The 72,089-nt window shown below is 38.5% G+C and overlaps 2 long non-coding RNA genes across 2 annotated transcripts in view; one reads left to right on the forward strand and one right to left on the reverse strand.

Annotated features, from left to right (window-relative positions):
• Nucleotides 1-24,680: 24,680 nt before the first annotated feature.
• On the forward strand, nt 24,681-28,577 carry LOC128634921 (uncharacterized). Its single transcript, XR_008397847.1, has 3 exons — nt 24,681-24,874; nt 24,962-25,040; nt 28,048-28,577. It is a non-coding gene; the product is annotated as an uncharacterized LOC128634921 (long non-coding RNA).
• A 35,851-nt stretch (nt 28,578-64,428) lies between these two features.
• The window catches only part of LOC128629009 (uncharacterized), a 7,918-nt gene continuing 257 nt past the window's right edge, over nt 64,429-72,089 (reverse strand). The window contains exons 2-4 of the long non-coding RNA XR_008393335.1: nt 67,032-67,210; nt 66,639-66,699; nt 64,429-66,541 (exon numbers count right to left, since the gene is read on the reverse strand). This is a non-coding gene — a long non-coding RNA (uncharacterized LOC128629009). The remainder of the gene's footprint in view (nt 66,542-66,638; nt 66,700-67,031; nt 67,211-72,089) is intronic.

Consider the following 72,089-nt stretch of genomic DNA (forward strand, 5'->3'; position numbering starts at 1 on the left):
TATTCAAATAGGAATGCATATCCTGTCACCACAACAGCAGGAAGTTGTATAGAAAGTAACTGCTACTGAGAGAAAATAAATAAACTTTGTTGTTCTGTATACTTCTGTATACTAACAAATATTTCTGATTTAGTTTACCTGTTGATGCTAAGACTGATAACAAGCCTGCATGAAAAATACTCTCACTCTGACAAAAATACACAATCACTGCCTCTGGTCTGTTTACTGTTGTTTAGCAATAATGGCAGCAGCACTGAATTAAAATAAAAAGTAAGGAATAACACACAACACACCATGATGTTATGGAAAAATCCATACTGGATTTTATTTTCATATAACAGCACAAACCAAAGTGTGTTATTCCGGTTACACCACAGTTCATTCCTATTATGGCTTTCATTGCAGCAGTTAAAAACAGTCCTTCACTCACCATCCTCTACTGTATTCTCTCTCTTGAACTTAATAAGACAAAATAACGGCTTGTAATGTGACACAATGGAAAGTGCAGACTCCACTGTCCTGAAGACTCCAATCCTTACTAACTTACTGACTATTACAAAGCACTGGCAATGGAGAATTCTTCCACAAATGTTAACGCCTCCTAAAAGCTTCACAATATCAACGTTTGTACTTTAAGTGTTCAACATCAATACATTTATTTAGTCTGTTTTTTTTATTATTATTATTTTAGTTCAGATTTTTGAATTATATCTTTTATTGCTATCATGAACATAGACTGTTGGAAGGAACATAGAGGTAAGGAATGTTTATGCTTCTTCGTTGTGTCTATGCTCCTTCACTTTGGAACTCTCTTCCTCCTGAACTCAGGGAAGCCCAGACTTTTGGCATTTTTAAAGCTCTTCTCAAGACACACTTTTTTAAACTTGCATTCGACTGCTGATGTCTTTTTAGATTGTTTTATAATTATTTTTCATTATTAATGTTGTTGTTTTTTTTCTTATTAACTTTTATTTGTTTTATTTTTCTGTGGACTGTGATTTTATGTACAGCGCTTTGAGAAGCTGCTTTAAAGGTGCTTTATAAAATAAAGTTGTTTTTTATTATTATTATTATTATTATTATTATTATTATTATTATTATTATTTGCTATCGTCAGGTGCAACAATATAAAGAATCTTTTATTGATATTCATGTAGGATAAATCCTCTTTAAAAAAATCTAATTTCCTATAAAAGGACCAGTTTGGATGTGCTCATTATGTAAAGTCTGGACTAGCAAATATATTAAGATTAAGTATTTTAAAATGCAGGCAGTTATGTAGATCACTAAATTGCCGTAGGACCTCAATGCTGCCACAGCTACAGGAAAAGGCTACAACTATCCATCTGAGACACAGGTATTTTAGAATATTTTATGAGCTATTTTCTTACAGAGCACAGGCCACATAGTGGATATGGTCCCATGTGCTTTGCCCTGACTGCCAACCATATTTCCTATATTGAAAAGTGGATTATTTCTGTAAGACAAGGCCATTTAAAGCAAACAGGTCTGGAGCACCAGCCTGACTATTAATTTTATGTGTCAAAGCATGGGTCAGACAGGAGAGCCATCCACACAACACTAACACAACCCACTGATGCTCCAGTTCAGTGAAAGGCAAACATAACCATCAGTGTTTAAAGAAAAAGGGAGGACATGTGGCTGACTGCAGCGGCCATCGTCAAACATGACATTCCTCACTGTGATAAATGCCTCTTATTTAAAAATTTTGCACCAGCAAATTATTTTTAGTTTTGTGACACCAAAACACCTAGGAAAAAAACTATCAATTTTCACAGTAAGGAGAAATTATGAAAAAGTCCTAAAAATTTTGGATTTATTTGTTGTAAACACTTACTTTAAATTGATCATATCATAGAGAATGCAAATCCACATATAGTTTCACAGTTTAACAATAAAAAGGTATTTTTTGTTGTTTTTTTTTTTTTGGATTATAACCCACCACTCCATAAAGGTTTTGTATTTTTATTTATTTTTTATTTTTTATAAATGGCAGGCTGACAGCTTTCACACAACCAGTGATGAAAATAATTATATAAGATACCACAAATTTATTTGAAATAGGGACTGTTAATTGACTGTTAGACCTACAGGCAAAAATAGACATAGATCTCTGTGAGGGTTAAATATCAGGATGATGTCTAGAGCAATTAAATAAGCCTCATGTGCTACTACTCATCAAGCATACAAACACTGGTTATACTAATACTACTCTTCTTCTTGTTTCAGATGATATACAATCATAATATATATTCGTTTGCCATCTGCTTTGAGTAACACAGCATTAGTGCAGATATTGGCCTCCTGTATCACAGAGCTGACCATGACTGATTGTTCATCCTCTATTCTTCATAATAAAATATCAATTTTCTGTCCCTGTGAGATAATGAAAGTGTCAACATCTCTGCTATCAGATCTTTTAAGATACATTGCCAGGCCTTGGTGCATGCCTCAGAACAACATGCAGTGTTTGGCACATAGTGTTAAATGCCTGTAATGGGTCTAAACATACCTTGTTGTTACAATAGGACAGTGCTAATCTCCACATCAAACACATTGTTACAAATAAACAGTTTGTCATTTCGTGAGCATTTTTGTGTATTGCTTTTTGAAAACACACTGGGTGTGATGGATAGGAGCCCATTCTGTGACGCTTATTATTACTTTTATTACACTGTATAATCGACTGGAAATGCTCTTATTCGCTGCTGTAGTGTGAAACAGAGAGGCTTAAGAAAGGCATGAGATAGTCATGGCAACAAATTTCACAGTTGACCCAAAGTTGCTAAGACTGTAGTAAATAGGATGAGGCCCATAATTCAATAGTATTTCACTGAATTTAATTACACATTTTTGTCCTCATCAGGGAGATCAGACTTTAAAGAACTAAGTGCAGTATTTACTTAACTGATTAAACAAAGAAAATGAGTAATTCAAATTAAAAGAAAATTAAGTAAATGCTATTGTTATAGTGTAATAAAGTGTTTACTCAGCTTTTATGTCAACAACTGTCAAAATTGACAGCTCCCACTTGGTCAAACAAGTAAGGAATAAAATAGAACAGGGTGTGGTGTTATAGGAAAATAATCAACAACATTGTGTTGTCATGTTCTTACTTCGTGATGTACTTGAAAGATTTTTTTTTTTTTTTTGCAAAAACAGTCTCAAATTGTTCCATAGCAAGCTGCCAAAAATGCATATTTTTTTTTATTCACTAAAAAATGAATCATTATGCATTTTAAGAATTTAATCATGGTATCACTTACATTATAGCAGCTATAATAGTTGTTTCCTCATGACTGAATACTTTTTTCTCTCTCTCTTGAAAGTAATCATCCAAAATTTGTCTGTGTTGAAGACTTTCTTGTACAGGAAGGAAATTTTGATTTCCAATTTAGAATTATGTGAAAAAGTGTTAATTTCCCCCATGTATTGAGACTTTTTGGGCACCCTGTACAATATATTGCTCCCAGTCTTACAGAAAAAAAAATATTAGTTTTAATAATTAATTTGCAGCACCTAATACTTTCTGGCACAAACATACAGTAGGGTGCATAGGAACTTGGATGCTCTGCATGTCACGTTCAGCATCAACACATTTTAATCAAGCCCACTCCGCTATTTGAATAAGATTGATATGTAATAAATAATTTTTATTTCTTTTGTAAACATATGTAAACATTTGATTAGACTTTTGAGAACAGCTGGGAAGTTCCTGTATTCTTAGTAGCCTAAAGAGTTTACAAGGTAAAATCTGTACCACTGTACCACATTACCATTTGACTTGCAAGCCTGATTTTTGTAGAGAGGTTACACATGAAGTGGGCTATGATCAATATGATTTTTAAAAAGGTAAAATTATTTATTACATATCAAACTTATTTAAATCGTGTAGTGGTAAAGTTAGCTTGGTTAAAATACTTTGGTGCAGAATGTGACATACAGGGCATTAGTGAAAATTTTATACCTTCCTATAATACAACATATGCTTGTGTAGAACAGATTTTCAATGTATAGATGGTGCTGCAAATAAGCTTTGTGAGAACGTCTTTTCTGTGAGACTGGGTTGCAATATTGACACCACATTGTGCACATTTATCTGCCTACTACAACACTACAACACTTCCTAATCCAAGACTGTGATGTGTAGATTATAACTTAGAGAGCTCAATAGAGACTTGATATAACCTGGCTGATGACTGAATCTCAATCATTGAGAATGCATGCAGGGGATCAACATGAGACACCATTCAATTGGCTGCAATCAAATATTTATCACAAAAAGACACCTTTATCAAGGTGGTAGTGTAATTAGACATGGGGTGATATGAGAACTGTGGAAGACAGCATATAATAGACTGGGAATCTTTCCCAGAAGACTTGCATTTACTGAAACATCAGCAGTAACATGCTGAGGAATGATTCCTAAATAATTGTTTAGTTTCACCAGAGTAGCTGTACCCTTATATCTTTTGCACTTTTTATTTATGCAGCTGATCTTAATTAAAGTTAATTAAATAAAATATTGAGATGTGAATTATAACCAGCCTGTCCACCACAGGCAGTTTTAACTTTTTTTCGTGGTGCTTATCATCTCAGTCATCTTAAATATAGTTTTTTTTCCCCCAAATCAATTACATTGTTCAGACTTTGTAATCATTTTTGTTGAGCGGAAAAGCTGAATAAATCAGCAGCCTGACCAAAAAAACAATCCAGGAACCACCCCCAGCCGTCTTCCCCTGCTCTGTTTGGTTTGATCTAAATCAGAGTCCTGATTTAGATGAAGTCATGAAGCTTTATAGAATGCTTGTTCACTACATGAGTTCGTTTGCATGTTTTGTCACCACATGCTGAGCCACAGCCTCTGTTTATCACTGCTGCATGTTTCTATGATGTATACATGGATTGTTTATGGCAAATTATAGGTGCTCTATTGTGTTTGCATGCACACACAAAACACACAACAAATACATACAATTTTTGAGTGATTATGCCATTTTGCAAAGCTGCAGAAGTATTTCTATATCCACATTGTTGGCACATTCTCAGAGTACATTCTCAGGGTTAAACCCTGGAATCACAAGATCCAAAGAGAGACATGTTCTTTTTTGAGAGGATGGATGTGTATCAACTGCCATCCACTGGAATCAAACAAGAGGAGGTCACCAGTGATTATGCCTGATTGCAACTTAAATAATTGACCTAAATTTTAAATCAGCCAATTATACTTAGCAGCAGTCTGTCTAACTACAACCTAACCAGTCAATTTAAAGTTTGTTACTATTCAGTTAATCTACTTCAAAACACAAAGATGGATGTGAGCAATATCAAAAAGTAAAACATAATTTTCCCATTCATTCTGCTGACCACAAATTAAGTCCTGAAGAGAAAGAATTTAGTTATTTAAATCACATTTTATGCCCGTGATGAAACCTGAGCTCGGTCAACGCTGATGAATATGGGAGCATTATAAGAAGAGACAGGAAGAAGGAGAGAAGGAAGCAATGTAAAACAAGGCATTTTCTGGAGATATTTTAACAAAGCTATCAGTCCACACCACAAAGTGATCCAAGTGCCAATTAGGGATGTAACCAAATATAAATACATTATTTTAATTGATCATATAATGAGTTCTAAATGGATGCAAATGCAGATAGAAATAGGAGGCACACTATTTGCCTGTGAGTGCTTACATATAAAGCTTATGTAAGAAACAAAGTCCAAGTTGCATGATGCATTTGCATAGTTTATTTATGACATGCTGGCAGTATCCTGAATGTTCCATTGCTGGCATAGTTCAGAATCAACCACAACCCTGACCAGGATAAATCTGTTACTGAAGACAAATGTATACATGAATGAATAAATGACATTGCAGGCATATGTATCAGCGTTTCCAAAGGTCACAGCTATAGGGTACAGTATATATCTAATTAACAACAATTTTAAAATAAATAAATAAATACATAACCTTCCAAAATCCACTTCAGGTTTAAATAACAAACATACAGGGGCAACATACACTCACGTGGTCGAGCAGCAAGACAGAAGCAGCACAGCAGTGTTTTCTTCAAGGTCACTTCTACCCACAAACCAGATAAAACAGCATCCACTGAGCTCTAGGATGTGTGCTAGATTTAGGATCTGTTTACCTTCCAGATCCAAATAATCATAGTTGTATTATATGACTACTAATGGGAGCGGTGAAAAATTAGACGTCTGCTACAGGGACTACAGGGCAGCTTAATGAGGCATGATGAAGCATTGATCATGGAACATCACTGTGTCTCAAACAATCCTAATGCATACATGGACTAATGGCTCTGGTATGAGGATGCTTGTGGATGAAGAGTTGATGAGTTTGCCTCCGGTTTCATTCCCTACGGCACTTCTGGACTGGTCTGAAACATCCTTGGCTTGGGCATGATTAGATCCTGCATATTGTGATGGCAGGGTGGAGTTAGATAATTGCTTACTGATGTTGCGCCACTTTATTGGTACTGGAAGAGGAACATGAGAATTCAGAGAGTTGGAACTCTATCACTGGTTGATTTGTAGGGTTTCTGTTGTCTTGGCTTTCCATCAGAAAGCTGCTCGGAGGTCATCTTTTACCTCACAGGCAGAAGAGCTATCCCATGAGGAAACTGCATGTTTTATGCAGCAGATTTTTCTTTGCACCTGCTCTTCTGGGGTTCCTGCTTGCATTTCTCCCTAGTCTTTATTTCTGCACTTTGTCAGTATCTGTTATTCTTGCTTGTTTGTTTATTTTGCTAGATATTGTTGAAATTATTTCTGTCTAACCATTTTGCAGTGTAACAAAATACTTATCTATCTGTATCAATATTTTCCTTGTCATTTTATTGTAAATTTAATTGTAATTTGTAATATTTGCAATGTAATTTTCTCCGATTTTGTCTAAACTTCATCCGAATCACTGTGACCTTCATTTGCCCACATTCTTTGGGATGTGGTGCATCACAGTTTAACCTGGACTTGTTTACTGTGCTGTTTCACATTATTTACACCCACAAAATGAGTTCTCCGAAAGGCCCATGACAAACTCCATCTTTAATGAAATGGCACATTCCTACCCTCTCTAAAAATGCCACAAAGTTCTGCTTGACATTTTCACAGTGGGTTAGCATTGCCTATTTAGACTACATCTATTTTCCCTCACTGCCAGGCAATGTCCTTCACAATTATTTAGAATAAAGCGCATCGACTAGCCGTGCAAAAAAAAAAAAAAAAAAAAAAAAAAACATTCATAAACTGCACACAAGGTCTTTTTGTGGTATTCTCAGATAATACATACTGCACATAATTAAATATATTATTTAAAAATGCATAATTATTTATAAATATTAGAGCTACTTTATATATGTATATACGTATGTATATAATTCGCTTTCTGATTCTTTAAGCATTTCCAGTATAAAGGACAATTTTGTTTGCTCGCACTCTATGTGAGCTCCATGTAAGACGTGAAATGTATCACAAATTGCGAGTGGAATATGCAAATATTCAGCGCTTACTATTATTGTAGTTTCCTCCTCTCCAAAAACCTGTGCCGTCTTTTCATCCACTCCCCAATCTTTTCATTACACAAATGAAATGAAAGAGATCAATGTGGCTATCAGTGAAGTGTGCCTAGCCCTCAAGTGCAAATCCGTCTTTCTATGCACCGCTGTCTGAGTATTAAATACATTTGCATATTCATGGAGTTTGAATCCTTCACTATGCACACTGAGAGAGAAATTAGAATCGTTCAAAGTAGGGCAACAGCTACACCTGCTTGCATGAACCAGCACAATGACGGCTGTAAAGACAAACCGTCAAATACGAATACTTTAATTGAAGGTGCTTCCGACCATTATTGGATTAACACTATCCTGAATAGCTCTCCAGTGGGCCAAGACTACTGAGATCAAGTGATTTGACACAGGAAGAAAGAGGGATTTTATAAATACTGATATTAACCGGATTTCAGCAAAGTAAGCTGAAAACACACACACTTGGTCAAATTTAAAGATATTGTATAAGATTACAGCACGTAAAAGCATTTTAATACTAAATCACCAGAGGTCATTCAAACTTTCACAGTGTGATGTCTATAAAATGTATTGTGATTCTGATTAAGTAAATAATAACAATTAAATGTTATGCATAAATAAAATAAAAGTACATGAGAGGGACCTGTGTATGTCCCATATGGGTCTGTGGATGTGATTGTGCCTTGTGATGGATTGAGCCTGTGCCCATGACAGTCTCAGCTTCCTGTTCTTGGCTGACAAAAGCAGAACCTGGTGTGGTCATCTGCTGTTGTAGCACAACCACCTGAAGGTTCTATGTGTTGTGCATTCTGAGATGCTTTTCTGCTCACCACAATTGTACGGAGTAGTTATCAGAGTCACTGTAACCTTTCTGTCAGCTGAAACCGGTCTGGCTATTCTCCACTGACCTTTCTCATCAACTAGGCATTTTACTTCGCAAAACTACCACTGACTGGATGTCTTTACTTTGTTGCACCATTCTGAGTAAACTCTAGACACTTTTGTGCATGAAAATCCTAGGAGATCAGCAGTTTCAGAAATACTTAAACCAGCCCATCTGGCACCAACAATAATGCCACAGTCACAATCACTCAGATCACATTTTTCCCCATTCTGATGGTTGATGTGAACATTGTCCAAAGCTACTGGCCTGTATTTGTATGATTTTATGCATTGCACTGTTGCCACACGAATGGCTGATTAGATAATTTCATGAATGAGTAGGTGTACAGGAGTTGCTAATATTCCTAAACTGTTTGAAAGGGTATATGGCCTACTTTACATGTCAAATTAAATTTTCACTACAAATCACAAACCAGGCATGTCAATACAGTAGTCCTAATTCATGGTTGCCAGGGATGTTTAATATAAATATAAATAGGCCTTTCCATCAATATAAGGTTTCATTTTTAGCATTCAGATCAGATTATTTGCTGTTATCAAATGTCTTAAAGTACATTATTTTTATGTTTTGTGGAAACCAATGCAACAGCACTACCAGTGGTCATTAAAATACATAGAATTTTATGAGAAAGAGAAGCTGATCCTGATGCCTTTCCAGCCCAGACTGTAGATTTATGCAGTCTATTACTATCATATCCCCCCACCCCCCACCAAAATGCATGAAAATCTCCGAAGATCAGCAGTTTATGAAATACTCGACCAAACCATATGGCAACAGTAACCATGCCACAGTCGCTGAAATAACAATTTGTCCCATCCTTAGATGTGAACATTAACTGAAGCACTTGACCTGTATCTGCATGATTTTATGCTTTGCACGGTTGAATTTACACTTCTGTACCTGTTCACTTCAAGAATCATCCAATTATGTGGCAACGTAATTGGATGATTCTTGAAGTGTACAGGCTTTCCTATTAAAGTGGCTAGAAAGTGTATGTCACTGGCCCCGGGTATTATAGGATTCCTCAAAGACAAACACTTCCAGTCTTTAAAAACACATATGTGGGCACCATGATATTTAGGAATTAATGTGTTCTTTTTCACCATGTTTTAATAGGCCCTGTGGGTGATAGGAAACACACCAATTAAAACTGTGCTTGCTGATAAACAAGTAATCGATGACACTGACAAAAATTCAGTTTAGATTGACTACTCTGAATGTGGGGCATTCGGTTTCTTCAATTGTCAGCACACACATTTTGGCTTGCTGCATTTGGATGTTAGAAATGGGTCTGTCAATTGAAATGTTGTGAGTTACTGTTGTTCCAGAGCCCTAGGCCTTGCACTAGGCTAACATCAATGCTCCTGAGTGAACGAGGGTGAGAGAAGCCTGGGGGAATGGCACTGTGCTGATGCTAACCACTGTGCTGATGTGTGTCCACCCTGCAGCCTTTAAAAAGTAGTACAGATACTCTGCTTATGCATAGGAAAAATTGAAGATAGATGCTGATAAAAAAAAAAGGTGTTCTTATGTTGTACTGCAAGACATGAAAGTCAGCATATTTTCTTCAATTTTTATAAAAAATTTTCTTGTCCCTGCTGCCTTAGTGTGAGACTAATAATGAAAGAACCTCTATTTAATTATTTGATGTTTGCACACAGGAGGTTTCCTGATCAAAACCATGTAGAGTCACAAAGCCTTCCCTGTAATTTTCCTAGCATTCTCCCAAGTAATGAAATCTATTCTTGTATGAATGAGGGACCTGTTTCACGTGTCTGTACAGCCTCCCTCCCACTCCTCTTCCTTTCCCTCTTTTTCTGCATCTATCTATCTCTTTCACTTACTCTCTATTACTGCTATCCTCTCTATCTCCCTTTCTCTCTTCTCCTCCTCACTGCATAATTGAAAGAGGCAGGAAGTAGCCTCAGGTGCTGTCTTGCAGGCATCCCAAAGTGCTAATTATACTTCAAAGCAGTGGAGATCATCCTTCTTCTGCAGGCAGTCAGACAGGTGAATGTAAGGGTTTCCTTTTTTCTTTCCTCCACAATATTCCTTTTCTCTGCAAGCAACCAAGCCACCCTGCTATTAAAAGAAACAACATCTGGGGAGCAATGCAAATCCCAACACACACACCTTTCCTAAAACCACAATTGATGAGAATAATTTAGCTAGCCACACACCAGGGCTTTGCCTCAGAGAACATTCTTTACTGCAGAACAGAGTGTCTCTTTGCTCTACCTCACTAGCTTTTATATCACAGTAATAAAAGCTTCTGTGCTGTATTGGAAATCAAGGTCCCTCTTTTGTTTTTAAAGCCAATTTAGCTGGCCAGCTTCAACAACTCCGTTGTCCTACTGGTGTCAGCTGCCTGTGGAGGAGCAAGAGTGTGATCCTTCATTGCAACTCATGAAAAGCAAATGAGCCTGGATCTGTTCACACACAGGATAAAAATACAGGTATGGCTGCTTGAAGGATGGAATGCAAAAATCATCCCAGATACATAGTAAAATGTCAGTAATTATGGCAAAATTACAGTCAGATAACTATTCTCAGGCACTTTTTTCCAAAGCAGAACTGTTTTGGGTTTTTTTTTTGCAATTTTCCTGAAGAGTTTGGTCAGAAATGCACCCATATTTCAACAATAGACACAGCAACTAAACACAATAAACACAGCAAAACTTTCTAACAAAATGTGAGCCCAGTATTTTCCCACAAATTACCCAAGTATAATGGGTTGTGTTTTTTTTTGTCAATTTTCCTTTTCACTCATTTAGTATTTTATATTATGTACATGTCAAAACATGAACAGGGGTTAAATGTTTCATGTGTCTGACAGACAGTACTGTTCACCACAGGCTGAACAAACTTTGCTAAACTAAGTTTGTGTAATCATGATCCTTTTACTTCAACGCAAATATATGTTTGGCTGTTTAAAAAAGTCCTGACCTCAGTTTCCACCTACATACACCAGATCTTCCTATTTAAAGCATTCTACATCACACAACTTGACAAATATTTAATTTTCATACCATTAGCTATTACAGAATTTTGCTGATGTTCCTTTGAAATAATCTGCTTAGGAAGCTCTATTCATTCAGCAGCTGTGTGGTGTGCTTGAGCTGAAAAATGATATAGAAAGAGGTTACTGAACTTATGAAGTTTGGGTTATTATTTTGCTATAGCTTTGTGCAGGACTGTCTGCTCAGCCTTTTAGATTTTAAAAGCTTGAATTATTGGAACATGAAATCTATTTGAATAAAATGTGTTTATGCAACAGGGGGGAAAAGGGTGCAAAAATTAAATCAATGTTTTTTTAATCTTGCTCTGAATTATTTTGAGCCTGTTGAAAAAAAAATACATACAATGTTTGAATTCTCTTTTGAAAGTCATATTTTGTGCAAGTTGTAATTGTGCTGTGGAGAATTTAGTGCTGAAGAGCAGCTTAGTGATTATTCTGAAGTGGTGGGAGGTTGAGAGAGTAAGTGGGTTATAGCGTTAGCATGACTCGCAGTTATGGATGGGTTTATGTCCCATTCAACTCATACTGTTTAAAATACAATGTTAAGTGAGAGTCTAGTCTCAGAGCTGAGAAGTTTTGAAAACTTAGATATTTGAATAGAATCACCATTCATACATGGGCACTAGGGCAAACTGAGTATCACAACAAATGTAGTTTTCAAGACCACTGCTTTTGGTTTATGATCGATTATTTTGCAGGGGAGTCTGTGTTGTGCAAAACAGCTAAAGTCAGGTTCAAAACAGCAGGAGTGAGTTGTTTAAATGTTGCAGCTCATTTTGCATAGTTATTTCCAGAACCAGAATCTGAACTTGCTTACTATGTTCCGGTTGTGCCAAGGAAATGGCAAAACTTTGTCTGTTTCCTTCCATTGACCTCTTGCTATGTGTTCCTTCATGAATACTGCAGAAATACTCAATAGGTGTAATGGGCCTTCCTTGCTCTCTATTGAATATTCCATGAGCCCTTATGGAAAAGAATAGCAAAATATGGACCTCATACGGTCTGTACAGAAAGCATAATGGGTGTCCTGTTGGGAGACAGTTTCTTTTAAGTTTCTCCTTATGATTTATAGGGATCACCAGTTCCTGAATTCTTGAACAGGCAGACAGATGCAAATGCAGGTAGAGGTGTGTAAGATCGGGGTAGACAAATCCAAAATGTTGGCAAAAATCAGATCCAGGAAACAGGCAAAAGGTTGGGCGAGGAACAAACAGGATATCAAAGGCAGTACATCCCCCCCCCCAAAAAAAAAAAAAGCTTGGCAAAAAAAGTCAAGCGATAAACCAGGTCAAGTCAAGCGATAAACCAGCTTGGTCTATTCAAACACAATGCATGGAACATATACTACACAAGGAATGAGTGGCGTGAGAGTTCTTTTATACTGTGGCTGTGATTGCGCTGTGAATTGGATGCAGGTGTGCAGAATGAAGGCGAGAGTGAATGTGTGAATGTGTGAGTGTTCTGGGAATTGCAGTCCATGGTGGCCATTTTTGTAGGTTGCAGGCTGGGAAATGGAGTTCATAGTGTGAGTAGATCTAACTATTAGAATTTTTTTTTTTTTTTTTAAGTCTTCTTAGTTCATGTTCTTGGTTTGATTGTGCATGATTCATCACTACCAATTCCTTAAAGACAAAATTAGTCTTTGTTTGTAATCTTTCACTAAACTACAGCAATTTTCCTTCCTATTGTTTGACTATATCAATATAGAATTATAGTCAGGGCAAAGAAACATTACAACCATTATAATGTGTCTTGGTCCAAATCTGCAGAAAATCTACGGTAATTTTGAAAAATGGCAATCTCCACAGAATATTGGGGAGTTTGCTTGATTTTGCGTACATTTCTGCGATCGCTGACTTTGATGCATGTCAGTATGGCTTTAATACAGTGGCAGAAATAAGTATTCATCCCCAGGAACCTTACCACATTTTAAATAAATAGAATCATGAAGAAAAAGTAGCTATCAAAACAAGTATGGAACAAAGTTCCATACTGCATTAGACCTTAAACACTGTATTTTAAAAAAATAAAATAAAACAGTGTATTGTTAAGGTAGTTTAAAACATTATGGTAGTTTTGTTCTGACCAAGATTCTATATTGACATATTTTTTAAAAAATAGGAATGAAAATTGTTGTACTTTAGTCAAAATTAAAGAAAAAACTGTATTATTAAGGTAGTTCTACTCATGTAAGAAAAAGCATGTAGATTATGAAAAGAACAAGTGTATATGATTCACACCAGTGTTTTTTTTTTTTTTATACATCCATTTGCTGACAGATTTTCATTTGCTGAGGGATGTAAACAAAAGCTGAAATTGAGAGGAATGTTGAGGGTTAAAATAAATTATACTTTCAAAACAATACATTTAATTCATTATCACCAAATATTATATTCAAGTTAGGGAACAATCAGTGTGTGTCAGTCAGTTGTAAGTGTGAGTAAACAAGCATGACTGCAAAATAAACAGCTATCATTGGAATAAACAAAGTACTAATTGTGATTTTTTTTGTTGTTGTTGATGATTCCATAATTTTTTCCTTAACATTGAGTGATTCCATTTTTTTTTCTTCACTTGATTGGGGAAAAAATATGCCATTAATTAAAATTATTTCATTAAATTTGTTTGAGGTATGTTTTACGAAGCCAGAATATCTGTGATTTGTTTATTTGTTACAAAGTAAAAAAAAAATAAATAAAAATAAATAAAAAAAATTAAAAAAGTCAGGTGAACATCCTCTAAGTGTGATGATTCCATAATTTTTGCCTGGGGTAGTAACACTCAAGTAAAACTGTATTTTGTGTTTACTCAGGTTGCCTTTGTTTTAATCTTAGTTTTTTTTTAAATTTCTGAAACAATTTAGTGTGATATATATACACAAAAATATAAGAAATCAGCAAATACTTTTTCACGGTACTGTATATATCAGCCTTCCAACAAATGTTGATCTTAAAAATGTCATCAATCACAACTCCATATATTTTTTAAATTACACTGAAATGCTAATAACTTTTGAGTAATTAATATATATATATATTTTAATGTTGCTATTTAACAGACATCAGCCAATGTTTCCATGATTTGCCTGCCTTTCTAGATGTTGCAAAATCATGGGGCAGCACTCTCACTGTCCCACTTACTGTAGCTTATTGCACCTAGTGGTCAAAAATTGGAACTACAACAAGTTCTAATAGTGAGCCATGAGGGCGGAAACTTGATACCCCATGCTCAGTGGAGGAGTACCAGATGTAAAAGTTACTGAGTTACCAAATAAGGCTAGTTTAAAAATTATCAGCCACCAACAAGGTCTTGTTTTTGAAGAAATAAAAAATCGGAAATTAATCTAATAGGTTTCCACTATTAAAGTGTACAGTCACTGAACACTTTATTAAGAACACCTGTACACCTACTCATTCATACAATTGTCTGATTGCATGATGCATTCATGTTAACATGGGCCAGAATCTCAAAGGAATGTTTCCAACATCTTGTGGAATCAATACCACGAAGAATTGAGGCTGTTTTGAGAGCAAATAGAGGTCCTATCCCGTGTTAGTATAGTGTTCTTAATAAATGCTTTGTGAGTGTAAGTGCATACATTGTGTCTAAATGTGTCTCCCTTTTCCAATTCATGAATTTTGATTTTCATTTCCTGAGGGATGTAAACAAAATTAAATTTAAGGGTGTTCTGATAAAATACAGGTTGCGCCAAATAAATAAGAGCAAGTGTTCCATTACAGTTGGGGGTTAATATACTGTAAAGTACAGTCCACATTACATTTATTCCATTATCACAGAATGTTATATGCAAGATAGGAAACGATCAGTGTCTGTCAGTCAGTTGTAAGTGTGACCGAACAAACATGACTGCAAAATATACTGCGATCAGTGGAAGAATAAGGCATACTCAGATAATTACATATGTTTCTGTATCAATATGGCATTGATACCGATCTATAAATCTCAGTAATAAACAAAAGTTACTCATCACAGAAATTAATTTGCAAAACATACAAAAAACATAATTTAGTATATACAGTAACATGCTTTATATTAAAAAGGAGCAGGTATGGTACTGTATGACAGTCTAAAAATCTGCTTTTTATAATAAATACTAATTTATTTATGTATGAAACCATCTGAAAAAAATTTAACTTGATAAATACTTAAAAAAAATAAGTATGCATACTTGGAAAATAAGCAGGCATACTTAAAATATGAATATGCATACTTAAAACATAAGTAAGTACACAAAAGAAAACTTTTGTATGCATCTATCCTATTTGTGTTTTGATGCATGTCAAGTAAGGCTGTAATATTGTGGCTTGAATATATATTTTCTTCCTCTTTTCTACCCTATTTTGCCATGTTAACAGAACCAACATGGACCATAATTTGGTTTCTGATCACTATTTCATATAGTTTGCAAAATTATTTACAAATAAAGTAGTTAGAAGTTGGTATTGTTTAAGCATTCACCCTCAAAGCTCTGAAATTCTTGATTTAGATCTTATGCAACCAATTCAGTGGTGGCTAACCCAGTTCAATGTTCGCAGACCCCAACATACATATCAGCCTTTCAACAAATGTTGATTTTCACAGTCATCATTCATCATTCAACTCCATACAATTTGAAATTACACTTAAATGCTAATAATTTTTTTTGAGTAATGAATGCTTTGCTATTATGCTATTTAACAGATATCATAAATGTTCCTTTGATTTGCATTCTCATGGTTTATTTAGCGTTATGTGTTTGGCTTATTATTGCACCTAATGGTCAAAATTTAATAGCGCTCCATGAGTGCAAGAAACTCGCTACCCCATGCTCAGTGGAGAAATAGCAGACATAAAAGTTACTGAGTTTACCAGTTAGAGCTAGTTTAAAAAATAACCGACCACCATCAAGATCTTATTTTTGTAGACAAATATCTGAATCTAATCTAACAAATTTCCGCAGTGAAAGTGTACACTCACTAACACCTGTACACCTATTCATTCATGCAATTATCTAATCACCCCATCATGTGGCTTCAGTGCAATGCATAAAATCATGCAGATTCTGGCCAGCAGCTTTGCGTAATTGATAGGTTTACTGTGAACACTCTTCCCTCTCTGTTCCCTTGGTAACAAGTTTTCCTCTTTGTTCCTCTGTACACTCTTCCCAACCAGGTACAGAAAGATAAAGACCCTCACAATTTGCACATTCCTTTGTCTCCCTAAATACCATTTGCGAGAATTTACATACCTTCCCAAATAACCTTTGCTCACATTCCATTACTTCCTGAATACCATATATGGAGTTGTTCCTCTCTTACATTGCCTCTCTTACATATGCTTCGTGTTAAACGCCTAGCCGATCAGTAGTTAACTCATTGTCTCTGTTGTGTGTCAAGCATGATATATACTATGCCTTTCTTTGAATAAATTGGAGATCTTTCCATTTGAATTTTGTGTGTCTGTGTGTCATTTGGCAACTGATTGGCTTTTTGGATAACTACATAAATGAGCAGGTGCACAGGTATTCATATTTATTAAAGTGGACAGTGTGTGGTTCATATATATATATATATATATATATATATATATATATATATATATATATATATATATATATATATATATATATATTTTTTTTTTTTTTCAGCAAAAAAAGTGCTGTTCACATTGAACTGCTTTTTTTCCCAGCAAATTTCTTAACTTGTGTAAACCTTTGTATTAACATTGTCATGTATATCAGAGAAGAAACTCTGAACTACAGTTCCCAGCAGCCACTGCACCTCACTGCATCATATTCACATGACCACCTGCACCTGAGACATGTCATATTCACGAGCACCTATGTGTATATAGCCACAGTTTGCACTGCACTCCTTGTCTTACGTTTGTCTTTCTTTGCTGTTGTGTTTATGGTGTTTGTTTCCCGGTTAATCTTTGCCTTAGTGTTTTGCCACAAGTTCTATAGCTATTGTTTTGTGTTTTGTTTGTAGTTATATTAAAGCTAATCTGCACTTGCATCCATCTCTGCCTCCAATTGTGACAAACATAAATACATTCAACAACTGCGACATAAACTGAACAAGTTTCACAGACAATTGATGAAGAGAAATGGAATAATGAGTCCCTGAACAAAGGGGGGGAGGGAGGGGGGGTCAATATCAAAATTCCTCCCAGCTGCTTACAGTACTATAGTGTATCTCATCCTCATGGACTGCACCAGATTTGTCAGTTCTTGCTGTGAGAGGTTACCCCACTCTTCCACCAAGGCATTTGTAAGTTCTTGATCACGTCTTCGGGAACACATATTTACATGTAAGTTTCTACTGCAAGAATGATCAGCTGTCCTTCCTGTCTCCCTGTAGCACTGTCTTAGGCACCTTACATTACAGACATTGCAGTTTATTGCTCTGACCACATCTGTAGTCCTCATGCCTCCTTACAGCAGGCCTATGTTCACACAGGTGAGCAGGAACCATAGGCATCTTTCTTCTGGTGTTTTTCAGAGTCTTTAGAAAGGTCTCTTTAGTGCCCTAAATTATTGTAACTGTGACCTTAATTGCCTACCGCCTGTAAACTGTTAGTGCCTTAAGGACTGTTAGACAGGTGCATATACAATTGTTTATAGTTCATTGAACATGTCATTGAACATGTATGAAAAACATTGTTCAAACCCTTTCCAATAAAGAGCTGTAAAGTTATCTTTAAAGTACAGTCTCCTGAAAAATGCATGTTTCTTTTTTTTTTGCTGAGTATATATACATTCACATACAACTTAAAAAAGTAAAAGTAACAATTTTAATAATTAATTGAGTAAGACATGAGAAGACTACTCAAGTAGCAAGTGACGAGTTACTTTGGATCTGATTAAAATGAAGGAAAATCCTGAAACTCAGTCTACATGGAGAACTGTAAATCTGTGTGTGTGTGTGTGTGTGTGTGTGTGTGTGTGTGAGCGTCTGCCTCCGTTGACACGCTCGCTTCTTCTGCCTCTCCATGGCTGAGCCACTAAAAAAGTGAGCAGTTGTTGCAGCATATCGCGAGACTCGTGACCTCATTATACGTGATTTAAACAAATTATTAAATCAACATATATTCATTAACATTTAACAGGAATGCCACTGAATGTATCAAAGTAAAAGTACATTTCGGTAATTAAAAATTAACTTGCGTAAGAGTATAAATATGGCCAGTTAAACGTACTTTAAAAAAAAAAAAGTTACTCAAGTAAATGTGGGGCGCACGGTGGCTTAGTGGTTAGCACGTTCGCCTCACACCTCCAGGGTTCGAGTCCCGCCGGGGCCATGTGTATGCGGATTTTGCATGTTCTCCCCGTGCTGCAGGGGTTTCCTCCGGGTACTCCGGTTTCCTCCCCCATTCCAAAGACATGCATGGTAGGCTGATTGGCGTGTCTAAAGTGTCCATACTGTATGAATGGGTGTGTGAGTGTGTATATGATTGTGCACTGCGATGGATTGGCACCCTGTCCAAGGTATACCCTGCCTTGTGCCCGATGCTCCCTGGGATAGGCTCCAGGTTCCCCATGACCCTGAAAAGGAGTAAGAAGTAGAAGATGGATGGACTCAAGTAGATGTAACGTATGCACGTTACTACCCACGTGTGGACTTAAAGGATCTGCTCCTAACGTCTTGGTGACAGATACCACAGCACACCTTCAGATGTCTTTTGGAGACCATGCCTCGACAGGTCAGAGCTATTTTGGTGGCACAAGGGTGGCCTACACAATATTATGTAGGTAGATTTAATGTTATGGCTGATCGGTGTATATTTCATCCATTAGGAAAATGCTAATCTGTTTTAAAAGCAGAAAGTGGTCATATTGGTGAAACAAAAAAATATACTGTATAATGTATGACAAAAATAGTCTTAAAAAATTAAGGTGCATAATCACACAATGGCACCCTGAAAAAAATGAATAGCAATAATTAAATAGGGTACTTATTAAATAAAGTGCCTAGAGATTCCCACCCCTAACAGAAAGATTCACTGAAAGGAAGAATGGGGTACTAAAATACAACACACTATCTATAATGACTTCATAATGTAAGAAATGACAGCATTATGTGATTGTCTGAGATGTGATTTGTGACTCATATTTAAGCGTGCTCTCGATAATGGATTTGAGATGTGAGCAGAAGCATTCATCCTAATGAATGGCCATCAGAGATATGTTGCACTGTGTTGTAACACTGATTTCTTATAGAGCTCTAAATGCACTTTGAAATGTGCTCATGGCAGGATCTACATCTGAGCATCAGTGCAATGAAGACCCTTTTTGCTTTTCCTTGCATGGTAAAAAGAGGATGAATGAATCGCTTGTTGACTCTTTGTCTGCCTGTCCAATTCCAGATGAAACAAGAGAAAGATGGCCAGGTATCTGTACTCACCCAGTGCAGGGAACAAAAAATAATCCTAAATATAATAATTGTTTTTGTACCATTCTTCCATTGCACTTTATCTGGTTGTTACTGACCACAGCAGTGCCAGGATACAGTTTATATGAACTAAGATTGTAATCACCTAATCTCAATTATCCAATTTGAATGATTCATCAAATCTTAATGATCAGCTTTCACTCACTCTTATGAACACACACACACACACAAACACACACACACTGTCTCACTGTTTCTTCATGTAAGAGTAGAGCTACAACAGGAGTAAGCCTAATCTGATTAATTTTCTGTTAGCACAGATGAGTTATTTTAATCCTTTTTGTGGCTTGCATGAATAAGGGCATGAATAACAAATATTGTGATAGCAGATAACTTTTTTGGTGAGCAGTCTGGCTAAAATTGCTGAGGGCATGACGCTTCTGACTGGAGAGAGCATTCAAAGGAAGATAAACCTATATAAAAGCAAAGATGAAGTCAAATAGTTGGAAAGTTGTGAATAAAATACTTTACTCTGGACGTATGTGCTGTGTCTGGATTTTCACAGGGATCTGAACACTGTCAAGGTAAAGGGCTCTTATTACTTCCTCAGAGCTGATTCTGTTAGTCCTAACATTAATAGACTTCCAGAACTGTTAGAAAAGGATTCAAGTTGGTGGAAAATACACACCTGCATCCTAATGAAATTTATTATGCTTGTTCAAATAAAATGGTGGTATGTGTCGACTGACATGAGGATCTTAACATTTCACTGCAGCCTCATCTGAGGAAGATTATAGAGAATAAAATCTTCCTGCAAAGTCAAGGCCGGAAGGGGTATCAGAGAGAGAGAGATTGTATATCTCCTGCTCGCTTGAGAGATGCCAGGGCCAGCAGAAGAGCTACCTTTAGAGTCAGAATCTTCTCTGAGGCTGACTCTAAGGGCTCAAATGGGGCACCTGACAGACCTTCCAGGACCACAGAAAGGTCCCAGGAAGGTATGCGTGGTCTGCAGATAGGCCTCAGCCGCCTGATACCATGCATAAACCTTAACGTTAGAGGATGTTGCCCCACAGAAGCTCCATCGATAGGGGAATAGCTGGCGAAAATGGCGGCCACATAGACCCCGATGTAGAAGGAGCCAACCCTGCTGAGAAACGTCCTTGTAAGAACTCCAGGACTGTAGCTATTGCGCAGTTCACTGGGTCTACCTGACATTCCTCACACCACAAGACAAAAAGTCGCCACTTGAGTGAATGCAATTTCCTCATGGATGGTGCTCTAGCATTCAACATGGTTTCTACAACCTCAGTTGTATCAGTACTCTTGCTTGAGAAAGTAGATCTCTGTGGATGGGAATCTCCCAAGGAGTGCAGTTGACCCTGACAATTTTTAAGCTGTAAGGGTACTGTTAAATGTCAGACTGCAGACTGTTGTACAACTCAGGAAAATACTTGGAAAGCAGATACTGGGGCAAGCTCCATTATTCAGAAAGGAGAAAAGTAAATTTAAGGGAGAACAGTTGTGTTGTGCCATCAAGTCAGCAGATCACTTGCGATGATCTCCCTCAGCAGATTCTTGTACAGTTGATTGATTGCTTGCTCAAACCACCATTTTTAGGCTTTCCTGAATTTAGCCTTCCCTTTGTTTTGCATACAAATGCATCACATCAGGGCCTGTGAGCTGTTTAATACCAGAAGCAAGATGGGAGAGTTATACCTTATGGATAATGCACCTTAATGACAGCTGAGAAAATAACATGGTACTTCAGGGTGCTGAATGCACAGTGTCAGGGTCCAGAGCATGTATCTTCTTGAAAGAAAAAAAAAAACCCTGCCATGACAGCAGAGCTATTCTTACAAACATAGTGATGACACAACCCTGCAATGCAAAGATGGATATCAGTATATACTAGGGGTGTAATTATACATTTCATAATGTGCATTGTGGGAATGTGAGATTCACATTGTGGAAATCAGCATTCTATTAACCCTTTGGGGACAACAAATGCGCTGAAGCGTTCTGCTGGATTTTTTCAAAAGAGCGGAAACAACTTAAAATACTCTGTCATTTTTGTTCACACAGATAAGTTTAAGATATTGTAAACTATAAAGGGTCTACTTTTATTTTTGTACACTCACAATAACAACAAAACCTTGTGCATTTGTTAAATAAAGAAAATAAACATCGTGTGCTTTCAGCTGTCTCTGCTAGAATCTTTCTGAAACACATCATGAAAATGAACTGAAACTCAGCGAATACTTATCACACAAACATGACACATATGTCTAAAGAAAGCTTAAAATGTCTATTTTAAATAAATTTACATTTAAATCATATATTCTCCTGAAATGTAATCTGTATGAAACTAAAGAGATGCACAGTTTCTCCAGGCTCAGCTAATTATTGTTAATATGATCACACCCACACGCAGAGCGCACTATTCATATGGTAATGTGCTGAGGCAATCGATGCAAAATGGTCAACACCCCCATCAATGCCTTAAAAAGCATCAAGTTTCGTCATCAGATTCATTCACTTTCCTGTACGTTTGGAAGATGGCATGCTACACGGGTGAGGCAGCTCTTCACATGGTTCTGATTAGTGACAAAGTTCACATTTTCCTCAGAAGAAGAGCGGGACTCTAATGATGAACATTTGCATTTTGAAGAGTGACCTGATCCGGCCGAGGATACAATTTGGGATGAGTAAGTCATTTAGATTTACTTACATTAGTTGACATGTTATTTTATATAAACATGTACATATTTTACTAGTTCTATAAGTCTGGACTATTGTCAGCCAGTATTCAGAGTATTGAAATTATAAATTGGTCTTAATAGACAAGTTTTAGTTACATTTAAATGTTGTATAGGCTAAAGCAGGTATTTTAAATTGTATGCTGTATGATATAAATATGATACATAATATGGTATTAAAATAATATGAATGTTTAGATTATATTTTGACTATTGTTTATGCTGCCTCATTATCATCAACGAAGCTTGTCCTAGTGAATATCTGTTCAGGTGTAAATGTGTAAAATATGCTGTAAATATGCCCGGTCGATGAAGTTCGCAAATGTGTAAATGTTTGCGTTGTGCTATCTCCAGTAATATTACTTTTGGGCAATATTACATTTAGTGATTTATCATGCTAATAATAGTTCTTTGTGTAATAAACATGCTCACAGTTGTATGTTTGTTTGTTATACAGCTGTTAGAATGATAGTGATCAGACACTTGTTGCAAAGAGGGCCAAGACAAACAATCAGGCAAGTAACAGGCAGTCCACTCTGTCATGGAAAACAGAGACTGATATTGACATGGTTCCACAGACTCTGAGATTCCTGCCTAATTCAGATAAGGAAAAAATACAGAAAAAGGGGCACAGCTGAACAAATCTCTCATGGACACTATCCGTCATGCTTGTAAAGCCACCTATCATCCTAAAAGAAACTTAGTTGTGTATGAATGAATGGTGGCATATAAAGCAAACATAGGTATGACACTGTATATGAAAGCCAAGCCAACCAGGTGGGGCTTCAAGTTGTTTGTCCTTGCTGATTCATCAATGGATACAATATGACCTCTTTTGTGTACACAGGAAAAAACAACTTTCTCCTGACAGTCGTGTTTGCCATGAATACTATGTGAGCGGGTAGGCTATGCATACGTGGATGAGTGGGATCATACAAACCATCCACCTTCTGTAATACTGTCGCCACTCCCTATGTGCACTGGACACTTAAATTATTTTTCTTTCATTTTGCAGCTGTTTTCAACATTTATAATAATACTAAATGTTTCTTGGGCAGCAAATCAGCATATTAGAATGATTTCTGAAGGATCATGTGACACTGAAGAATGGAGTAATGATGCTGAAAATTCAGCTTTGATCACAGGAATAAATTGCATTTTACAATATATTCAAATAGAAAACAGTTCTTTTAAATTGTAAAAAATAAAAAAAAATAAAAATCACTATATCACTGTTTTTGCTGTATAAATACTTCTGCTCTGCATGAATAAAGTGGGATGTCTGTGTGAGCATGCATGAAGTCAGTGTGTGTTCATTTTAGACCCCCCAGGCCTGAACGCTCCACGGTAAACCACACTTTCTAGCTCATAGCAGCACTAAAAGTTAATAGAAGTAATTGTAGAACAGGCTGAAAGGGCTGACGGAGGTCTGGAAGACATAATAATTATATTCCTGAGATACATGGAAATCCAACAATTTGGTGTCAGAAGTGTGAGTACTCCGAATCAGGGTAAGTGTTTTTCATTCTTCCCTGATGTGGTGTATTCCCGAACCCGTTGGGGTATAATTTACAATTATAATTGAGAGTTGAGAATGATTATCTCTGCTCCACAGTAAACCACACTTTCTAGCTCATTTCTAGCAGCACAGAACTAAAAGTTAATAGAAGTAATGGTAGAACAGGCTGATAGGGCTGACGGAGGTTTGGAAGACATAATCTGAAATCTGAGATTCCTGAGATACATGGACATCTAACAATTACACATGAAGTGAAATATTTCAAGCCTTTTTTTTTGTTTGTTTCAATCTTGATAATTGCAACTTACAGCTCATGGAAATCAAAAATCTAGTATTCTAGATTTGAAGATTAAAACAAAAAAAAGGCTTGAAATATTTCACTTTATGTGTAATGAATCTAGAGTGTATATATATATATATATGTAATCGTCATCTAAATGTAGATTCTAGAATCGTCATCTAAATCTAGATCTATGACGTCATCATATATTATAGACGAAGAGCCATATAGGCTCCAGGTTCCCCGTGACCCTGAAAAGGAGTAAGCGGTAGAAGATGGATGGATGGGAGATAACCTAGGCTTCTGGTCAACATGTTTGGATTACAGCCTCAGTCAGATCACAGTTAGCTATGTAATTGTATACAGACCTGGAAACAAGGTGTGGAAGAAGCTGCAAAAGATGGAAGAGTGCTCAAACAGCAGCTTAAAAAGGTAAACAGTGTTATGACCTAAAAGTCAGAAGCTCAGAACTACAGCCTGGAGAATGCATTCTGATAAAAAAAAAAATCCTTCACCCAGGGGAGGACCTGGCTACTACTGGGAGGACAATATCCATACCATGGGGCACCAAATGGGGTCAGAGCTCCCCATCTATGAAGTAAGTCCATAATATACATTCAATAGTCCTACATAGGAATCTGCTCATGCCATGTTATCAGTTCCCTCTTGAGACTCCACCAGGTCTAAGTCCTACCCCCAGAAACAAGAAACAAGAAAAGAGGCCAAAGCTTGCACCTCAGACTCTGGAAGTGGATACAGATAGTGAGGATGTGAGTAATTACAGTTATGGGATTACCATATAAACCATACCATATAAAGCAATTTATATTAATATTGAAAAAGGTTATAAGAAATGCTACAATTACCAATTTCCACACATACACTTTAACAGCTGTACACATGCTCATTTATGAAGTTATCCATACAGTCATGATAATATCAACAAAATAAAATTTAAAAGTAAATGTGAAGGGGAAGCAATGGGTGAATTTAAGTGTTAGCCCCAAATTGCCTTTGTGGATGTTTTTTGTTTATTCTGTGAAACTCTAGAGACTGTTGTGTGTGGAAAATCCCAGGAGATCAGCAGTTTCTGAAATACTCTAACCAGCCCATCTGTCACCAAACCCATGCCACGATTAATGTCACATAGTTTTTAATGTCACACACTTTTCCCCCATTCTGATGTTTAATGTGAACATTAACTGAAGCTCTTCACAAGTATCCACATTCTGCACTGTGCTGCTGCCACATGATTGGTATGCACTTATATAACGCCTTTTAACCTTAGTGGTTCTACAAACGCTTTACACGGTATCTCATTCACCCATTCATACACACTCACATGCAAGGTGCTAGCCTGCCATCGGGAACAACTTGGGGTTCAGTGTCTTGCCCAAAGACACTTCAGCATGTCGAGTCATGTGGGCCAGGAATCAAAGAAACCCTGCGATTGTTGGGCAACCTGCTCTACCACCTGAGCCACAGCTGCCCCGATTGGTTGATTGGATAACTGTATAAATGAGCAGGTTTACAAATGTTCCAATTAAAATGGACAGTGGGTGTATGTTCAATTCATCATACATTAACACTATAATCTGTAAATTTCTATATTTACATATATCAAAATGTAACTGTGAATCCTAGCTCCTATAGCAAAGGCAATTTGTACTCCCTTGGGACTAACTCTCTTAAATTCACTGAACATCCAATTCACTTTACTTTTGTTGATATTTTCATCTCTTTTATTTATTTTCTTCCTGAATAAGGCATTTATTTGTAAAGTATTAATTAATTTACCCAGTGGAAGAACGAGAGAGGAAAAAATGCTTCACTTACGATCATTCCCTTGATGCTGAAATAGAACTGCTAATTAAAGCAGACACTAATTTGGATATCTTAATTGAATGTTAGTTCCAGATCATTTAGAGCATGAAAGCTGTGGAAAGATGCCAGCCTTGCTCATAGTGAAAGAGACACTCTGACAGACAACTATCATTAATTATGAAGATACTGTAATTCACTTTGTAGTTACATACTGCATGTAGTATGGGCATTTTATAGAAGCTGCTATGCCAATTAGTCGGTTTTCATTCATTCATTGTGTCTCTAGTATCACTTGTGTCTTATCACCCTTTTGGTGATATTGGATATGTGCAGAGGTGGGTTATAACATGCTCTATTTACTTCATTGCATTTACTTGATTAAAAAAAAAAAAAAAAAAGTAGCTTTAACTATCCATACTTACAGTGGGGATAATAAGTATTGGACGCGTCAACATTTTTTTCAGAAAATACATTTCCAATGACACTATTCACATGAAATTTTCACCAGACATAGGTATTAACTGAAGAAATCGGGAAATATAAATAATTCACAACATTAAAATCCATAAATAAAGTTATGTGTAATAAAGTGGAATGACACAGAAAAAAGTATTGAACATGCTAACTGAAATTTATTTAATACTTAGTGGAGAAGTCTTTGTTTGTAATGATAGCTTCAAGACACATCCTGTATGAAAAAATTAATCAGCCACAGTTTTGAGGTGTGATTTTGGCCCATTGTTTTAAAAAACTTGTTCAATTGGATTCTAGTCAGGTGATTTACTGAGCCATTCTAACGTCTTGATTCTTTTTCTCTGAAACCAATTGAGAGTTTCCTTTGTTGTATACTTTGGTTTGTTGTCCTGCTGGAAGGTCCACCCAAGTCTCATCTTCATCATTCTGGTGGATGGCAGCAGATTCTTCTCAAGAATCTCCCTGTAAAGGGCTCCATTCATTGTACCTTCAATTATATGAAGTCTGCCACTAACATGCGATGAAAAACAGCGCCACACCATGATGCTTCCGCCTCCACACTTCATTGTTGGTATAGTGTTTTTAGGGTTATGTGCAGTGCCATTTCTTCTTCAAACATGGTGTGTAGTACGACAGCCAAAAAGTTCAATTTTACTCTCGTCCCAGTATTTCATAGGCTTGTCCAAATGAGTTGTAGTAAATTTTAAACAAGTTTCGACATGCCTTTTCTTTAGTAATGGAGTCTTTCGGGGTGAGCATGAGCAGTGGAGTGCATTGCCTATTGTTTTCTCTGTGACAATGGCAGCTGCTGCTTCCAAGTGTTTCTGGAGCTCTTTCTGAGTGGTTTTGGCTCTTGGGCTACTCTTCTGACTATTCCTCTGATTCCCTGGTCAGAAATCTTGTAAGGAGCTCCTGTGCGTGGCCGGTTGATGACGGAGTGATGTTTTTTCCATTTGCGGATAATGTTCTCATGGTGCTTACTGGAGGATTCAGAAGTTTTGAAATACGTCTGTATCAGATTCCAGCAATATGTTTTGCAACAATAAGGTTCCAAAGGTCTTGGGAGAACTCTTTGCTTTTACCCATCATGAGGTAACGAAAAGCCTTTTTATAGACCATCAGTTTACTAAACCAGCTGATATTAATTTTCACGTATAAGGGGTATAATTACTTACGATTTCAGCTGGTTCCTTGCCTTGCCTTGGAGAACTGTTTTTTCTTAGTGTGTTCAATTCTCTTTTTCCTGTGTCATTCTACTTTATTATCCATCCATCTATCTATCTTCTATGCCACTTTATCCTTTTCAGGGTCACAGGGAAACCTGGAGCCTATCCCAGGGAGCATCGGGCACAAGGCGGGGTACAGGGTGCCAATCCATCGCAGGGCGAAATCACATACACATTTTGGACATGCCAATAATCCTACCATGCCATGCACCATGCACCGGAGTACCCAGAGGAAACCTCCGCAGCACAGGGAGAACATCTGCACACTCATGGCCACCGTGGGAGTCGAACCCCTGGACTCTGGAGGTGTGAGGCGAACGTGCTAACCACTAAGCTACCGTGTGCCCCTACCTTATTATACATAACTTTATGTATGGACTTTAACATTGTGAATTATTTATATTTTCAGATTTCTTGAGTTAATACTGATGTCTGCTGAAGATTTCATGTGAATAACCTCATTGGAAATATATTTACTGAAAAAAATTTAGACGCGTCAAATACTTGTTTCCCCCACTGTAACAGGGACTCAAGCCATTTAACCCAGTTTCATGCATCATCATGAATGAACTTACAAATCATGTTTTTAGGTGTTCGATTAAATCGTTCAACCAGCCCATCCATTTGTGGATGATGGTGTGAATCAATTTAATCCCCAACAATTCATAAGGCTTGCGTAGTGTTTGTGACATGAAAAATCGTACCTGATTAGTCAGGATCTCTTTTGGGATCCCGACTTGGTAGATAACACAGGAAAAGAGTGCCTTTAACACATTATGTGCAGAGATATTGCGGAGAGGCACTGTTTGGGGTATTGCATTGCATAGTCCACTAAAACTAACACAAAATGATGCCCTCTTGCAGTTACCAATTCTTTCAAAGGGGACCTCAATTAATGGGAGTGGGCATAATGGCGCTTTTGGGGTGGCCAGAAGATTCACAAGCTGACATTTGCGACATGCCACACACGAATGAACAATACGAACATCGCCGTGAATGCCTGGCCAATAGAAGTGGGCCATCAAATGATTCAGCGTTTTATCCTGACCAAAGTGCCTTGCCATTAGATTATAGTGAGCCACCTGGACTAACAATTCCCGATGGCTCTTCGGAACCAACAAATCTGCATTTGAGTGCATTTGAGTGTCTGGGTGGCCACTGAAAGCACAAAAAGGCATAAACAAATCAACCCACAGGTGAGAATCATCACACATTAACTGCCAGTTCGACCTGCCTCCTTTCTGTCCACAATAGGTGCTTGACCATGCCCCCACTGCCACAGATACTTTATTACTCTATGAGTGGGTTGCACCAATAAGGATTAAGCTTAAATCTAAATTAAATCAAGGTTTATCTAATAATTCTGTTGCACCAAACTTTAAACCTTGTTTAAAAATAAGCAGGCTTACATTTAAACCATCACTTTAATCCTGGATTTAATTTCATAATAAACCTGGATTAATTATAATCTTGTTGGTCCATCAGTTTAAACTCAGATTTAAATTTCAGTTAGGGATTAAATTTAAACTTCAAAACTACAAAATGGTAGCACTTATTTGGTGGATTGGAGAAAATGAAAGAGTTCCTTGCAGAAAAATAAGGGACCATCTCAACCCTGTTGAGTTTTATGGTGAACAGGTACCGATTCAGCAAGGAAACTGTGATTAGATTAAATTAAAAAAATTAACCTGCAATTAGACATGGCAGTGACTGAAATACAGCCATACCACACATGCTCCAGCTTTTAATAGCCTTGCGCTTTTACACTACTAGTTGTTTCCAAATGGTGGATGGGGACCTCTTTGGAGTACATAAATCAACTGTGAGCAGAATTGTTGGAAGAGTATAGGGGGGAATTGCAGCCTTGAAAAATCAGTTTATAAGATTTGCCCCAACAGGAGAAACATCTGCTGGATTTTATAGAAGAGTTGGTTTTCCAGGAGTTACTGGAGCAATTTACTGTACACATATTCCCATTCAAAACCCAGGTGGAGAAAATGGAGAGCTGTTTTGCAACACCACTGGTGAGAAATGTGTCCCTTCACTCTTGTGCTGCCTCCTTTTTCGCTTTCGAGTTGAGGTTTTTCCAGCAGGCTTTCAGATTATTAACATCTCGCTAGTCTTTAATCCCCACAGATGCACTGAAATCAGTGGTTAGCTGGACCCAGGCATTTTCTTTCTTTTTAATTGTCATGTTATCTGTCTTTTGTCTGCATTAATTGATATAATAATTTTTTTTCATGGCTTGTAAAATTTGAGCTTCTAATACATTGTGCCATTTTATCAGCCTGTATCAGTTATGCGAATGAGCAGATAATAACGGCAGTTTAATTTTTTTTTAATTCAAAGTTTAAAGTTCACAAGCCCTTTGTAGTCACTCCAGTGGATGTGAAAGAGTTACATTGTTGCTGTTTAGTTACAGTGGAGAACTAATATTTCCATCTTTATGAAATCCCCATGCACAGCCGCAATGTTGTCAATGGTGAATCCATCATCGCGGAGAAAATTAATTGTAAATGGAGGTTTTAATCACAGGTTAGAATTCTAATCTCCGATTTGTTAATCTGTGTTTATAATTAAGTGGTGCAACACAACTCGATTTTAAATAAAGCCTAGATCAGCAAATCCTAGATTGGCTCTAAACTGTGCTTAATTTAATCCTTATTGGTGCACCCCACCCTTACTCAAGTAATTATTAACATTATTACTTTTACTTGAGCAATTATTTTTACAAGAAGTTTTACTTGTACAGTACTTGAGTAAATTTTTTTCAGCTACTCTACCCACCTCTGAATATAGCTTACATTATCTTCTAGCAATGAGGAGTTATCAAAATTCCTTACTTGCTTGCCATTAGGCCCTCTAATGGCTCTGAACTGCATAAGGTGTAAAAATTATCCATTTTCTGAAATGCACGATCTTCTTCTGAAAATTTGTTATATGAGCATTGCAGATTCTCATCTAATCTAATCTATTTTCAGGACAGCATGACTTTTGTAAATAAAATTAACATTTCAACCATAACACTGGATCCTTAATATCAAATAATGGCACACATTATAATGTTTTGTAAGGCTAAACTTCCTACTTAGCAATTATGAAAATCTATTTCTATTATCATTTGTGTTGTTATATACAGTATCATATACTTCCCTGTAATTTGAGTGGCCTACATTTAAATATTAAACTTGAATATTATTATGTATGTTATAACACAGGTGTTCAATGACACTTTGACTAGTTAACGCATTCAAATTCATTCCCCTGATTGCATCCTGTATAATCTTAAAAAGAATAATTTCTAAAGTCTAGGGTGTTTTGTAAATTTTAAAAACGTGTTCAGGTTTGTGATTATAAAAAAGTTAATTGTTTATTTTCAAAGAAAAAGAAAACATAAATGTATATTGTAAAGCTGTGTGTGTGTGTGTGTGTGTGTGTGTGTGTGTGTGTGTGTGTGTGTGTGTGTGTGTGTGTGTGTGTGCGTGTGTGTATGTATGTATGTGTGTGTCTCACTCTAGCTGACTTTAAATCTGATGACTGAAGGCCAGATGAATGGAGTAAATGGAATGCGTGTACTCAGTCTATCCAGCCCGCAAAGGCACAGCCTCTCAGAGACACTTTAATTTAATTCCTCCAAAGAACAGACATTATCTCTGCCACTAAGAGCCAGGGACTTTAGAGACCAGGCTCTGCAGTGCTGTTTGTGTGTATACAGCTTTTGTGTGTGTAGTATAAATGCAGCATCCAAGTTCAAGTCCTAAGTGTTGACCTTGTTAAGGTAAGGAAGGGGGGTGTTTTAATCCTTCAGAAAGCCTTGGATGCTTGTCCTCTTCACTCACTAATGGAGGCTGATGGATGAGCACCTACAGGTCCTAGGGGACACAAACACACAGCCATGCACAGATATACAGCAAGATAAGAGTAAAGACTATGGCTGTTCATCTTTATCTTCATATGGAGGATCTGGCCTCATTTGACATACTGTGTGCATATACAGGCAGGCTAGTGATTGTGAATTAATCAAGAATTAAGGAGCATGTTATTTGAAATGCCATGTCAGAATGACAAGGGAAACTGGATCCTCTAGGAAAATGTGTGATTATGTATATTTTTTGGTAAAAAAAATAAATAATTAAATACTGCATGGTTAACAAAAATTGGGAAACTGGTATAATATATGGTTATTATGTGAGAAAGGAGTATTTAGACTTTATATTATGTACCATCAGAAATTAGGTAATCATGATGAGATAAGCATGGCAAATTAACAACCCACTGTAATAGCTAACAGAAATTAGGAGTGGTGTGAGGTGAGTTAATAGATCACAACACAAAGAAATGTGGGATAAAGTGTGATCAAGTAGTAAAGTTTGTGAGGATGAGGACAATGATGATGATGATGAAGATGCCAGATGATGAGTTCAGCTGTAAGAGAAATGAAAAGTGACTTCTACTATTCCCAGTGGTGAATTAATGACTTCTGATGAGCTCTGTCTCAATGAATCTCACTCACTTCCTCATTTCCTCCACTCTGCTCTCTCCAGGCTGTTTCTAAAACTCTCTCCAGTTTACTCTCTCCATCCTCTGAGAGTGGGGACAACTTAAAAGCCTAAGGTCATCATGTAGGCCATGTTAGACTGTGTTACCACTCTCTCAAAGTAAGAGAACCTCCTAAAACTAAGCAAACTCTAGCTATGACAGTCTGAATTCACCATTATTTGGTGCTGGGAGTAAAGATTTGTCTCCACTGACATTTGGAGGCAGTCTGACTTGCTTGTTGGGAGTCTTCTGTAAGGCAATGTCCTCTGTTTTTCTGATTTGAAATAGGCAGGAGTGATGTAATACACACAAAGACATGGTTAATTTACTATACTCAGGTCAGGCATATGGAAAAGTAAAATTTATACTCATTTCTGCAAGTGGTATACAGATATCAGTTGTCTTTTAACTGTTTATTTTATAGGGATGTGCCAATAGCACTTTATCCATTTCAATATAAAAGCAATATCAAAACTCTGGGTGTTGGCAGTTAACTGTTACTTATATTCTCAGAGCAACCGTGCCAATTTTCTGCAAGCATCTGTTGCCAAGTCATGATGGTTTAAGACTAGTTGTAAGAGCTATTCACAAACTGCCTGTTATGGATTCACAAGCTGCCAGTAATATATATTCATGTGAAAATATAATTACACTCCCATGGAATTTTTATTTATTTATTTATTTATTATTATTTATTTAATTTTTTTTTTTTACATATTTAGATAAGAAAATATTTGCTCATCTTTGAAACAGTGCCTATTAATAAAGTTGATATACTTGAACAAAACCACAAGGAAAATTAGCTTTTTCAATCATTTATTCAACAGAAATATTAATAGATGTGATATTCATCTATGGAAAAAGTAAGTACACCCTGGGCCTCAGAAGCTAGTATTGCCCCTTTTAGCATAAATAACTTCTTGTAGGCATTTTGCATAATTGTCCACCAGGCTTGCTCGAAATTTTTACCACTCTTCCATGCAATATTCTTTCAGCTGTAAGATGTTTGAGGGTTTTCTTGCATGTACTGCCCATTTTGAATCCCCCACAACATTTCAATGGGATTCAAATCTGGGCTTTAACTAGGCCATTCCATACCCCTCCATTTCTTCTTTTTGAACCATTCTGCCAGAACCACTGAACCAGTTTTTCTGTGGTGTATAGGATCATTATCCTGTTGAAAGGTCCACTTTTGGTTCAACTTCAACTTTCAGACAGATGGCCTCACATTATCCTCAAGCAGTCTTTGATATGATGCAGAATCCATAGTTGAATCAATGAATGCAAGCTGTCCAGTCTGTGACGTAGTGAAGCAACCACAAACCATAACATTTCCACTACCATGCTTCACAGTTGGTATGTGGTGCTTCTGAAAAGCTATCTTTGGTATGTGCCAAACATGTCTGCTGTTACTGTGGCCAAACTACTCTATCTTTGATTCGTCTTGCCTATATGCTCATTGGCAAACTGTAGTCTTGCAAAGACTTTTTCCTGGAACACCTCACATGCAGGTCAAATTTGTGCAAACTGTTTCTGATTGTAGACGCATGCACTTGCAAGACACCAACAGTTGCAAGACTTACTAGCAGATCCTGTGATGAAATTTTGGGGTTCGTGGAGACTTCTTTTTGCATCAGACAGTCTGCTCTTGAGTTGAATTTGCAGGGACGTACAGTCCTGGACAAATGGTTTGAAATCTGCGCCACTTTTAGATGATTTTCCTTACAGTGGAATGATGTATTTCAAATAATTTAGAGATCTATTTAAATCTCTTGCCAGACTCATAGGCATCCACAACCTTTTTCCTGAAGGCCTTACAGAACTCTTTAGCTCTTGGCATGATGACACCACTACTTCAATAGCAAAGGGAATACCAGATATGAGAGATTTAAATAACACCTCCATTCCCTAAGCAGGTTCTGATCACTGGCAAACAATCTTGAACATCTGGTTCTAATTTTATGGATTTGAAGGTGTGATAAATATAGGGTTGTACTTACTTTGTCCATGTGATGGATCTGTTTTTTTTTTCTTAATATAAATTGTGAAAATTACCACAAAATGTACGTTTTATGTGTCATTTGATAGAGTGTATCACCTTTACTAATAATCACTGTTTCAAAAAGGATTAAATGTTTGCTTGTCAAAATATAGAATAAAAATATTATATATATATATATATATATATATATATATATATATATATATATATATATATATATATATATATATTTATATTTCCATGGGGTGTACTTATTTTTTCACATGACTGTATGTAAACTGTACTGTATATATGTATATACTCAGCAAAAAAAAGGAGAAACATCTACAGAAACCCACTGAACATCCTCTCACATTCAACTGCTTTTATTTCCAGCAAATTTATTAACATGTGTAAATATTTGTAGTAACATAAATACATTAAAAAACTGAGATATAAACTGAACAAGTTTCAGAGACATTTGATGAACAGAAATGGAGTAATGAGTCCCTGAACAAAAGGGGGGGGGGGGGTGAATATCAAAAGTAACCATCAGTATGTGGTGTGTTCACCAGCTGCTTTAAGTACTACAGTGCATCTCATCCTCATGGACTGCACCAGATTTGTCAGTTCTTGCTGTGAGATATTAACCCACTCTTCCACCAAGGCATTTGCAAGTTCTCAATCACGTCCAGGGGGGACAGATGGTTTGCCACTGCAAGGACGATCAGCTGTCCTTCCTGTCTCCCTGTAGCACTGTCTTAGGCATCTTACATTACAGTTTATTGCTCTGGCCACATCTGCACTCCTCATGCCTCCCTGCAGCAGGCCTAGGCATCTTTCTTCTGGTGTTTTTCGGAGTCAGTAGAAAGGTCTCTTTAGTGTCCTAAATTATTGTAACTATGACCTTAATTGGTTCATGGAAAAAGCATGAAAAACATTGTTTAAAAACTTTCCACTAAAGATCTGTAAAGCTTATTTGGATTTTACAAAATTATCTTTAAAATACAGGTTCCCGAAAAAGGGAAATTTATTTTTTTGCTGAGTACATGTTGCACTACTAAGTTGTCAAAGCCATCGTTTACTGTACTTTGGGTCAGTCATTGTTTAGTCAAGTCAGTTGATGCAGTTTGAAAGGTCAGCTTTATCTCTGATCTCTGATATGCAACAAATAGAGGCTGGATTTCTTATTAAAATCAGTTTTTATCGCCTGTCCATTTCTGGAGCCAATTCACAACCAGTGGAATTAAAACTTAGAAACAACCTGCTGAATAATAAATAATATTTATTCTAATCTGAAGTGCTGGACTGGTTCTTAAAAGCAAGTGAAGTAGCCCCACGTTCATTTTCCACAGTTATCAAGGAGGATCAGATGGTGCTTGGCTTGCTTGTAATTTGCTCTTTGTTTACTAATACATTGTGCCAATTAGCTTCTCTCACAGGTAAATCATCCAAGAGCATCTGATGAAAGAAAGTAATTACTGCTCAACATTTACGCCTGCTCCCTACGGCCTGCCTCTTGCTCCCCCTTCTCAATTAATCACCTTTATCAGCCCTTACAGGAGGTCTCTGTGTGCCATCCTTTAGTGTGCATTCAGCATGACCACAGTTACTGAATTGCTGGAAAAAAAAATTGGAAAAAAAAGTGCTACAAGCTTTAACATAATCCTTGGCAATCTTAATTATACAGTGCCCTCCACTAATATTGGCACCCTTCATAAATATGAGGGAAAAAAGACTGTGAAAAATTGTCTTTATTGTTTAACCTTTTGGTCTTTTGTTTAAAAAAATCACAAAACTGCTCTCATCGATATCAGTTGTAAACAAAACAAAGATTTATTTAAAAAAAAATAAAACTTTGTTAAATATAGGTGTGCAACAATTATTGGCACCCTTTTGGTCAATACTTTATGCTGCCTCCCCTTGCCACGATAACAGCTCTGATTCTTCTCCTATAATGCCTGATGAGGTTGGAGAATACATGGCAAGGGATCTGAGATTCCTCCATACAGAATCTCGCCAGATTCTTAAAATTTCGAGGTCCACGCTGGTGGAGCTGTATTCATTGGTCTTAGCTAATGTTATGAATGACTAAGGGAATTTGGCCTATGTGTTACCTCATATTTATACCCCTGTGAAACAGGAAGTCATGGTTGAACCATTTCATGTTCCTAGTCACCCATTGTTGCACACCTATATTTAATAAAGATGTTTGATAAGTTTACTGTGAACACCCCCCCCCCCCCCACACACACACACACACACACTCTCTGTTCCTTTGTTAACACTTTCTTTGTTCATGTGTTAATGCCCTTAACTCTTCCCAAACAAGTACACACAGATAAAGCCCCTCACCATTTGCGCATTCCTTTGTCTATTCCCTGAATAGCATTTGCATGCATTTACATACCTTCCTGAATAACATTTGCCCGTATTCCTTCCTGAAAACCATATATCGAGTTGTTCCTGTCATTCGCTTCCTGTTTTAGGCAAATATGCCCTTCTGCCTAGCCAATCAATAGTTAACACATTGTCTCTTTTGTGTGTCAAGCATGATAAATACTCGTCCTTTCTTGAAATAAATAAGAGATCTTGTCATTTGAACTTTGTGTCTGTTTGTCATTTGGTAAACTTTGTAAACCAAGGCCTTGTGTAGCTGGGTTAGGGAGCCATCTTTTTGTGTATTCTTGCTTTCCCTCTTCTTAAGAATCGTAATCCGGAGATTCTCTATTCTAAAATCCTAACAGTTTTATGGGGGCTCGTCCTGGGATATCAATTATCAAATCCTAACAATGTTTTTTTTTTTTTTTTATAAACCTGTGTTGTGTTTGCAGTTGTTTGATATCCATGAGAGCTGAGTATTTGTGTGAATGTTATGAACAAAAGATCAAAAGGTTAAACAATAAAGGCAATTTTACAGCCTTCTTTGGTCATATTTAACAAGGGTGGCAATATTAGTGGAGGGCACTGTACATATACAATTGTAGAAATAAACATTAAATCAGGTAAACAGAACCTCTTTGCCTGATTACTATTTATATGGGCATGACAGAATAGCAGCATGGTGGTCTATAATACAAAATCTTGGTGGCTAGGCCAGTCTGAACCCTAAACCCTGTCATTAACTACCCTGTCCACTGCTCCTCCCCTGAGTATGGGATATCATGATTCCTACCCCAGAGGGAATTTGTTAGTGCTTGTTATAGTTCCCATTTTTGACAGCTAGGTGCAATAATAATTTTGTTGCTAAATGGGGAGCTAAGCACGGTGCCTTACAATTTCACAACATCTAGAAAGACAAGCAAATCATAGAAATATGTGTTTATATTTGTCAAACAGATACATTTTTTTAGCAATATCAATCACTCAAAAGAAGTAATCATTATTTCAACAGAATTTGAACTATATGGAGTTGTAAATGAGGACTTTATGAATAATATCGATTGTTGAATGGATTTTATATATGTTGGGGTTCTGCCCCACGAGCCAACACTTATGTAATATGCCCTTGTATTTACTAATTTATTAATAAATTAATTAACCATTGTATATATTAAAATAATTGTACAAGTAAGAGGAAATGCTACAGGAAATCAATATAAATATGCAATTTCTCTGGATAATTTTTAGCTGTCCTGAATTCCATTATTACAAACTGGCACCTCTTATGCCTCATGTCCATGTGGCTCAGAGTTGGCAGTGAAATACCTGGCACATTTCTTTGTTGTCTGGGTTTCATCCAAGTTCACTCCAGATGTGGGTGGCAGATTGAACCTCAACCAGTCAAGCCCACGCATCTGAGCTCACATATGGTGTGAAATATATGCACAAACAGATGTTGGTTCAATTAGGTTTTTCCTGTCTTTCCCTTTCAATTAATTAAAAAAAATTCCCCTGTGTTGAAAGTATGCACATGTGTCTGATGACTCACTCAAAGCTTTCATTCTCTCCTTCTTATGTCAATTAGTCAAGGGTTGGTCATGAGCTGAAGGATCAGGCCTCCTTCATTATAAAAAGCTGGCACTTTGAAAGACTCCATGCCTGGCTCTGACTCCCATCTCTACTCATTAAACACTCATAATCAGCACTCCCCACTCCTGTCATGGCTGCTGCCACAGCAACAGAGGCTCAGTGGCATCAGTTTTGCATGAAGCCATCAAAGAAACCTGGCTTCCTCTCTCTTTCCTGACAAACAATAAAGCTGCAATTTGATTAACAGGTATGGAGGATGTGTGCTGGAAATGTCAGTGGGCTTCGCACAGTGCAGCTGCACAGGAGGCCTGAAGCTCTTATGAGTCAGGGCTGACTGTGAAAGAGCTTCCAGAAATTGGCTGCCCTCTGAATCCTGAAGAATGTACACTGCCTTATCAGCTGTGCTACTTTAATTAAAAGCCGTGGCTTTTAAATTCTACTTCTGATTCCTACAGCTTTATCAGCAGTGTGATACAGTGGACAGATTAATAAGTCATTAGTGTTGGGTCCGAGTCCACCTTCATCGAGTTCGATTTGAGACCTGGTCCTTAGCCAAACTAGTCCGGGTCCAAGTCCAAAAGGGGCCGAATTGGACTCAAGTCCGTGTCCTTAATGGCTGAGTCCAGCCGATTCCAAAAAGTAATTTAGTTGAAAAAAGATTTTGAAATTGCAATTGTAAACTCAACACTGAGCGGTTAAATGAATATTTTAACCTTCACAAACCAGTGGCAACATAAATGTAACAAAAAATGCCACTATTACATCTTGCCATTGCCATTTAATATTTTTATTTCATGTCATCAGCACCTCAACTAGTTTCATATCAAAAAATGGTTTCAAAGGGAAAAAAAAGTGATATAGAGATATATTTAGAACTAGTATTGTATTACCTGTATTATTATAAGTGTACAAAAATACAAATTAACCTGTTTTGTTATTGTATCACACTATGTTGTGTCCTCCAGTTTGAAATTTCAATTATTTGATGCCTCTCCCCACAGTAATATAGGCTGAGAGAGAGTAGAGAGTGGAGTTATATTTAGCAGCATGTCATAACAAGATGATTCATGCTTTATTACTACTTTAATCTGTCCATGAATGACAACAAACTAATTTCTGAAGACAACTCTGTTCTTGTAACTTTTTAATTTTAATTCCTAAAATGAAAAAAAAAAAAATCCCTACCAGCGGGGTTTATGATATTTACTACATTAAGAAGTACATAATCACATTTACGTGAAATTCAAGACTGGAATCACAAAATTCTAATGTTTAGGGGTGGGCAAGATGACTACAATCTTATTTCACGATAACGACGTTTTCTCAGGTAGGTCTATCAGTAGCATTCAAGTAAAAAATACTACGGAAATTGAATAAAGCAATTAAATGTAAAATAAAATAGATTTCACTGTATGACATATACAGTGATTCTTATTAAATTTACTGAAGTTATTCAGTCAAGTGAGTGAGTAATTTTATCTTTGTCTTTTGTTGTTTGATTAACATTAATAACACGGACAGCAGCAGGTTTATTAGACTGCTGTCACTTCAAGACATAATGCAAAGATCCAGTATACTGTATTGACACACCTCCTATAGAGGTGCGCTCATCTCGGCTCTTCTTCCAGGTCCATATGAGATCCCCAGGACCTGCGCCTGCCGGCTGCCTCAGCTGCCTGCCACGTCACCTGATCATGGCAGGCCTATAAATAGGCATGATGTTACACAAGCTTCAGATGTCAGTCATGCACGAGGGTGCTTCCCACAGCCCACAGCGTGAAGCTCATGCAATGTTGAGTTCCCTTTGAAAGGGAACTGCAGTTTGTATGCTCTGCACTGCTAAAATTTCATGAGGTGGAACTTCCGTTAAATCTTTTAACACAACTAATTTGATTACACACCTAAGATGCTGACATGCCAAGGAATATGATGAGTTTGTCAGAGCTAAAACAGAGGCTGCTTCAGCTAAAAAAGCTAAACACTAAACAAAGGCTAGCATGATTCGCGCAAGTATTTGACAGCACCAGAAAACTCTAATGACAGCACAAAAGCTCAAGAAATTACTCAGAAAGTAATGGAGTTTATGTCACTTTATGATCAATCATTCTCCGTTGTGGAAGAGACAGGATTTCAGCAACTGGTAAGACACCTTCAGCCTCGATACACTTTACCTTAAGTCTACATTATTTCGCAGACATCTGCTTACCAGATGATATAGAACCATGTGGCAGATCATATTCACAAGCTTCTTCATAACAACTCCGCGATGAGCTTCACCACAGATATTTGTTCTTCAGATATAAGCCCGACGAGTATACTTAGTGTTACTGCTCAATGAATCGATTGTGATTTTAAACTTAACGAAGTCTTGCTTGATGAACAAGAGTTTACCCGTTCTCACACTTCATTGGCAATCTCCCAAGCATTCACTGACATGTTAGATAGATGAAAAATTGACAGATCCAGAGTGCATGATGTTGTACATGACAACACAAGGAACATGGCTAAAGCCATGACAGACAGTGATATTATAAGTTTGCCCTGCATGGCTCATTCCCTCCAGCTCACTGTCAATGAAGGCATATTAAGCCAGAAAGTGTGACAGAATTGGTCAGTATGTGCCGGAAGATTGTAGGCCACTTTAAACACTCGCAACTTGCTTCTTCATGTCTACAGTCCATTCAGATACAGATGGATCTTCCACTAAAGCAACTTAAGCAGTGTGTAAATACGAGGTGGAATAGCACCTTCTATATGATGGAAAGTCTTTTGAAGCAGAAAGGAGCACTTGCTGCATACGCTGCAGATTACGAGCTACAGTGGTTGGCACTGATGGAAAACATAACCACACTTCTCTCAGCGTTTGAACAAATAAACGGGGAGATTAGCAAAGAAGATGGATCCACTGCTGACATTATCCCCCTGTTCGAGACTCTAAAAAAAAAATTACTGGAGACAGTACAAAAACACTTCAGGAACACCACTTCAAACCATATGTACTGTATCAGAACGGTCCTTGATCCATGATATAAAGACATTTTTTTTTTTATGCTGACACAAAACTGCAAATGCACAGAATGCTAGTTGCCGAGATTAAGAAATTCGGACATCCTGGAGACAGAGAAGATGTGCAGAATCTAGAAGGTAACTTTCTATCTAAAGAAATATAATAGTCAATATAATAGGCTATTCGGTAACTCAAAAGCCTGCTTTTCGTCGTTACAAAAACACATACACCTAATAGTTCTTACATTATGATTTATTTTTAGATATCATACAACAACAAAAGAATGCTCACATAGACACAAGTGAATCAACAACTTTACAAGCATCTTCAACAACAAGCATCTTTCTCTGTCATGTTCAATGAAATTGTTCAAGAAAACAGGACTATGACACATGGGGTGAGTGTGTCAGTGCAAGTTGCTAGTTATCTACCAGAGCGCGTGATCACAAGGCACGAGAACGCATTTACGTACTGGCTGCTAATCAAAGCCGTCGGCCTGTGCTTGCGCAAGTGGCGAGAAAATACTTGTCTGAGCCTTCTACGAGCGTAGCTAGAAAAAGGACCTTTAGCTCTGCATCTAATGTAATGAGCAAGAAAAGAAATCAACTAAGCTGTGATAAAACAGAGATGCTTTTGTTTGTGAAGAAGAATTTACCCCTTACTCTTAAATAAGGTTAATGTCATTTAAGAACACTCAAAAAACTTACAAATCACCAGTTTGATGTAAACTAAACAGTAACGTACTTTACCCCACACACTTATTTGAGGGAAATGCTGATTGATTGTGAGCAGAACATGATGCGTTTCATATCCAGTTAATGTTACTATGAGGTAATATCATCAAAAAAAGTTTATATTATATATTACCAATTTGATGTTCACTGATGAAGTAGAAATGATTTTGTTTGTGGTGAGTGAATGTGAAGCCTAACAGGAGGTTTTATTTAGAATTTAGTCATTGTTGATATGAATTAAGAACATTCAATAAGTTAAGAAATCTTAATTTAATCTTCAGAATGTAGTTAATGTGTTCATTTTAATTTGATTAATGTGTTTCCTGTTTATGAGACCAGTTACTGTGAAACAACTTGTTGAAATGTAAATAAAGTTTTTATTTGCATTTCTTTCAGAATTGTGGAATTGATTATTATTAATATAAAAGAAGGTATAAAAGGCAGAACCACTAAACTATCGGTATCAGTATCGACCAATATCATTCTGAATAATCGTCTACGGTATTGGCTGAGAACTTTAGTATCGGTGCATCTCCTTTCCTTTGGCACGGGTGAGTCACCGGTAGCACAGCCCAACTTGGTGGGAGGGGAGCGGGTTTTGTTGTTCGTCTCCCTCAAAATACTTCTAATCTATTGCCCCCCTCCCCCTCTCAAAAATAGCTTTGGTTTGCTCCATTGCACATCTTGAAACACATCCCCTTCACACAGACAGTGAGACTCTCTGTGAAAAAAGCTCTGTGAAAAAAATGTTAAGGCGTTAGAGGCAGATGCTGTAAATGTTTTAATTTAACAGATTTTGCCTTTGGCCTGAAGGCAAGTTGCAGTTCTGCAGGTGTTGACACCTTTAGCATTACAGATTATTCTAGCATTACAGTTTATTTTTTCTCTCTCATACAGTCAAATTCTCTTTCAAATATACACTTGCTCATCCACACACACACACACACACACACACACACACACACACACACACACACACACACACAAACACACTCTCATATGTATACACTCCTCTCCTCCTCCTCCTAAAGCTCTGCTGACCTGCTCCCAAGAGAAACCCTGAACTATGCAGACATGATCATAGGTGAGTTTAATGTCACATGATGATAATGTGCCATTCAGATGTTGATTCATGTTATAAAATGAAGTTGGAGTCCTTGTTCAGGAGTTGTACAGCTGAGTGGTGCAGCTCTCCTACACTGCACCCAGATGATGTCCTCTTACTAGCTAACATGCTGTATTGATTGTTTTATATTCTTTGTCACACTGTTCTTCTGTTTCTATTTGACTATTTTACAAATATGAATTGATATCTGTTCAGTACTACTTTAAATAAATATTTTTAAGTAGCATTTATATTTCTGTATTGTGTTATATTTTTTATGCTAGTAAGTGGTGTTAAAAATTGGTCTAACCATCAATGAGCCGGTGTGTTATGATGTGGCATGTTGTGGGCTGGGGGTCGTGGTCCGCTCTGGGCCAGAAAGTCCAGGGCCACTTTTTGGTCCCAGTCTGCACCTGCATAACATAACCGACTGTGTTTGCATGAATATTCGGCCAGACCTGCATTTTGACATGATGCGTGTATTTATTTGCCCATTCAAGCATAATAAGCTGCTAAACAGAAGTCAGTTCGTTACTCACACGATGAGACGGTATTTGCACATTGTCTCCCTGACATTATTTCTTGTTATCTTAATTTTATGTATTTACTTATTTTTTATCTTTCTTTAAAAACTCTACTGTACTCTGAAAAAAATTCAGAGTCCAAAATGACTGAGTGCAGGACAAGTCAGAGTTCATTCATATTTGGACTCGAGTCCGGACTAGAGTCCAAGTCCGGGATTGAGTACCCCAACAAGTCATTATGATCGGAGACAGCCTATTGATTCAAAATGTTTCTTAAAGGTTGTCTATAGATGTATTAATTTTCACTGAAACTGTTGTATCACGAAACTAAGGCTGCAGTCTGAGACACTGTTTCAAGTGCCTCCTCTCAATGCACAGCACAGATCTCTCACATCACGTAATTTTGTTTGCATTGCCATGTGTCATTGTTTCTGTTTAAGTCCTGTCTCTGCCCCTGTCTTGTTATTGGTTAGTTAACATACTATGTTCATTTTTTCTGTGTTTAGTCCTTCATTAGTTTGTCTATTTATACCCTGTTGTGTCATTAAAAGTCATATTAGTGTCTTAAGTCCAAGCCATTTATCAAGTTTTTTATATTGTTGTTCTTCCTCATTTTGACCCTTGCCTTTTTTCCCCATTTAAAAATTGTGGATTATCCTGGTTAAACATTGCCTGTCTTTGCTTTGACCTCCACTTTGACCACTGCCAATGATTCATGGATCGCCCTAAATAAAGCACACACTGAGTTTACACACTTGCTTTCTTCCTTCATTCACTGCATATTACACAAGTATAGAATTTTTGAACAGAAACTAAAAGTTATCCTATGGAATTCCCAGTATGATGCAGTCTGGCACCATCCACTTGTAAAGGTCATCTGAGCAGTTGGGGCAGCAGTTGGTTGATTTCAGAGTTACAGGTTAATGATCACAGCATCCCTGGCTCCAAGCCCAGTTACAGTAGCAAGAGATACTGAAGACCAGAAGGCTCTACAATCCATGATAGTTCCAAGGGACCCACAATGTTTTACCTGCTGTGTAGCTTTGGACCCTCAACCGACTACATCACCCCATTAATCAGAGGTCAATCTCCAAGGATAGCCCTTGGTAATTAAGAAAGTGACTATGAAAACCCACATGGAAGGTTGCTTATTTGATGTACTACTGCATACTACTGGTGTGTGTTTTGAGAAGCATTTAATTATTCCCAACATACACATAATGTCTAGGTGTTTTTAATTATCTTATTGTATTCTACAAGCAAATGCCAATCAGCTTACAAATACTGCTACAAATCTACAACCTGTAAAATAAATCTGTTTTTTTTTTTTTTTTTTTTTACTAATTTAGACCTTCCCATGAACAGACAGCATGCTAAGATCGATCCCTTCCCCAGCAGTATATATTTTTGTGTGTGTGCGTGTGTGTGTGTGCGTGTGCACACGCGCGTTTGTTCTGTGTAAGGGACCCAGGTAAATGTGCTTCTTTAACCCAGTCAAAACAGGAGATAAGCAGGGTGGTTGACCTTGAGGTCTGAGTGCTGTTAATGTGCAAACAGCTTTTAACACCTCCAGTCCAACAGACTGTTGCCTAGCAACTGCTGGCACTTCCGGGAATAAGGATTGGACTGACCTTTTTGACTTTGCTGCTGTGGTATGGCATTAAGTAAAGGTGAGTGTCCGAGCAGATTTAGGCTTCTACAGCAGTGTGCTAATTTCTTCGAGCTTTGTACAACTATAGGTGTATGTGTGTTGAATTTTGTTTTTAAGAATATCAATGCACTGCAGCAGGGACAAAAATCTGAGTCCACTGACAAACACTGATGAGACTGAGACTTTTATAGTTTGCTGTACTCAAAAGAAACATAATTATATATGAATAATCTCACCATTTGTTATCTTTAATAAAATTATCATGCTACCATATTCATTCAAATGGTTTAGTATTTATAAAGTAAGGAATAAAACATAATGGGGCATGCTGTTATAGGAAAATAATCAACAGGGGGTGGTGTAAAGCAATTACTCACCCAATGTTGTTTATTTTTTATGTGATAGCATGTTTCCAAAGTAATTTATTCATCATTGGTGACAAAAATAATTTGTCACCAATATTTTGTTTAGCAATTAAAGAACAACAAATAATTCTTTTATAATACTTTTTATAGTTACATTTAATAAGTCCCAGCTATCATTCACATTCCTTTACCAACCTCCTTATTTCAACTCTATTTAAGTGCCTCTCTTTTTAAAAAAAAAAAAAAACACAAACAAAAAAACAAAAGATACCACTTTAAGAACAACATTCCCCATAGACAAAGACGGTCGGATTTTGGGCATTTCACCTTCACCTTAAAAGTTTCAAGGAATCCGGTCAAATCTTGGTGCGTAAAGACAAAGGACAAAAACCACTTTTGAATGCACATGATCTCCAATCCCTCAGACGTCACTGTCTTAAAAACCGTCATGAGTCTGTAATGGATATCCTGACATGGACTCGGGAATACTTCGGTAAACCTTTGTCAATCAACACCATTCGCCGCTCCATCCACAGATGCAAGTTAAGGCTTTACTATGCAAAGCAGAAGCCATACATCAACACTCTCCAGAAGCCGAATTCTCTTGGTTCGGTCTCATCTGAGATGGACAGTAGGACAGTGGAATCGTGTTTTGTGGTCCATTTCAAATAATTTTTGGACAAAACAGCCATTGTGTTCTCCGGGCCAAAGAGGAAAAGGACCATCCAAGCTGTTATCAGCATCAAGTCCAAAAGCCAGCGTCTGTCATGGTATGGGGGTGTGACAATGCCCATGGCATGGGTAACTTGCACATCTGTGAGGGTACCATTAATGCAGAAAGATATGTACACATTTTGGATCAATATATGCTGCCATCCTGACGTCGTCTTTTCCAGAGATGTCCCAGCATTTTCCAGCAGGACAATGCAAAACTGCATTCTACCCAGATTACAAGCGCATGGTTGTGTAAGCAGTGAGTGCGGGTGCTAGCATGGCCTGCCTGCAGACCTGACCTGTCTCTGATTGAGAATGTGTGGTGCATTACGAAGTGCAACAAGGTGGAGATTGCCCAGCTGAAGAAATGCATAATGGATGATAGGGGGAAAATTCAGCATTCTAAATTTAACCAGCTGGTGTCTTCAGTGCCCAGACGCTTAATAAGTGTTATTAAATATGATGTTACACAGTGGTAAACAGTCGACTTTCCCAACTTTTTTGGAGTGTGTTACAGTCAACAAATTTGAAATGAGTGTATATTTTCAAAAATAAATTAAATTCATCAAGTAAAACATCAAATAATATGTTAATAATGTGTTTTCAATATAGTACAGGGTGAACGGAATTTTCAAATGACTTTTTGTTTGTTTGTACTTCCCATACTTGGGATTAATAGACGAACCCATAAGGAAACAAGCCTCTATTCATACAAGAAAATCTGCACACACAAAAAGCAGAAAAAAAACACATTTAACCCCAAAATAATTCTTAACCAAAACAAAAAAGTTGCACTTCAATGGGGGTGATTTAGGCATACAGGAGTTCGTGAACTTGAAAGCATGGGAAACCAGCAGTCAGATTCCGCTTAACACTCTGAGTTATTTACAGACAGTAACATCCAACGATTTAGGCATATTGGTTCTCCACAAAAGTATTAAAGAAAGCATCTCAAACCCGTGATGTGCCTCCGAACCCTCAAAGCTCCGCTCACTCGTTGATTCACCTTGGCAGGATATTCCCGAAGTGTTCCCCAGCCTCCGGAATCAATATCCACAAGATTATAATCCACAGTAAAGCATTAGCATGGTCCCTGGCAAATGCACTCCGTCAATTCCGCCATTCCCACCTGGCTCTCAGTTCCGCGTCCCGCTCATTTCCTGCTCCTGCTCATTTCTCCTCCTTTAGTCACCTGTTCTTTTTATTGCTTCTGAAGACCACACCCTTCTCTTCATCTCTCTCTTTTTTTTATTCCGTTAATTAAAACACGGAATGGAACGGACTCCGTCTCTGCGTCACTGTGCAGCTATCCGTTACACTCTCTCCCCCCTTGGGAAGTCAACCCTTGGTTGACATCGCCTTGGTAGCCAAGGAAATCGTCATCATCTGAGAAGTCTAAAAATATTTCCAGAATTTTTTGTTTTTCTTTTCTGTCCATTTCTTCCCCTGTAGGGTAACAAGGTTTTAAATTGCACACATGAACATTCCGAACATCTTCCCCAGTTCTTTCCAAGACAACTTGATAGTTCACAGGTCCCAATTTTCTTACTACTCTGTAAGGACCCTTCCATTTTTTAGCCAGCTTGGCAGTAAAGTGATGTAATGCACTCGACTGTGGAAAACTTCTTACCCAGACTCCGTCTTGAAATTTGAAAGAAACTTCCCTTCGGTTCTTGTTGTAATTCCTAAGTTGCCGAAGACGTGCTTTCTTAGAACTGATTTCTGCATTGGCTTGAAACTGTTTCAGTCGGTGGACAGTCTCATAAGGGAGAACATCTGGAGACACTGGAATATCCGCTTGAAAGAGTTTGTCCATAGGACTCCAAAGTTTCCTTCCCAAATGTAGTTCCGCAGGGGACAGTACAGTAGTTTCCTGTACTGCAGAGTTTAACGCAAACCTGAATTCTGGAAGATACATATCCCATTTTCGGTGATTATCCTCCACATAAGATGCAATCATACATTTTAGGGTACGATTAATGCGTTCGGTCATGTTGGTCTGAGGGTGGTATGCGGTGGTAAGCTTTGGTGAAACCGTCCATTGCTCACAGAGTTCCTGAAACACTGTGGAAACGAACTGAGAACCTCTATCTGAAAGGATGTATGTTGGAACTCCCCATCTTGTAAAGATTTCTGATCTGAGTAGACGTGCAATAGTCAGAGCAGTTGCGTTTCGCATGGGGAAAATCTCTACCCATCGGGTATGGTAGTCCACAATCACTATCACATACTCATGTTGTTGGGAGCTACGAGGAAAGGGGCCCATGATGTCAACTACTAACATCTCATTAGGACTGTTAACAATGGTTTGCTGCATTTTCCCGGCTGGTTTCTTGTTGTCGGCCTTCAATACTTGGCATTTCTCAGAACCTTTGATGAGCATTTTGACATCTGACCACATCCCGGGCCAGAATGCAACATCATGAAGCCTTTTAAAGGTCTTGAAAATCCCTAGATGGCCACTGAGAGGACTCTGGTGATAAGCCTGGAACATCTGCAAAGTAAGTGAAGCTGGAATGTAAATACGATAGTGAGTTTGTTGTCAGCTGGGTTGTTAGGTATAACTTATCTTCCAGAACCATGTATTTCTCCATAGCCTCTTTATCTCCTTCTGCTATTGCTTTAATCACTTTTTCAATCTCAGGGTCTTTGTGTTGTTCTTCCCAAATGAGATCGGCAGTGAACGGGAGGTCATCAATTTCCTTTTTTGAAGAAACTAGAACACACCCAGCAGTGGTAGGAAAGCGAGAAAGAGCATCTGGGACTACGTTAAGCTTACCCTTACGGTACTCTGCCACGAAATCAAATTTTTGTAGTATTAGGGCCCATCTTAAAAGACGACTATTGGTTTTGGTGGAAGTCAAGACCCACTGTAAGGCTGAGTGATCAGTGACCACAGTGAACCGTTTTTGTTCCAGGTAATATTGCCATTTTTCTAGGGCCCATACAACAGCAAGGCACTCCTTTTCTGTTGTAGAATAGTTCACTTCAGATTTATTTAGTGTTCGGCTATTACCTGTTCAGAGTCTGGTCCCATTTTCTGTGCAAGAACAGCTCCAAGGCCGGTCTCACTCGCATCAGTGTAGACCGTGAATGGAAGATGTTGGTTGGGATGGCCTAGAACTGGAGGTGAAGTTAAACATGCTTTAAGCTGATCAAAAGCCTGCTGGCACTTAAGAGTCCAGAGGAAAGGACGCCCCTTCTTCTTCAAATCATTCAAGGGTTCTGCGATCTTGGAGAATCCAGATACAAAACGGTGGTACCAGCCAGACAGGCCGAGGAATCTTTGCAATTTCTTGAGGTTTTTAGGGATTGGATAGGACTGTATGGACCGCACCTTTTCTGGATCAGCTGTAACCCTTTTGGTACTCACGATGTGTCCCAAAAACTGATTTTCAGCAAGCAGAATTTACTTTTCTTCAAATTGATAGTGAGACCTGCTCGATGCAGTTCATCAAATATCTTTTGAAGGTCCAAGAAATGTTGAGACACTGATGATGAATAGATGATAATATCATCCAAGTAAACCAGACAGCACTGACCACGTAGACTTTCTAAGACCATCTCCATTAGCCTCTGGAATGTGGCTGGGACATTTTTAAGTCCAAGTGGCATCACATTAAAATGGTAGAGGCCTGAAGAGGTGATAAAGACAGTTTTGTGTTTGCTCTCTAAAGACATTGCTACTTGCCAGTATACACTGTTTAAGTCAATGGTAGAAAAAATTACAGACCCAGCAAGGGACTCTAGAATCTCTGCAATGGAAGAGAGTGGATAGGCATCACTTTCTGTGAGTGAGTTAAGCTTCCAGTAATCCACACAGAATCTATGTCCACCATTTTTTTTTGGAACTAGTACTACCGGAGAAGACCAACCAGAACGTGATGGTTCAATAATACCAGATGATAACATCTCCTCGAGGCTTTCCTTGACAATGGTCTGCTTCTCTGAAGACATTTGATAGGGTTTTTGTTTAATGGGAATGGTAGCGGTGGAATATATGTGATGCTGTAGTATATTGGTTCTACCCGGTTTATGTGTACACACCTAAGGTTTGGATTGAAGAATGTTCTTCAGTTGCTGCTTTTCAGCCTCCTTCAGCTGAGCAGATGATACTGCCTGATCAATGTAATCTTCCACATTCAGTTGAATCACTTCCGAAGAACACATAGGTGGGGGAGTGGAGCTGAAGAGCCCAAGCTGATGTTTCTGTTCATACCTTCCTATGCTTTTCCTGGTTTCTGGACCTTTCCATCCAGACATGCGAGCATTGCCAGGTTGGAAGGAATATATAACAGAAGGTATAAGTTTAAACCCATATACCCGACCTGCTACATTTATTTGTAGTTGGCTGTGGGAAATGAAGTCCAGGCCAAGGACAATTCCATATGCAAGGGCTTTGGCTCGAAGCACCACTGCAGGGGTGTTAATGACCTTTCCATGAAACTCAATGTCCAAAACAACCCAACCCAAAGGGGACTCTGCTTCCCCACTGGTTAAGTACAAAGGACCATGGGTCCATGGTCTTAGGTTTTCATTTGAACTATTCAGTTCACCCCAGAGATGTTCATGTAGTAGAGTATAGCTGGCCCCGGTGTCAACCTATAGCTTTTCCATACCACGACTTAATCTGTATGGGTACCACCAATTGTGATGGAATAACCAGTGAATCAAAAGGAGAAGTTGGTGAAGAAATCAAAGTATTTTTTCTCTGAGGTTGCTTGGAGGTTACTGTTGATGCAGAAGAGTTGCTGGAGGGTCCACTGGTTTTTGAGTGATAAGGTTTTTGCTTATTTTGGGAAGGAAAATGAGAAGAGGATGTAGATGTATACTGAGGGCAGGATCCAGGGGAATGGGCACCTTTGCAGCACCAACACAGAGGCAGTTTTTCTCCTTGTTGACTACCCGGATGCAATCCTTTCTGCATTTGGTTCGCTTTTCTTCCCTGGAGGTTGCGTTCATATGCCAGCTGTTGGTCATGGTCTCTCTCAAATTGATAACCAAGCCGTACAAGATTGTCCACATTGAGAACTCTTCCACGGAGCTGACTGGCGATGTAAGGTTTTATGTGTTTCAGAATGAGCTTTACAATGTCTAATTCACTCAGTTTAGGATTCCATCGTGTGCATAGAGCTCTATATGAATAGCCAAAATCTTGGATGGAGTCATTGTCGCCTTGGTTTTTAGTTCGGACATGTTCTGCTAACTCGTCTTCATAGTCTTCAGCCAAAAAGGCAGACACAAAAGCAGTCTTGAATTCCTTCCAAGATGCAACTTTGGAACATTTTATTTCCCGCCAGTCTCGAGCAATGCCATGGAAGACTGTTCTGAAGGTAGCAAGAATGCCATTGTCGGATAAAGGATGTAAGAGAAGGAAATCCTCACATTTGGATAAATAAAGTAAGGGGTCAGGATCATCTCCAGGCCTTCCGTATGTAGGAAAAGTTAGTTTGATGTGATCACTTTTGGGAATTGAAGTAAGACTGGATACAGGGAGCTCTACTCCTGAAGGGTTTTTTAACAGTGGTGAGGCTGGAAGAGTCAGTTGCTTGAATTTTTGTGTATTTCCTCCATTTCACTCTGGTGAGTTGTAGAAAGTACATCCATCTTTCCATTCACATCATCCACCGTTGCAGACAGCATCTTTAACACTGATGAGCATTCACCAAAGCTTTTAACAATTTCAAGATTTTTCCCTTCCAAAAATTTCTGTGTACTTTGTAATTCACCTTGCAACTCAATTTGCATCTGCTCAACCATAAATCCCAGCTCAGACATAAGGGAGACTTTAATCTGTTTCTTCTGATAACAGCTTGATTCTGTTTGGTTTTTCTGCTTTGGGCTGCTTGTTTGTGCTTTGATTTGGCTTTATTGCTTTATTTTGTTCTGTTTTGTTTTGTTATTTTGTTTTGTGTTGGTTACTGTCACTAAGATCAGCTTTCTTTAACTGTGTTGTAAGAGTCTTTATCAATTATGCTGATACCGCTATGTGGTAGTAGTGGTTTTGGTCAGTCTTGATACACTTGCTACCTGTAATCAGTTTGAGCTCGGGGTTATCTGTGTTTTTGTGAAAGTAAGTTTCTTTGTTTTGTTTTATTCTTTTGTTTGTCTGCTTTGAGCATATTGTAATTGACTTTGTGTTTTCTCCCTGCAGGAGCTGAGTGCTTCCTGAGGCTGGGGGGAGTTCTTTGCTGCACCTTAGGCTTTACTTAATTAAGGGTCGTTATTATTGCTGTGTTTATTTGCAAAGAATTTTGTGGGTATGATTCTGATTAGTGGGGTGCTTTTCCCTTTTGTTTAGCTGGTGCTGTTGTACTAGCCTGCCCTTCATACAGGAAGCCTCAGTCCTCCTATGATTATTGTTAATTTCCTCTTGTGACTGTTTTATTTGACCAATGTCTGACTGCGTTGGCTGCTTAAAAAAAAAAATCATTCTTGGCCAGTCTTTTTAACTTCAAAATAAAATGTATTTTTGTATGGAAACCCATGCTTCTTGCCTGTTCTAAGTGGAATGAATTTGCGTGTCTTTATTTGGGTTGTTTTCCAAGTTTTATCAGGGTGGCGTAGTTGTTGCAAAACGAGCCACATTGCTACATACACATTATAAAATATGAAAATATTTTAAGTATTTTACACTTTGACTTGTTGTAAAGTAGCTCTTAATGTCCACTCGTGTGTGTGTGTGTGTGTGTGTGTGTGTGTGTATGTGTGTGTGTGTGTGTGTGTGTGTGTGTGTGTGTGTGTGTGTGTTTGGCAGTTACTGTAGGCTAATTTAATGATATGTCAGGATGGTGGCCAAAAAAAGAAAGGTGGGCATTAGGAGCTATTTTACAAGTCAAACTACACACCCACACACACACAAACTAATGTTTAGGCTTGCCACTTATCCTGTTAATACATGATTGTCATGCATTTAAAATGCACTGTCCCTGAATCAACATGAGATGTGATTGATTTTGTCCTCTATTTTTGTGCACAGAACAGAACTGTTAGTATAAGAATGGTGTCTTCCTCATGTACCAGTAGCTTGCATGATGCGCATCTAGTTGATGGAGCTTTGGTGCTTTATACAGCCGGATGTAGTTACAGTCTCTCACAAATTAGCAAGAAATGGCAAAGCCAATCCTATTAGCAACATGGGTTAGGGAGGCAGGACTCTTAGAGAACGAAATCTGTTAACTGTCTGTGTGCCACAAATTGTGCTGCTGCCTGTCTTGGCCAGGACACTCTTGTAAAAGAGATGCTTAATCTCAATGAGACTTTTTATTTAACCTGGTTAAATAAAGGGTAAATAAAAAAATTAAAATAAAAACCACAAGACACCAGTGGACAACAGTGGTTATATATAGATGTATTTTAATTGTTTGATCAAAATTACTGCTAGGGACAATTCAGAAGTCACTGGATATTGGGAGTGATATGTCCCAAGCATCCCTACTAAATTTGATGCCCCTGCTTAACTGACATTTGTTAATGACATTTTGGAGAGTGGAAACTGAAAGCTTTCTTGCCTTCCCATGCTTTGTAGGCTGCATTATATTCATTTTCAGATCTTCAGTGAGCTGCTTAAAAGAGACCATGGTTGTTGCCTGTTAGCACAAGGTTTGAAATTAATATACCTTGGAATTGTTATTTGTAATAACAATTCTTGACCTACCTAATGAGTCCTTTAATGAGTCAGTTAAGACCTAAGAAATTTATTAAGTTCTGAGGTCTTAAAGCTGAAAGTGTGTCCAAATTTTTGCACAGGCTAAAATCGCTTCTTTTTTTTCTGTCCTTAAAAAAACAGTAACATTTGCACATTTTTTTTCCTGCAGCAGTGTGTTTACTTCTTTTCACGTAAAAAAAAAAAAAAAAGTTATTTGGCCAGGGGTGCCAAAACATTTGCATACATTTGTATATTGCTCCAATTTGGTCCTGTAATTTTGAAAAATATTCCACTTACATTCTAGGCACACAAAGACCACGTACTGATATAATGATCCTTAAAAGAAGAATCTAACTCTGAATCACACATTCAGCAACTCTTTCACTTTGATGTTTCAAATTCACATTCTCAAAAATGCCACGCTCGCTGTTATTTCATATCAGAGATGAACTTAACATCACCATGTGCAAGACAGACAACCGTAGAATGACCTTTTATGGCATATGGTGTGGTACCTTAATGTTCACCGGAACAGCAGGCCACTTTGATATCCATCAAAAAGAAGAAAAGGATGTTGATGAAGTAAATGAATATGCATCACAGTAAAGGTTTCCATAAGGACATGGGCACAGCTCAGGCCTTTGAACTCAGCACTTAATCATTTACCTGAGGACTGTTTGAGAATTCAGGGGGGAGACTGCCAGAACCCTTCAAATCCGGTATCCCAGGTGAGGCATTAATCAAAACACTTAAGATTTCACAGCAGAAGGCCAGCAGTCACATCAAAAGCAGCTGCTGCACTGAAGGTTAGCCAGGTCAGGAAGAAGTTCTCACCTTGACCACTCTTTCAGTGTTAGCAATGTTATCTGTGCTTAATGTTATCCCCCTACTGTCACTTCCAAGCTGATTCCAACCTAATCAGCTACAATGAAAGATAAGTCAGTTAATTAATTGATAATTCAGCATATCAACTGAAAGTTTTAGGTTTGAGCAGAAGGACAGTTGAACTAATATAGGTAAGTTGACCTGCATTGTTATAGGCACTATTATAAAAAAAATCCATTGCACTTAAAGTGTTTAACACGATCTGTGTTATGCATTATGAATCCTTAGCATGATAAGTAGTATAATGACACATTATAATACCTAACATCTTTGTATATACATCTCAAGAACTATAATTTTTAATTAAGAACTACTACAAACCTTTCCCACTATACACTAGTTAGTGTGAGCTCAACTAAACATAATGCACTGATAAACTAGGTTATACTTGTGGTTATGATTTGTTCTCTATCAAGATATAAAAACATCTTCCACCACCACACAAAAAAGGCACACTTACAGCAGCAGGGCATAAACTTTGAGGATTTTGGTATTAGGGTTCCTCTGTTGTAAGAATCTGTTATTGCCAGCAACTTGTCAAAGAACATTTTGTAAGATAACTCATGCTGCAAATCAAGTGCATTAGCTGTTTAAACTCCCTGGACTCACTCTGATAACTTCATATTTTCCCATAGGTTTAACAGTATATACTAAATAATCATTCTACATTAGTTGCTTTCCGGTTTTTCAAGAACATTTGAAGTATTGATTTTTGGGTTGGTTTTTTTTTTACTCCTTGAGCCCACCCCCCATTCCCAGTCATATACTCAAAGCTTTGCTCCCAGAACCTGGTTCATAGAGTTCAACTAGAGTTAACTAGCATTAGCAAGGACTGTCAGGACATCACTTTCAAGCAGCTGACTGGCCGAATGACAATCCTGACACCTGACGTTGCCAAGCCTTTTTTCTAGTGTTTTGCTAATTTGATTTTGACCTGGTTTGTGTGTTACCATTTTCTCGTCTCTGCCTTCACTCCTACAGTCTGTTTACACATTGCATGACTTTTGCCTACTTTGTGATTCTATCCAGGGAGCTGGATTGGCGGCAAGCCACCACGGTACACGAACTGCTTGTAGGAGCACACCAGTGGCAACTCACTGATTTGTACAATAATGTCTTTATATAACACCTTACATTATGGACATTGCAGTTATTGCTCTGGCCACATCTGCAGTCCTCATGCCTCCCTGCCGCAGGCGTATGGCATGTTCATGCAGGTGAGCCGGCAACCCAGGCATCTTTCTTCTGGTGTTTTTCAGAGTCAGTAAAAAGGTCTCTTTAGTGTCCTAAGTTATTGTAACTGTGACCATAATTGCCTACCGCCTGTAAACTGTTTGTGTCTCAAGGATGGTTCCACAGTTGGATGTGCAATAATTGTTTATGGTCATTGAACAAGCATGAGAAAAATTGGTTAAACACTTTCCAATAAAGATCTGGATTTTACAAAATAATTTTCACAATACAAAATTTTAATTTTTTAAAATACAGTCTCCTGAAAAAGGGACATTTTTTTGCTGAGTGTATATGCTGCCATTAGCTGGTGTAATTAATCGATATAACATCTCCTTGCATCAGTATGCAGATGACATGCAACTCTATCTCTCACTTGTACCAGATGCCCACAAGTCGATTGGCACCCTTGTAAGCTGCATAGAGAGCATAAACTTGTGGAGGTTACAGAACTTTCTGCAGCTAAAAAAAGATAAGACATGGGCACTTATTATCGGAAATGATGCACAGAGAAAGTTAATTATGCCATATCTACATTCCTTGTCTCTCAAGACTAATGATTGTGTTAAGAATTTAGGGATCGTGTTTGACAGTGATCCCAAAGAGCTCCATTAACCACTTACAAAGAGTTCATGCAGCTGCAAGAATGGTGACACGTACTAGAATGAAGAACCATATCACTCCGGCACTTAAATCACTTCACTGGCTATCTGTGTCTTACAGAATTGATTTTAAAATACTGTTATTAATTTTCAAATGTCTTCATTGTGGTGCTCCTACATACCCTTGTAATATAATCACTGAATATATTCCTTCTAGATCACTTAGGTCATCCAACTGCAACCTGCTGCTTGTACCCAAAACGTGGCTGAATAGCGGGGAGTCGGCCTTTAGACACTATGGCCCTAAACTGTGGAACTCTCTCCCTGACATCCTACGTGCAGTTGATTCAATTAGCACTTTTAAAAAGTAAAACGGATTTGTTCACTGATGCCTTTCTTAAATCCAGTTAATTTTCCATACTTGATTTTATTTGTATTCTTTTATTTATTCTATTTTTTTGCTTAGCCTTTTATTTCTTTTATTTATTTACAAAAAACAGATTGCACTGACAGCTTGTCCCACCGAATCAGATAAGACTTAAATTTGTTTGACATCTCTCCACTCTGTCCATTCGAGAGCCAAGCCATCACTTCTGCCAAAACTGGGTCAGTTCTCGTGAATTGTTTTACTTGAGCAGCAGTCAATGGGGTGTTCTGCACTTCCTGGAAGTAAAAGATTTAGACTGGAAAGCATTCTGGGGGTGTGTCCAGCAATGGCAGCCTGAACAGTCCATCTGCGTTACAGTGCTTTGGTATATGATGTCATATTGGTTGGCTGACAACAACAGAGCCCAGCACTGCATGCAATGTGCCACAATGTGCCACAAGAGCCAATGACAGAACAGGGAGGAGACATGACAGAAACATAAACAAAACACACGTGTCCAGATGTCACTACTGTCAACAATGGAAAAGCAGGTGCTCGCACATTTGCACTTAGAGCATGCTGCTTCAAGGGGAAATCATAACAGAACCCCCCCCCCCCCCCCCAAAGGCACTCCTCCCGGAGTGCCATGAGTCATCCCATTTCATTGGCGGCCCCGGCCCCCTGGGCTGAATGTCCCAAGCAAAGCCAGGAAACTGCACGGTGTTCTTGGTCTCTGAGGTCGCCAGGTTAACCTCCGGCTGGGGCTCTGATGTTGGGGCCGCCCTGTTGACCTCTAGCTGGAGCTCGGCAGGTGAGCCCACCTCGTGGGTCTCAGGTTCGAGCTCTGAGGTCGTCACGTTCACCTCCGGCTAGGGCTCAGGTGCTGAGACCTCCAACGGGCGCTCCGAGGTCACCCTGTTGACCTCTAGCTGGAGCTCGCCAGGTGAGCCCACCTCGTGGGTCTCAGGTTCAAGCTCTGAGGTCGCCAGGTTCACCTCCGGCTGGGGCTCAGGTGCTGAAACCTCCGACGGGCGCTCCGAGGTCACCCTGCTCGATCTCTGCACGGGCTCTCCGGTGGAGTTTCTTATGCTCCCGCAAGCTGCTCTTGAAGCATTCACGAGAGCAGTAGAATGCTTCCTGGAGACCCAGTTTTTTGCAGGTCAGGTATTGTAGCTTGGTCCCCCTCCTGCAGCCCTCAGACATGCATGTCGGTGCCACCTCCTCCACGTTGGCTGGAAACTGAAGCAGATCGGTGGAGGCTGACCTCTGACCACGGCTGACCACGGACAAGAAATGCGGCCAGTAATCGGAACGTTTCCCGATAAGGTATTGTCCTGCTACTCCCATTGTAGCGTGACGTCTCTCTCGTCCTCGTGCTGCATCCTTGTTAGGGCGGAAGATTCTGTCACGTATCGTGACGGAGCGGAGATAGGACGGATGCAAGTGCAGTATGAACAGTGTTTATTTTAAAAGAGAGACAGGCAGATAAATCCAAAAACGTGATCCAAAAACGTAATCCAAAACAGGCACAGGTCAGGCGATCGGCAAACAGGCATACACAGGGTTAAACATGAATCAAGGTCGTGGTCACGGAAAACAGGGTCGATAAACAAAACGAGAAACATGAACTATGACGAGGAGCTGGGAGCGGATAATCCAGCGTGAACTAACTCTAAACATGGAACGTGACTATGACTACTATACGAACTAATCTAACTCTACGATAATCTTCCGCGTTGTGTGCTGGGAGGCGTGCGGTAAATATGTAGACATGATCAGCGTCTAAACTGCTAGCAGCTGAGGGCAATACAGACACACGTGAAATCCCAGCCAATGACAGAACAGGGAGGAGACAATAAACATAAAAATAAACATAAACAAAACACACGTGTCCAGATGTCACTACTGTCAACAATGGAAAAGCAGGTGCTCGCGCATTCGCGCTTAGAGCACGCTGCTTCAAGGGGGAATCATGACAACGAAGACGAACTATATGTTGATACGTGAAATTCTGGAGGGACATCGGACAGCATGGCACGGTGACGTAATGACGCTGGCTGTTAATCTAATTATGTTCTATACCATGTAAAACGGGAACATGACAGGAGTATTATAAAAGCGACTCGTGTAAACACCTTAATCACATTATTATCTTAATCAGAGTAAGGTCAATAATTAGATTAATGCTGTCCATGTAAACGTAATCATTGACTTAAACATTAATTCTGCATCATATCAAAGAGTGCTTGAAGATAATGTGAAGCCATCTGTCCAAAAGTTGAAGGTGAACTGAAAGTTGACTTTGCAACAGGATAATGATCCTTAGTACACCAAGGAATGCCTCAAAAAGAAGAAATGGAGGGTTATGGAATGGCCTAGTCAAAGCTCGGATTTGAATCCCATTGAAATGTTGTGGGGGGATTTGAAACGGGCAGTACATGCAATAAAACCTTCAAACATCTTGCAGTTGAAAGAATATTTCATCAAAGAGTGGACAAAAATTCCAGCAAGCCAGCGTTAGAGACTGGTGGACAATTATGCAAAATGCTTACAAGAAATTGCATCTGCTAGAGGGGGAAAAACTAGTTCCTGAGGCCAAGGGTGTACTTACTTTTTCCACAGAAGAAAGAAAAAATTATGAGGATGTCGAAGGTATCAAAGAAGTAAAACTTTACTACAGCATGGCAGTCACAAAGAACATGAAGCAGGGTTCGTCACAATGAACCCCGAACAATATCACACAGACATTTTATACTGTTTCAAACCAGGTTTTCTGTATGTAATGTAAATGAAGTTGCACTCTAAATGTAAATTAATGATAGCATTTAATGTGATCACTTTCCGTTCTCCCAGTACTGATGTTGTTACAGGTGTGACCCCCAAATTATGAGGTGATAGGATTAGCAAGACAGATGTCTTTCTGAATGATAATTATGGTCACACAGACCTTTGTTCAGTTATGGTTCTTGATGACCCACTGCCGCTCCCATGCTATAACTGTGTAAATGTCACTTTAGGTGGTGTTATACACATATTGCTGAAACTCAGATAAATTGTCCCTTTGATAATTCGGCCTTTTATGTGGAACAAGCTTATCCTAACACAGTTCAGGGTGGAATCTACTGAGAGGCAGTATGCAATTTCTAACAGATATCACATCTATTCATATTTTTATTGAACAAATAATTTAAAATGCTAATTCTCCTTGTGTTTTTGTTCAAGTATAACAACTTTATTAATAATCACCATTTCAAAGATCATCAAATGTTTGATTGTCCAAAAATGTAAAAAAAAATAATAATAAAATAAAATAAAATAAAATAAAATAAAATAAAATAAAATAAAAAGCCAACAATTTCCATGGGGTGTACTTAATTTTTCACATGACTGTATATGAAATGCGCTCCAATTTGTTATGTATGTGGTGCATGGAGAATGTCCGCACAGAATGCCAAGGCTCTTGTAAGCAGGTGCTTTCAGTGTGAGAAGCCTTTGATGAAACTCTGTAGGGTAGGTAGACAGCTACATCCAGCAGAGCCAGATGATGGGGCCTGCTGGGCAGCATGAAACATGCATCATTCTCTATTTATATTTTCATTTCCATCTCTACCTGACTGAGTTTACACACTAGGGCATGCATCCTTACTGGTGATTGGTGCTTAGTACAATGGCTAGAATTGCTCACTTTAATTTATCATTTTCTGTGGCATAAAGCAAGAAGAAATGGTTCCTTTGATGTAGCTTCATGGCCTCAGTGTAATTATGCCACTTTGTGTAATGTCTTTATTGGGAGGTGAGTTGATAAAGAAGGACATAGCACAGTCACCAAACTTCTAATCTGCATTCATTATATTTCAAATGATGCCTGTGTTATAAAACATCAAAGCATGTAGTTACAAGTATGGAGGCGCTGTTCCCGCTGGACCATCACACTAATATGTGATTTTTGAACATTCCATTCCAGATTTAGTCTCCCTTTGCTGTTATAATAACTTCCAATCTTCTGAAAAGGCTTTCCACTAGAAACACGGCTGTGGGGATGTGTATTCATTCAGCCACAATAGCAGGCACGATAGCTGTGCCTATAGCAGTGGCTGAGGTGAGGTGAGTCACTGATATTGGGTGAGCAGACCAGTGGCATGTCAGCATTCCAATTCATCCCTAAGGTTTTCAGTGGGGTTGAGGTCAGGGCTCTGTGATGGTCACTCAGTTTTTTTCACTCCAGTCTTGGCAAACCATGTTTTCATGGTCTCACTTTATTTACAGAAGCCCCTGATTCCAGTGAAAGGAAACTGTAATACTACAGCATACAAAGACAACTTGACAATTGTGTGTTTAAGACTTTGTGGCAACAGTTTGAGGAAGAACCACATACAGTATGGGTGTGATGGTCAGGTGTCCACAAACATTTGGCCATACAGTATATATTATTAAGCCAATAAACAAAATTAGCAAAATACACCAATAGATCTATCTAATAACTAGCAATTATTAGGTAAATAATTGCATAAGCTATTTCAGTGTCTTCCAGAAAGGTGGAGTTTGGTCTCTTGTGATCTGAATCCGAAGACCTTGAGTTCCTTATTCCCATGCCTTTACAACCGACAAATCATTACACTAAGTGCCCCAATAAAAAGGCAGGATGGTGGTGTTATATTATCAATTTGCCATTTTTTAAAAGTCACATTTACATAAGTTGTTTACCTTGGATGATTCCCAGATAAAAGATCAATGTCTGACCAAATTCAACCAACCATATGTATGTATTTGTTCAGCATTTAACTTTTTCATCAAAATGAGCCTCTTTTTTGGTCCATATCATGCCTGACATATACTCTCATCAAAGTTGAGTTGTTGCTGGCCAGATGTGGATGAGTTTATTACTTTATTACCATGTTTGCAAGATAAAAGTAATACATGTGGCTTGGCACTATCCCATCATTCATTTAATATCTGGGCAATCACTCTGCAAATCTGAAAACTCATGATGTGCATTAGTGAATGTCACACACTCTTAGGACATCTATAAAGAACTGGAAATGGTTTTGAATGGGAAAATATGCCATTTTTCCCCTATTTTGCTCACCTGTCAATTCCTTTACACCAGCCAGCTCTCCCTTAGCATACAACAGCTACCATAACACCATAACACACTCAGTGGAAAGCACTATTTGTGGCCATGATAGTCTCATATTCTTGTTCTTGGCTGAGAGGAGTGGAAAATGATGTCTTCTGCTATTGTGGCCCATTCACCCCAAGATTTGATGTGTTGGGCTTTCTTAAATGCTTTTCTGCTCACAAAGGCCATGAAGAGTGCTTATATGAGTTACTATAGACTTCCTGTCAGCTCAAACCAGTCTGGTCATTCTAATCTGATTTCTCCCATCAACAAGGCATTTCAGCCCCGACCACAGGATGTTTTTGTTTTTTTACACCATTCTGTGTAAACTCTAGAGACTGTTGTGTGTGCAATTTCTGAAATACTCAAACTAGCCCCTCTGGTACCAACAACCATGCTACAGTTAAAGTCACAGAGATTACATTTTTTCCCATTCTAATGTTTGATTTGAACATTAACTGAAGCTCTTGAGTGGCATGATTTTATGCATTGCACTGCAGCCACATAACTAGCTGATTTTATAATTACATAAATATGTAGGTGTATAGTAAATAAAGTCCACTAATAAAGTGAACAGTGAGTGTATGTTTGTCCCGGGTGCAGTAATCTTTTTGCCTTGATCCATTGACAAGATTTGTTGCGGCTTGATTTACACTGCAAATGACTGCAGAGTCTGAGAGACGAATCTGGATGGAAAAAATAAAAGGATGACAATATTAACATGCTGTCATGTCCTTGTGCTTCATAAATAGATTCATAATTACACAGAGGCCTTTATTCCCATGTAAACTTCTCAGGGTTGTGCTGCAGGCCACTGTTAATGTGCAAGTAGTGACACAGTTCCTGTAAAAAAAAAAAAGATGCACTCACAACTGAGCAATAGTAGCAGAGGGATCAGCAAGGGATTAGACCTGACAATTTTCTTGTCATACAAAAGGCTTTCCTGTCCAGTAATGATATGCAAGGTGGAAGTTCATATGACATGTCAGTGAAATTAATGAATGGTTAGAGTCTAAACAGAGATCTGACTATATGACACAGTATGCACACTGTCAGCGGCATATCATAGTTTACATTTAACTGTGTAACGTGTTCACTTTCTGACCCTGGCAGCTATTTAATAGTGGCTTTGTGTCATGGTAGCTATTATAAGGGCTGCCATTAATGAATTTTTTTATACAGCACCCTCCACTAATATTGGTCCCCTTGTTAAATATGAGCAAAGAAGGCTATGAAAAATATGTAGAATAAATAAATAAATAAATAAATAATTCACAAAAATACTCTGCTCTCATGGATATCAAATAACTGCAAATACAAAAACAGGTTTATCAAAAAAAAATGTTTGTTAAATATAGGTGTGTTAAATACTTTGTTAAATACTTTGTGCTACCTCCCTTTGCCAAGATAACAGCTCTGAGTCTTGTCCTTTAATGCCTGATGAGGCTGGAGAATACATTGCAAGGGATCTGAGACCATTCCTCCATACAGAATCTCCCAAGATCCTTCAAACTCTGGCGGACTGTCCTCTTCAGATCACCCCACATGTTTTCTATGGGTTTCAGGGGACTGGCCATGGCAGGACCTTGATTTTGTGGTCAGTAAACCATTTTTGTGTTGATTTTGATGTATGTTTTGGACCATTGTCCTGCTAGAAGATCCCATTTTCACAGCCTTCTTTGCTCATAAGTGTGCCAATATTAGTGGAGGGCACTGTAAATATTAGATACAAGTACAGTTTAACTGTAACATAATTACCATACATAATATTGTATATTTTTTAGATGGGTACTTTTGTTGGATATGGGAGATTCACATATGTCAGTTTTACTGTCAGTGCCTGTTTACTCAGTTGTAACTTTGTTCTTTTTGTGATTGCCACCGTGATAAAACTTTTACCATGAAAAAAAGCACAGACAAAAGGTTAGAGCCCACAGATTTTCAAGTTCAATTACAAGGTGATTTATTCAAAATGTAACAACATGTTATTACAGATCCAGTACAAAAATGAAAATAAAGATAACAGGAAATAGTACTACTGCTAATAGCAAGAAGACAAAAACATTATGTCTGTACTCATAATTCTTTGTAAGTTGATAATGATTCTTGTAAGAATTTTCACTCTTAAAAAGCTCTAATATGTTCTATATCTAATAACTATAACTAATAATGGCTTGTCAAAAATTATGAGGCAACTGCAGTATTTATTCATTATAAATACAAGGTGATCATTTAAAGTGTAATTCACAAATTATAAGGATGCACATACAATGCATATAAAACATCTACACACCCCTGTTAAAATGGCAGGTTTTTGTGATGTTAAATAAATAAATAAATAAAACCAAGATAAATTGTGAGAACCTCACATTGAATTACAATGTCTTAAAAATAAGTGAAAAAAACCATTTAGGGAACATTTTAGGGAAAGATAAAAAAAGTTACAGTAACTTAGTCATGTAAGTGTGTACACCCTTTTATAATTTGGGATGTGGCTGGGTTCAGAATGAACCAATCACATTGAATCTAAAAGTAATTATCATACCACTGTCATCAATGTAATTTTTCTGACTAACCCCAAATAAAGACCATCTGTGTCTATCAGATTTCTTGATATCTTCTTGGTTTCATCTGACTCCTGAAGCCATGGTCCACAAAGAGCTTACAAAGCATGTACAGTATCTCACTTGTCAAAAGGTATAGGCCAGGAGTTGGGCATAAAATAATTTCCAAAACATTAGATATACTATGGAACACTGAAGGCCATCATCAACAAGTGGAGAAAATGGGGTACCACAGTGACATTACAAAGAACAAGATGTCCGTCTAAAAGTTACAAAAGAATAAGACAAACAATTAATAGGGAGGTTGCCAATAGACCTATGGCAACATTAAAGGAACTGCAGTAATATCTGACAAGTACTGATTAGTCACAATAAACAAACAAGCCCAACTAAATTATCCCAAACCATGTGGCAACATGTGTTATAGTGTGATGAGAACAATTCCAAAAGGTATAATAATTCCATAATTCCAAAAGGTATGTTTGGTGCAGAAAAAAACAAAAACACATCACTAAAAGAATACCATACCCGTGGCACAGCATGGTGGTGGTAGCAGCATGCTTTAGGATTGCTTTTCTTCAGCCAGAACTGGGGCTTTTATCAAGGTGGAGGGAATCATGAATAGCTACAAATCCCAATCAGTTTTTGCAAAAAACCTTCAGATTTCTGCTAGTAAGCTGAAGGTTAAAAAGAATTTCACCTTTCAGTATGACATTGACCCAAAGCATACATCCAAATCAACATAGGAATGGCTTAACCAAAGGATGGTCAATGTTTTTGAATGACCTACCCAGAGCCCAGACCTGAATCTAACAAAAAATCTGTGTCCTTACAATCTGATGTTTTTGCAGAGAGGGTGTGGAAAATATTGCTAAGTCAAGATGTGTCACACAGAGTCTTACTCAAAGGCTGAGTGGTATAATAAAATCAAAAGGTGCTTCAACAAAGGTGCTTCAGCAAAGCCCAAAAGACTTTTTTGGGCTTTGTTTCCGGAGCCAGGGCCGAGGGTGGATATGAAGCGAGTTCTCCCCAGCTGCTCCACTAGGTTGTTGGCCCAGGGGAGGATACTTCTGTTGGGCTTCGACACCATGACAATGGGGCTGGACCAGGGGCTGACAGGTGGTAGTTCACTGGGCCCACCTCTTGAGGACTGTGTTCCCTGCCAGCATGCTATAAATTTGTAGGAGGCGTTTGGCAGCAGGAGAAGCACCTGATCACCTGGATGGAACTCCCGGGGCTGGGCAGGTTGATTATAGATACCCATTGTGAGGTCTCCATGTGCTCCCGGACGATCGGAACAACTTGCTAGAGCCGCTCTTGCATGTCCTGCACATAATCGATGAGAGAGTGGAACAGTGAGGGCTGTTCCTCCAGGCTTCCCAGGCCACATCCAACAGTCCCTGAGGCTCCTATCTGAAGAGGAGGTAAAGCCTGTAGATTCCTGTCAAGTCTCTGACAGTGAAGAAGATGAAGGGTAGGAGGAGGTCCCAGTTCCTCCCCTCTTCATCTACAACCTGTCGCAGCATCCAGTTGAGCATTTGGTTAAAGCGATCAGTGAGGCCGTCAGTCTGGGGGTGATAGAGAGATGTAACAGCTGACACAGATCAACCATTAGACATGACAAAAAGGGCATACCTTGGTTAGTTACAATGTCCTTGGGGATACCTTATTCTCTCGAAGGGGACACCAATGATGGGGAGAGGCATGAGGGTGCGGGTGCCAGTTTCTGCGGCACAGTGCGCTGACACATTTACTCAGTTTAAACATTTGATATATTTTCTACGTTCTATTGTGAATAACATATGGCTTTATTAGATTTGTAAATCATTGCATTTTGTTTTTATTTACATTTTACACAGCGTCCCAACTTTTTTGGAATTGGGGATGTACAATGAGTATTGTAATTAATTGATCCTTGCATGTTTGGATATGCAAAGCTGCGCAAAAGATGTGATAAATTATGCATTGTTCATTAATTCATTGTTGAATTACCAAGACATTTCACGTACTATCAGTGCATTTTGCTTTATTAAGAATGTTGTTATTAACCAAGCTTACCAAACAACATAATGGCAGATCCCTGGACTGCAGTGAGGCAATTCAGCAATCCAATCATTCATTGATGTCGTTTTGAGGTGGCGCTTGAGAGAGCGAGGATATTCCATTTGACTTGCTTTGATGCCTCTCTCCTCGCATCTTATACTTGCATCCTTCCCTCGCATCCTAAGGGGGTGGAGCTGAGATGCAAGGATAGAAAGTCAGGAAAGGAAACGAGGAAGCATAAATAAGAAATGAGACGCACGCGACAATGAACCTCTTAATTTCTGGGAAGCAAGCAGGCACCGCAGACAGGCAATGAAGAGGACCATTATAACTGGATAAAATACATAGTAATTGGTCACCCTTTATAGCTACTCATTTGAAAAAGTAACTCGTTACTGGAAAAGCTACACTATTTTTAAAGTAGCTGAGCTACTGTCAATACTACTGTAATGTAGTTAATAGCATCATTACTTTTAGTTAACTACTCCCTGACACTGCTCATCAATGACATGCTGCAGCAAATGTTGGGGAAGTATGTTATTGCCTACATCAACAATATTTTGATCTACTCCTCTGACAAAACCACCCACATCCAGCACATCAAGAGAATCCTGCCACAGTGATAAGATGCAAGCTGTTAATAAAAGAAAATGAGTGGCATAATTAGTACTAAATGTGCATCTGTATGTAAAAATGTTGAAATGGCACAGTAGGGTTCAAAAGTCTGATCAAAAAGCACTAGTGAAAATGTTACTCAAGTATGTGTGCAAGGTTGCCTTCCTAGGCTATATCATAGGACCAGAGGGGGTGCTTATTGACCAAGATAAGGTTTCAGCATTAACCAACTGGCCCACCCCTACCAACATCATGGAACTACAACAGATCGTGGGTTTTGCCAATTTTATTGCCATTTCATAAGGAGCTTCAGCAGCATCATGGCCCCCCTGACTGCCCTGTTAAAGAAGGGGACCAAGAGGCAAACCAACAAGGCTGTCCTCTCCCAGCAGTCAGGAGAGAAACCCAAGCCCCACCCAGTGGCCATTTTCTCTAGAAAGTTATCCAATACTGACTGGAACTACAACATTAGCGATCAGGGTCTCCTTGTGGTGAATCTCACTCTGGAAGTAAGTAAGTAATTAAAGCTTTATTTATATAGCACCTTTTAAAACAATGTTTACAAAGTGTTTCACAGAAGACATATACATACAGTAGACACAAGAAAATAAAATCAGTAGTAAAAAAAATACAGTTAAAGGTACACTATGTAACCCTTTTTGTTCAAAATAAACAAATTTTATATAATGAGTAAGTACATCATAAATCCATCTTCCAAACCGTGTTTTTGTCTTACTCTGATTCACTAAGGTAAGCCAATTATAAGTATTTATATTTTAGACCTGTCTGGATGGATTTCACGGGAAATTGCGTACATATGTCATACAAAACATACAAAAACACACCAACTACTCCAGGGCAAATACTGGTGGCCACAGACAATACAAGACATCTACCAATTTATCTTCTCATGCTCAGTCTGTGCTAAGGCCAAGGTACCATGAACACTACCTGCAGGCAAACTCCTCCTGCTACCAACACCCCAAAAACCTTGGTCACACCTTGCCATAGATTTCATAACCGACCTTCCTCCATTTCAGAACTTTCATCATGGTTGTTGTGGACCAGTTCTCGAAGTCCTTATGTCCGATTACCCTGCTGGGCTTGCCATCAGCCATCAAAACAGCCGAAATAGTGTTGAGCATGTGTTCCAGTACAATGGCATCCCAGAAGACATAATGAATAACCTGGGTGTTCAGTTTACATTCCGTATCTGGAAGAGCTTCATAAAGACCGGCTACCACCCCGAATTTAACAGCCAAGTGGAAAAGGCAAACCATGGCATTTCCTATGGGCTTTCTGTGCTGACAATCAGGAGGACTGGTCACGATTCCTCTCTTGGGCTGAGCATGCCCAAAACTGGATTCACGATGATGTATCTGATTTACTGGGAGGGCTATAGCCCCAAGGTGGGGGCCAGCCCTTGATGTACCTCCTATTGTGTTAGGTTTTCCATGCATGCATCCCCAATTGTCCAGGTCCACAACCTAGGGGAAGGCCTAGGGGACAAACTGCTCCCAGCGGTAGTGCTTCGGAGGGGTGGTTTGTCATTTCAACACTGGGATCGGCATCCAACTACATTTCTCAGAACTCTACACACTTCCGAACACTCACCTGATTACTAAACACACACACCTAGACTCAATCACCTTCACTACCACACACACTTTTTAAGGGCTCCGTTACCACATGCTTTGCGAAGTATATGTTCTGTGCTATTGTGAAAGTTGATACCAAGACTTGATTTACTAATTGTTTAATCTGGTTCCTGTTATTCACGTTTTGCTCTTGCCTACCCTCATTATGTTGCATGCGCATCACCTGACCCTTGCCTGTTTTTTGAGTACATTTTTGATATCGACTGTAATATCGAATGAATGTGTGCGGCACTGCCCACCCCACCACAGCACACACATCCTGTAAGGGTACCCCTTTGGATAAAGCCTTCGAGGAGGTGACCCCCCTAGGGGAATGAGCCCTTACCAGAGTCGTAGTGACGCCTGAGTCGTAGTGACGTAGTGAGCACACGCCTCAAAAGCGATAGAGATTGCCTCCACTATCTAAATAGCTGCTGTTTTTACTGCTCCGACTTATGCCACTGGCCAGAGCAGTGGACATAAGTAAAGAGAGCCCTTTCTGGACACAGTAGGTGCAATTTCTCTTGCTCCAGTGTGAGGAACAGTGGAGGGCGGAAAGCCTGCAACACTACTGGCTGGGCAGAAGACTCTTTAGGAATATAATCCAGCCTAGGATACAAAGGCCTTGGCTAATCCAGTTGCAATGTGAAGACAGGAAGGGGCAACAGAGAGAGCTGGTAGATCTCCTACTTGCTTGAGGGATGTCAGGGCCAGCAGAAGAGCTACCTTTACAGTCAGAAGCTACTCTCAGGCTCTCTAAGGGCTCAAATGGGTCACCTGACACACCTTCGATGACCACAGGAAGGTCTCAGTATGCATGGTCTGCAGATGGGCCTCAGCCGCCTGACACCACACATAAACCTTGATTTTAGAGGATGCTGCCCAACAAAGGCTCCATCAATAGTGGCATGGCTGGCCGAAATGGCAGCCACATAGACCCTAATTGTAGAAGGAGCCAACCCTGCTGAGAAAGTCCCTGTAAGAACTGTAGCTATTGTGCAATTCACTGGGTCTAACTGACATTCCATACACCACGAGACAAAAAGTCACCAATTAAAATTCTCTCATGGATGGTGCGCTAGCATTCAACATGGTCTCTACAAACTCGGTTGAGAGACCAGAATCTATGAGCTGGTGCCCCTCAGGAGCCAGACCCAGTTTCCATAGTTCTGGTCGAGGGTGATAAATCAACCTTGAGACAGTAAATCCCTGCAGACAGGAATCTCCCAAGAAGTGCAATCTAGCATGGATATTATCTCTGAGATAACCATATATAACCATATTCAAGCTGGCCAATAAGGTGCCACTAGCAGCAGAAGTAGACGGTCTTGGCGAACTCTCACTAGAACTTGTGGGAGCAGAGCGATCGGGGGAAAGGCATACAGACATGACCTCTGCCACATGTGTACCATGGCATCCAGTCCCAGTGGTGTGGGAGGAGTGAGGGCAAATCATATCTGGCAGTGTATCATCTCCTCAGAAGCGAACACATCCACGTCCACTTGTGCAAACCATCGCCATATGGACTCCACCACTTGTGGATGGAACCTCCAATCCCCAGGCCTCAGCCCCTGCCTTGACCAGATGTCTTCCCCTACATTCCTGTTGCCCAGAATGTACATTGCACTCACTGGAAAAAACATTCCCTCCACCCAGAGAAGATTTAGTTGAGCCTGCCTGAACAGGGGGCATGAATGTGACCCTCCCGGGTGATTAATATATGAAATCACTGCTGTATTGTCTGGCACAACTAATACATGGCGACTTCTCAATTGAGGAAGAAAGAATTTCAGTGCTAGGAATTCAGCCTGCATTTCTTTATATGCCACTCTAAATGAGGACTGCTCCAGAGACCGTGAGTGTGTGCAGAACGTGTGTGGTGTGAACTGAATGGACAGATGCAATACATCTGGTTTGGATTTTAGGGTGAGAGAATTAATTCACTAGCGTTATTCCATATATTATATACATATACACATATGCAGGGCCTTCAGATTTTTCATATAATTGTCAGTGTTAAGTCTCTGAGTATCTCAGTGTCATATATGTCACGTTTCAAAGATGGTTTGGAAGCAATCACAGATTTTCAGATAGTTTATTAAACAAACAAACAACAAAACAAAGACACTAAGACAACTTGGCATAATACTGTGGCAAAAACTAAACATAAACTAGCAAGATCAATAAACACGGTAACATGGAAGATGGTAGTCTAAGACGAACGAAAGACAGAAAAGCAGTGCAAACAATGGCTATATAAGTGTGCTCGTTAACAGAAACATGATTCAGGTGCAGGTGGACATGTTATAGTAGACTGCAGTGGCTGATGGGAATTGAAGTCCAGAGTTACCTCCTTGATATATGACAATCTGAGTATTAAGTAGGAAGTAGAATGAATTAAAGGGAGTGAAAAAATGTCTGTGGAAGACTTTTGGTGTAAAGACAATTTGATAATAATTACCCCAGCAGACACAATTGAGACTTAAAGTGTATGAGAGCTTTGTGAGGGATCAATATTGAGTTGGAGAGGAGATGTACACATAGGACACTTCAACAGACAATCCTATCATCCTATCCACCCAGTAAGGGAAATCCCTGGTGTAGAAGATTCTATTCATATAGAAGACCTGCTGTAGAAAATTCCATTTTTCGTTACACACCTGAATTTCCAGTTTTATTAGACTAGACTGATATACTTAATAAAATGGCAAGTGTAAATACAATGTCTATACTGTATTTATACAGTAATTTGCCAATATGTTATATATGCCCACTAATAACCAATGAACTGTAAATTCTTACATTCTAGATTTCACTTCAG

Source organism: Ictalurus punctatus, chromosome 2 (assembly GCF_001660625.3).
Source record: "Ictalurus punctatus breed USDA103 chromosome 2, Coco_2.0, whole genome shotgun sequence".
Classification (NCBI taxonomy): domain Eukaryota; kingdom Metazoa; phylum Chordata; class Actinopteri; order Siluriformes; family Ictaluridae; genus Ictalurus; species Ictalurus punctatus.